The 69,162-nt window shown below is 36.3% G+C and overlaps 3 protein-coding genes across 6 annotated transcripts; all 3 read right to left on the bottom strand.

Annotated features, from left to right (window-relative positions):
• Nucleotides 1–8,452: 8,452 nt before the first annotated feature.
• UBE2G2 (ubiquitin conjugating enzyme E2 G2) lies at nucleotides 8,453–24,975 on the bottom strand. 2 transcript variants are annotated; one of them, XM_026701382.2, is made up of 6 exons: nucleotides 24,778–24,975; nucleotides 22,192–22,227; nucleotides 22,068–22,113; nucleotides 15,442–15,560; nucleotides 13,450–13,590; nucleotides 8,453–10,592 (listed from the first exon to the last, which is right to left on the bottom strand). In XM_026701382.2, exons 1-6 carry the CDS (start codon nucleotides 24,818–24,820, stop codon nucleotides 10,480–10,482), a joined length of 498 nt encoding a protein of 165 aa, XP_026557167.1. In that variant the 5' UTR covers nucleotides 24,821–24,975; the 3' UTR covers nucleotides 8,453–10,479. The 2 variants fall into 2 exon arrangements, with proteins under 2 accessions (XP_026557167.1, XP_087789211.1); XM_087933085.1 differs by lacking the exon at nucleotides 22,068–22,113 and having other exon boundaries at nucleotides 24,778–24,959.
• A 1,653-nt stretch (nucleotides 24,976–26,628) lies between these two features.
• On the bottom strand, nucleotides 26,629–34,268 carry LOC113436778 (small ubiquitin-related modifier 3). Of its 3 annotated transcripts, XR_015743548.1 has the most exons (5): nucleotides 34,134–34,268; nucleotides 31,890–32,018; nucleotides 31,066–31,137; nucleotides 27,321–28,136; nucleotides 26,629–27,279 (listed from the first exon to the last, which is right to left on the bottom strand). XR_015743548.1 is itself a non-coding variant. In XM_026701384.2 (4 exons), the coding sequence occupies exons 1-4, from the start codon at nucleotides 34,152–34,154 to the stop codon at nucleotides 28,074–28,076; spliced, it is 285 nt and encodes a 94-aa protein (XP_026557169.1). In that variant the 5' UTR covers nucleotides 34,155–34,268; the 3' UTR covers nucleotides 26,629–28,073. The 3 variants fall into 3 exon arrangements, 2 of the variants coding, with proteins under 2 accessions (XP_026557169.1, XP_087789210.1); XM_026701384.2 differs by having other exon boundaries at nucleotides 26,629–28,136; XM_087933084.1 differs by lacking the exons at nucleotides 26,629–27,279; nucleotides 27,321–28,136 and adding an exon at nucleotides 28,346–28,466.
• Nucleotides 34,269–36,955: 2,687 nt separating this feature from the next.
• PTTG1IP (PTTG1 interacting protein) lies at nucleotides 36,956–54,642 on the bottom strand. The gene is made up of 7 exons (XM_026701381.2): nucleotides 54,487–54,642; nucleotides 52,891–52,946; nucleotides 44,502–44,610; nucleotides 43,387–43,492; nucleotides 40,880–40,945; nucleotides 38,854–38,900; nucleotides 36,956–38,493 (listed from the first exon to the last, which is right to left on the bottom strand). The coding sequence occupies exons 1-7, from the start codon at nucleotides 54,575–54,577 to the stop codon at nucleotides 38,447–38,449; spliced, it is 522 nt and encodes a 173-aa protein (XP_026557166.1). The 5' UTR covers nucleotides 54,578–54,642; the 3' UTR covers nucleotides 36,956–38,446.
• Nucleotides 54,643–69,162: the final 14,520 nt, after the last annotated feature.

Raw genomic sequence — 69,162 nt, 5'->3', positions numbered from 1 at the left:
TTAGAAATGTCCTTAAAAGGTGATCTTCCAAATTGTTAAACTATAATTCCAACAGCCATACCTTTGTATACAATATTGTAGAATGTCAGGAGTGATAATTCACTTACTGATAAGCAAGATTTCATTTATCCGCTTTAAAAAAGTGCACTTTTATCTGTTTTAAGAAAAGTTTGTGCAGGTCTAGCTAGAAATCAATCGAATTAGTAAATAAATTGAAGAAGGATAACTTTTCCCTTAAATCATGGACTTCATATGATCATTTTTGTTGGTGAGATGTGAGGTTTGGGAATGCCATTCATTTCTTTCTCTAAAGCACTTGTATATTTGCTTTTGTGCATTATCTGATCTTTTACCATATCATTCCAACACTTCTGAAAATATGGGCAGTTCCAGAAAGCAAATTCAGTCACATGATTCACTTTCTTATATCTTGAGAACAGAAAAATTAAAATGCATAAGCAAAACTTCTACCTTATTATTTCATAATGCGTATATGAAATCAGCTCCCTGCTGCCAAGGAATGTTTAGTCCTTGATGTCTGCTAAGGCAGTCAGTCACTCACAGGGTTTCAAAAGCAATTGAGACATATGATGCCAGCGGAAGAATATACAGTATAATAATATACCAAAACATATAATTAGCACTAATTACATATCAGCAAGTCCATAATTTTAATGGCCCTTGAAAGAGCTAGATCCACAAATTTTATGTGATACACAGATTTTACTAGGCCTCCCAAATCACTTTCTTTCAATGGACTAAAAGGGAATGAGTCTCAATTTCTTGCATGGTTGCTAACAAGAGAGCAATCTTGAGAGTGCTTTGCAGGGGAAGTTATCCCAAGCCCCCCCCCCCGCCCCCCAAGCCTAAAGGGAAGCACATGGTTTTTATAAGAAAAAAAAAGCTGCCTTGTAAATAAAACATTCTCAGTTTTACAGAATTGGCTTGCCCACAAGATAGAAAGGTAGTTACTTTGGGCCTGACATAAGCAACTAGGGCCTCAAAATTACCTCAGAAAATATATTAACCTAAAGGACAGACAGCAATCCAGAGACTGTAAACCTATCTTGCTTCTCCCACAGCACATCCTGAGTGGCTGGGCCTCAATTTGGTGGGGAAATTGGGTTTTGAGTGTCTTCTTGGAGGTAAAATGCCTTAAGCCGCATAAAAACACATTTTCAAAACATTTAGAAATCTTTATAAATTGTAGTGGGTTTTGCCATATAGGGCAAAAGGGAAAAATAATTCCATTTTATCTTTTATGGCCTTTCAGAGTGAAAAGAAACAAAAAATTATTTTGGTCCTCCATATGTCAATTACATCATATCTGTACTAGCCACTTCTCTTATAGTTCTCAAAAACAATTTTAAAAAGCTGTATCCCCCAGGCTAGATTATGATGACCACCAAATTTATTAAATTTCTTTAAAACTGTTTAATAAATCAAAGACTGAGAGAACCTTCCTGAATGTGAAGCTTATTATTGGATTTGACAGTATATAATCCACATCTAAATCATGAATATCATATTGGGCCTTAGAAAAAAATAACTGTAAGCATGCCAAAATTTCTTGTTCCTCAAGGGGGCCAAAATGGCTCCCAGCCCATCAGCACCCAATCATAGAAGTTTGCTATTAAAGAAATAATTATTCTTCATAATCATAACTGAAAGCAAAATATAAGTGCAAGATCTTGACTTTACTGCTTCTCCAGAACAAATGATTTACAATGATTTGTCATTTTGACATGGTAATGTGTCCAACTATCTTTGCAAGTTATCTAAATTTGCAGCTATCACTGCAACTTTGCAGAAAGAATCCTGCTACTTAATGACTTTGTGTTTGACATACAACACTCAAAAGAAAGTCAACAATTCTACTAAAAAGGTTAATATGAAAAGTTAAATTCAGTTAGCCATAGATTACAGGTGCAGGCTAGGCTATTTATCACAGGGTTGAAAGGCTGGCATATCTTTAACAAAAAAGTATATTTTGTTGTATATGTTAATGCTGAAGCTTTCTTCCATGACCTAATCTACATATATTGCTAGTTTGAAAGGAGTCTATTTATTGAAGGCAAGTGCCCTTTATTTAATGATAATTTGCCTTGCCCATTTGGTTTGGAATCTTTCCTCTCACAATCAGGCAGCTGTGGTTTTGATCCAGGGAAGAGGCAGATATTTCTTTCTGAGTATACTGAAAATATATCTGCTGAATGAAACTCTGTATTGGCGACAGGAAGGGCATCTGGCCATTAACACACTCTGCTAACTCCATTCAGTTGCCCACCCCGCAAGGGATCATGAAAAGATGATTTGGTTTGGAATCATCCTTATACACTTAGTGATTGGCTTCATACTAACTACTAGTCACTGTTTATTTGGCTATATTTATGAGATTGTATGAAGCCACACATTATGTCTTATAAACCATGGCTTATACTTAAAGTATGTTGGTTGAAAGCTCCATCCCCATCCCACCACAAGGCCTGGTATGCTAACTTAGCATGGCAGGGGACAAAGTGTGTTTTTAGTAGGGATGAGCAAAGAACACCAAGAGTGTTTGACACTCAAGAATTCCCCTCCAGTTTGTAAGTCATCCCAGTTGCCCCACTAAAGCAATTCAGCTCTGGTAATTAGAACTATTTTATTTATTAGCCTCTTACAAATATTGTCCTGCAACAAAGAGCTATAACATTATTTGTCATTTTTGCTGCTACAGCATTTTTGCTGTTAACCAACAGTGTGGTTAACTGTACAGGTTTCATTTTTCAGGGCCTGATTCACAGTACAATAAATCTACAGTGCAGTTGTTTGACTTTGGCTTAGCAAGAAGTCTGAACCTAGTGGCTTGTAACTCACAATTTAACCAATGTAGCCTTTTCCACAAGTCATAGTTAAAGAAGATCTCATGGCAGTCTGTGAATTCAGCATATATCAATTTTTCCCAACCTGGCTTCCCCCAAACATTGGGACACCTCAAATCCCAAAATGTTCAGGAATAACACTCAAGGACCCCTTTTTTTGGCAAGGCATATGGAGAGAGAGAAAATTACAGTAGAGAACCCCTAGCAAAATTGTTTACCAAGAAATCATATTTTTTCTTACAACTATTCCAAAATTTATATTTGAGGAAGTGAAAAAAATCCTCTCCCTTATTTCTTTGTTGCAAATTGCCCTCCTCCTTTTCATGTTCAAAAAGCTGTTTTGCCTAACCGAAAGAAGCCCATTATATTACTTTTTTAAAATATATGGTTTAGCTCACTTAATGAGCTGATGATGTGAGGTGGTAGAGGCAATCACCATCCCAAAGCTCTCTTGGATTTATGGAATTAGCTTTACTATTATTTAGAATCTATCCATTTAATCAGCATTTACATGTTACACAGCACACATAATCAGTTGAAGCAAGCACTGACAAGTAACTACTTCCAGGTATAAAACAGAATAAAGAATATGTAAACAAATCCCAACTTTGCTTTTTCTGCTACTACTTATCTTTCCTGTAGAAACTAATTCACTGTATCAATGTTATTACATTTTTAATAGATGTCTGTAACATCTATATACTTTTCTAACTGTTGGAGAAATAAGGATCTGAATTTCCTAACTAATTCCTAACTAATAGAAATAATAGTGAAGAGCTGATTAAAGAGATTGAGTAAATTGAGGTTAAAGGAAAGACCTAGTTAAAGGAATTGAGTAAACATGCAATCTTGGGCCTCAAGATACTATAGAAAGAGAAACTGAAACATAGTCATACATCCTCAGAAGAAAATTAGGTTCACAAGGGAAACCAAAAACAGCAAAAGAACTTCTTTATTATGTCAAGTGGGAATGAAAGAAAATGGTTACAATGCTGAATGCTCTTTGCATGCCATGGAGATGCTTATGCTCAGCTGATCACTAGGCATCTCTCGTCAACCATATCAGTAATGATATACTTCAGCAGTAGATGGCTGTTGCAACAATAACAAAATGCAAGAAGCAAATTATGTTACAGGTCTCACCTAACAGGGAAGTACATCTAGTGCAGGGTTGTCAAACTTACAGTCCACGGGCCTGATGCATCACACGCTGCCCATGCCCGATTTAGGGGGAAAGGGGAAAAAACTCATGTGATGATGCCATGATGATGTGAATTTGACACCCCCAGTCTAGTGGGACCCAAAAGAAGAGTCTTCTCTGTGGTAGCACTCTCACTCTGGAATATCATTCCCCCAGAGATAAGATTGGCTCCCATCTGGATATTTTTGTGGAAATCCCTGAAGACAAGGTTCTCTCATTGGGTCAGGGATCAAAGGTTCACATGTGAGCCATTCAAGTGGCTGGTGTGATTGTGCTTGCTGCTCCAATGGAGATGGTATTGAACGGGGTCGGGTGTATATTGTGAAATATTAATGGAATAGGCCATACAGAGTCACCTTGTATGAGCTGAGGGATCATATAGATGTGTTTAATAAATACTACTTACAATTGTATTGTCATTTCCGACAAGCAGCACCCTATTCCCACACCAGTACTGTCTAACTCTAACACTAATGGCAAGTGCTCACACAGAAGACCAAGACAAAGGTAAAGATAAAGGTAAAGGTTTCCCCAATCCAGTCGTTGACTCTAAGAAATCATCTCCATTTCTTAGTTGAGGAAGCCAGAATAGTCTGAAGATATTTCCATGGTCATGTGGCCAGCATGACTATATGTCAAAGCACCTGGCATGCTGTTACTTTACCAGTAACAGTAATAGAATAGAATAGAATAGAATAGAATAGAATAGAATAGAATAGAATAGAATAGAATAGAATAGAATAGAATAGAATAGAATTACTATTACTATTACTATTACAATTACTTGCATTTGCATGCTTTTGAACTGCTAGATGGGCAGGAGCTGGGGCAAGTAATGGGAGCTCACTCTGTCATTGGGTGTCACTTGGGTCTTGAACCCAGGCTGTCACCTTTCCAACTGACAAACTCAGTGTTTTTAACAGCTGAACCATTGCACCCCCTTAAAGCAAAGGTAGTAGGACACAACTGATACAGACATGATACAGTTGGGCCGGGTTGCTGTATTTGATTAGATGAAATGCTGTTTGTGTTTAAAAAGCAAAGCCTGCACCTGTGGGAAAATGCTAGAAGATGGTAGTAGGATTTGCATTTTTTTCTACAAAAGTATTCAAACAACTTAACCAAATCTTTTGACAAAAGCAGAAGATGGCAATTCAAGACAAGTAAAGAAATTATTAGGCAGCACATGGCTACCATTTATAAATTGGACCAGTCAAATCATTTCCAAGACTTTTGAAGAAGTTTCAGATCTAATTTGGAGTCCATAACCAAGAGGCAGTTGTGAGCATGCCAAAATATGCCCACATAACATTACTCTTTTGTGAATTGCATTGGTTGCAAATAACCTTCTTAGTGCAATTCAAGGTTCTCCTTACCATTTTAAAATTATTTCCTGGCTTGAAAGACATTGTGAATTGGGCAACCATATAAACTTAATAAATAAAATAACTGAACCCAGTGTACAAACCCAGGAGAGTTGGCATGTTTGGAACAGTGATAGGATTCAAAAAATTCTACTGTGGGCGTGGCTTGGTGGGCGTGGCAGGGGAAGGATACTGTAAAATCTCCATTCCCTCCCCATTCTCAGGGGAAGGTTACTGTAAAATCTCCATTCCCTCCATACCCCACTAACCTGCTTTCTAGTTCCGTTCTCCTGAGCAGGTCAACAAAAGACGACCCAGCCAATCAGCTGGGACTCGGGAAGCAGAGAATAGATGAGGGTGAGGCCAGTCAGACATGGTATTTGCCAGTTCTCTGAACTAGTCAAAATTTCCATTACCGGTTCTCCAGAACTGGTCAGAATCTGCTGAATACCACCCCCCCTTTGGAGTCCCATTATTTGTCTTCTCCAGGCCTTTTGCAATAACATGCCCTCCAGAGAAGTTTACAGTTTACAGTTTTCAGTGAAGTTATATAAATTAATCCCTGAAAACTAGCTCTTTCTCAAGGCTTGGGGTTCCAGTAGATGGTGAACCCCTGTGGATTGTTTGATTTGGAAATTGTGTTGCTATATTTCCTGGACATTTCTTTTTGTATTGTTTGGACTGTACTGTTTTAAATTCAGTGTTACAATGGAGATAGGTGGCCTATACAAGTAATTAAACAGGAGAAAAAAAGAGAATTGCTAAAACATGCTTGTGTCAATTAGATGTAAGTTATAAAATCATTTAACTACAAATCCAGAACTTTTAACCTCTTTTTTTTCACGCTGCCTCTGCCACAAAGAAATCTGCTATAGATTTTTCATAGATTAATTAATCTGTAAAGAGTTCCAATTCATTAGTCACCATTTCATGCAGTTGCATATATTGTAAATGATTTGGGATGATGAATCAAGGTCAACCAGGAGCCAAAAAATAATCCCACAAGAACTGGGCCCAGCTCAGCTCCTAGAGTATGGCATCTTCCAAGTTAACTGGAGCAGCTGGTTATTTTCCTCTCTTCCCCACTTTAAGGAACAATGTTTCATTTATTCAAGCTGTAAGCACCACCATGTGTCTGAAGTAGCTAAAACATCAATTTGTGAAATTTCACTTAGAGACTGTAGGCTAAGCACACCCATTACCTTCCTTATGCAGCATAAAATACCAGCAAAAAACACCCTTAAGAATTGAAATAAATCATTATCATAGATTATTCCCAGTTCCAATAAAATACTAATCATATTCTATGGTATCTAAATGTGCAAACTATTTGATATTACTATTTTTTTTCACTAGGCAGAGGATATTGATGTAATATCAAATAGTGTTCTTTCATATATATGAAAAAAGATATATTGGTTAATGGTTAAATAAATCTACTAGTCAGGATGGCTGGGGAATGTAGAAGATACCAGGCTAGATTTCTTGCTATAATACCTTAATATTTATATGCTTCTATGAACAACTAAATACAATCTTTCCTACTCAGATAATTGCCACATCTCTTATAGGGCCATTTCAGAGATATCTACAAATAGATTTAGAGACTTGAAAAAGAAAAGTCAACCAGTACAAGGACTGGCTATTTTAAATGAGATCTATAGTATCTGCTTGTAAAATCTCTTTTAGTTATCACTTCTAATACCCAGCACTATTCTTCAGAGCTAACCAAGTAAACATTGAGACAAGCTTGCATGAGCACAATGCCCTGGAATCCAACACCAGGAAAAGGTAAGATGAAGAAGATTTCCTTGAAGCTTTAAGTCGGATTCACTCTCTCATTAAGCTAGGAATGTTAAGTAGTAATTAGAGAAAGATTATTTTAAAACATGGTCTTTGTTCAGGAAAATCTGTGCAAGAGTCCATTATATGTTCTTTGATTATTTTGTGGGCTTTTAATTCTACTAACCAGTGAATTAAAAAGTTTGCCTTTCCGTGATAAAGATCATTTTAAAAAGACTGTTCTTATCGGGGAAAAACCCTTTTATTAAATTACATAAAATGTTTATGTTGCAATTTAAAACAAGCAATTTTTTTCCGATACCAGGAATTCTTTGTAACTTAAGGAGGGATTTTTAAACTTTAAGACATTTTTTGTCAGGCTATTTATTTAATAAACAAGCCTCTGTAACCCATACTCTACAATTCATTTGCCCCAAGTCACTGAAGTTTACTTGTAGTTGCTGTTCTTCAGGTGTTGACACGAATTGGAATGTTTTCATCTAGTAAAAAAAATGTACAATTAAGGCCAGTAGATAAACCTATTAGCTACCACTAGTTCTTTTCAATTCAGTGTATACTATTAACTAAAGAGCACAAGCCATTACTTTTATAAAACTTATAACTCTTGGGCTTATATTTTTCCATTTTTGTATACATGAAGGGAACATCTCAACAAAAGAACAGATAGGTGTCAATTTCAGTGCATGTAGTAACTTCAAAGCTAACATACCAACACATGTTTCTCATCATGCAGATAATTGTGACTTTTGAAAGCCAGGCCAAATATAACAAGACAGGGAGTAGCCCTGCCCTGAAGCCTCAACTGTTTTATGTAGTTCCAACACCTTTAATACAGCAGTTATTCCTTTCAAAGTAGAGAAACCGATATGATGAATGTAGGTCTAATTATTTTGCCTGTTCTTGTGTCCTAACACTGCTTCCTTTGCTGGGCAGAAGAATTCTTTATATCCTTTTCAATTATTAAACTATAAACCCTAGGCAAACATTCTGAACAGAGAGGTGGTAAATGTAGATTAAAAATTATTCATGTGCCTATTATAGTAATAGTACATCCATTTTTCTCAAGAAACAAGTTTTAATGATATATTTTTTTAAAAAATCAGGGAACAAGTACAATGGGGGTTTTGGGGTTGTTGGCGTTTTTTTTGCAATGCAGAATGTACCATCACACATTTTTGACCAAAGCCTTAAGGGTAAGGAAAGAACAGCAAGACACATCATGATGTCATTCTTTAAATTTATTTCAAAATTGATTAGATAATTACTAACTTTAGTACTCAGAGGCAGGGAAATTATACCAGATAATGAGTTTTCCTCCTTTTAAATAATCTATCAAATCATGCCTTTCCGATAGCAGGGATATTGCATCATCATAACCACATTTAACCAAGTATAACCTAAAGCAGGGATGCCAAATTCGCAGCACGCAGGCCAGATGAGACACACACTGGCCATACCCACCCCACCTTTAGCAAAACGGAAAAAAGTCACAATATGACGACATGAGTTAGGCACCCCTGACCTAAACTGAATGTGGGGTCCTTGGTGCTCTCTGAACTTGCTTGTGAATGTACCAATTAGTTTGCCTTCATTATGAAAGAATTTATTAAAGTGTCCTCATTCCAAGATGACAGAGTTTCATAGTACAGCAGTAGATATAACGGGAACTTGTATGGCTATCCATCTTCTCCTACGTGTTTATTAAGTAAATTCATACTGAAGAGCAAGCAACATCCTGTAGGAAGCCCTGAATGAACATTTTTATGTTGTTTTAGTTTTTGATTGGGAGCTGCCAGAATTTGTCATAAGATGGGTGTTTAAATGAATGTTTTAAATTAAATAATATTAATTATTAAATCATTAATAAATTGTATCAATGGAATGGTTGCCAGTCTGAAAAAGGGACATAAATCATTTTTTTCAGCACTGTTGTAACTTTGAATGATCACTAAACAAATTGTTGTAAGTCAAGGACTACCTTATAAAAATTACATGAAATAAATTCCAAAAAGATATTTTATTGAATCAATCCTTCACAGATTGCAAATCTATAAAACATTGATTTAAATGATGATTTGATTGAACTGAAACATTTAAATATAGTTTAAGGCTAATTTAGTTGTTAAAGATATTCCTTACCTAATATATGTGAACTACATAATAAAATAAGAGATACAGGGCAATTGGCATCTTCTTAATGTGATGGATTTCTGCAATGCATATGAAATATCCTTTAAAAACTTGTTCCTTAGTGCTGCCCAACTAAATTAATGAATAGAGGAATTGTGAATGTGTGTGTATTCCCTTTAATTTTACCCTCGGGAAATTACAAGAATGATATTAGAAGTCAAATATTCCTTCAGCAAAGTTCATACTAAATCATGGTCATCCTAATTCCATTAGAACTGCTGAGTAGACAATATTAGGTTTAAAAATTAAGTATTTATATTAGAGATTAGCTTGGAAGAAGAATGCTCTTCTGCCATACATTACTTTATTATTTCTTATAAATATCATGGGTGGGGTTTCCAATCAGAGAAATCAAATATTATTTTATGAATGACTGTCCAACTAACCCTGAGCTTATAGGAGTTATATCAAGTTCAATTTCTGTTTCAGAAGGAACTATATTCCTTTTGAATATCTTCATGTCCAATCACATAAAATGTTTTTAATTTAGACAAGCAGAGTGCTATAATAGAAACTAAGATTATACTGACCACTTCTTCCTCAGGACAAAGATAGTCCAGCTTATTGTGTAACATTTTGATGGTCAACATTCCTTTTTTAAAATTAAATGAGATTATATAAATAAGAATCCTTAAAAGGATAATTCTCATTGGCGACAAATAGCTTCCACTAACAATATTTCAATACTTTTCTAAATAATAAGATATTCACAGATCATCTCAAGCCTATTAGCCACACAGATGAATAGTACTGTGATGAAAGGCAATATGATATTACAGATACAACTGCAGAGACTTAAGAAGTTTTTACTAATAGAAACTGATTACAGCTCCACTGTACTTGCATCCCATCTATTGGTATGTCTTAAATTGAGATTTTTCTTTCAAACTGTAAAAAGATTGATGCATGCTTATATACAGGGAGGAGCAAAAATTCATGAACAGCTTTGCAAGATTTGTTTTTTGGTACCAATTCAGAGTTCTACTATCAGCCTCTGTCTATAAAATGTTCAACAAGAAGATTGTCAAGAGTTTCAGATGTTTTGTTTGGTTTTTTTTTAAAGACCAAGTGATTTCTGGACAATTTGTTTGGCTATTTTGTTGAACTGTTCTCTGTCTTCTCGCCACATTTTAGAAGCATCCACATTGGCTCCACTTTCATCATTTGGTTCTAGAGTGAGGGAAAATAAAAGCTGATCAACAGGAGAAGATACAGTAATAACATCTGCTTACAGTGTTTCTCATTAAAAGAACCACACACACTGAAGTAAAATATACACAAGATCAAGAATTCCAAAATTTATTTCATTTCATGCATTGTTCCAAAAGAATGGAGTACAATAACTCCAATCGTTTACAACAAATACAAGCTATCAGAATGTTCTTTCTTAGTAACTACATGACGTTCTTTTAAGTTTTGATTCAGACCCCATGCCATACTATGACTTGGAATTACCAGTAAAAGTGGTCTTGATATTTGATGTAATCTGTTTACACCTGTCTTCCTACATCCACATGTAAGAAGAAAAAGGAAACTTCAGACAGTACAGGTGAAACTCGAAAAATTAGAATGTCGTGCAAAAGTTCATTTATTTCAGTAATGCAAAGTAAAAGGTGAAACTAATATATGAGAAAGACTTATTACATGCAAAGCAAGATAGTTCAAGCTGTGATTTGTCATTAAGGTGATTATGGCTTACAGCTCATAAAAACCCCAAATCCACAATCTCAGAAAATTAGAATATTACATGCAATCAATAAAACAAGGATTGTACATAGAATAATATCGGACCTCTGAAAAGTATAAGCATGCATATGTACTCAATACTTGGTTTGGGTCCCTTTTGCAGCAATTACTGCCTCAATGCGGCGTGGCATGGAAGCTATCAGCCTGTGGCACTGCTGAGGTGTTATGGAAGACCAGGATGCTTCAATAGCGGCCTTCAGCTCTTCTGCAGTTTCAGCAGTTTCTGCAGTCTTCAGTTTCATGTCTCTCATCTTTCTCTTGGCAATGCCCCATAGATTCTCTATGGTGTTCAGGTCAGGCAAGTTTGCTGGCCAATCAAGCACAGTAATCCCACAGTCATTGAACCAGGTTTTGGTGCTTTTGGCAGCGTGGGCAGGTGCCAAGTCCTGTTGGAAAATGAAGTCAGCATCCCCATAAAGCTCGTCTTACGGAAGGAAGCATGAAGTGCTCCAAAAACTCCTGGTAGACGGCTGCGTTGACCCTGGACTTAATGAAGCACAATGGACCAACACCAGCAGATGACATGGCTCCCCAAATCAACACAGACTATGGAAACTTCACACTGGACTTCAAGCATCTTGCAGTGTGTGCCTCTCCATTCTTCCTCCAGAATCTGGGTCCTTGGTTTCCAAATGAGATGCAAACATTGCTCTCATGAGAAAAGAGGACTTTGGACCACTGAGCAACAGACCAGGTCTTTTTTTTCTTTAGCCCAGGCAAGACGCTTCTGACGTTTGTTGTTCAGGAGTGGCATGACAAGAGGAATATGACATTGGAAGCTCATGTGGTGGCTCTTGATGCACTGACTCCAGCCTCAGTCCACTCCTTATGAAAGTCCTCAACACTTTTGAATGGCCTTTATCTGACAATCCTCTCCAGGCTGTAGTCATCCGTGCTGCTTGTGCACCTTTTTCTTCTACACTTTTCCCTTCCACATAACTTTCTACTAATGTGCTTTGATACAGCACTTTGGGAACATCCAACTTCATTTGCAATTACCTTTTGAGGCTTTCCCTCCTTATGGTGGGTGTCAATGATGGTTTTCTGCACAACTGTCAGATCAGCAGTCTTTCTCATGATTGAGATTCCTACTGAACCAGACTGAAAGACCATTTAAAGGCTCAGGAACCCTTTGCAGGTGTTATGGCTTAATTAGCTGATTAGAGTGGGACACTTTGAACCTAGAATATTGAACCTTTTCACAATATTCTAATTTTCTGACATTGTGGATTTGGGGTTTTCATAAACCATAATCATCTCAATTATGACAAATCATGGCTTGAACTATCTTGCTTTGCATGTAATGAGTCTATCTCATATATTAGGTTCACCTTTTAAGTTGCATTACTGAAATAAATGAACTTTTTTGAGTTTCACCTGTAGTTTGCTGAAAATGCCTTGCTATTTATTTCAAACCACTTAAAGAGGCACTTTATGTACTTAAATAACTTCCTGTAGATGCTGATTGTATGAGAATGGAAATATCTTGAATTTTAAATATTTGTCCTGTTCCATGGAGAAATGTATGTGTAATGGGGGAAAAAAATCCATACTACCAGGAAAAGATTTGGGCGGAAAAGAACACAGGATCTTCCTGAGGTAGAGTGTGGATAAAGACAAAGAAGTGGGAATTGCATCCAGTTGAAAACAAGAGTCTGTTCTATTGTAGTCACTGCAGAATTCCAACTGTTCTGAAAGGGTCTGCACAGAATCAGCTGTATTGCTGGAAGGAAGACCTAGTAGCCAGGGGTACTCATTACTTTGCCTAATATGATAACTATAAACTGTCCTAGACAGTATCTTTGCCACAGTAACATAACATGCAATGGTAACTTTGATATTAAACTATACAACAGGCTACTTCACAGGTGTCAAACTTGATTGTGTCATGTGATATATTGCAACGTATTGCAATGTTTACTGTAATCAATTGTATTTTTAATATTTAAATCTATATATTATTAATGAAAAGCATTATGAAAATAATAAAATAAAATGTTTCTATTAATTTTGTGACACTTTGCAAAATAAGCCAGGACCAAATAATTAAAATAAAAAGGTTCTTAATTCTTTCCTTAACTTTTCAAGAATGGCCCTTTAAGCCTGGCCTTCTAGCAGCTTAGCAAAAAGCCTAGCATTACTGAGACCAACTGTGTAACCATTCATCTAGAAATTTCTAGATTAAACAACTTGGGAGATAAAACATTCTGGAAAAGTCTAGTGATTTGTGTTTTCAAATTTTCTTCACTGTTGTCTCTTAGAATGCTATCCTTTCTCATACCTGCTAACATGCTAACCACTGACAAGAGGATCTTCTCCACACTTTGCACAGGACTCCATCGTTCGGCACTGCTCTCATAGCCCATTGGATCATCTCCAGGGGCATGAAGAATGGAAATGCAAACTCTCCCATCCGGATAAACTGAAAAGATCAGCCAATTAAATTGGAAGATGTTTTCAAGTTAGTGCAATAATGATTGAATAAAAATTATTAACAGAATTATATTTTGAGACTATATTAACAACAACAAAAGAAGAGTTTTACCATCAAGGATGGAAACTATCTCATCTAGCACATTGTTGAGAAGTCTCACAGCAATTATATACTCTTTCAATTCTAATCTAGTTGTCTATAAGCTGGAGTTAAACATCACTGTAGCTTTCCTGTATATTTTCATTTTTGTCAGAGAATGGTATTATAGTCATTTATAGCTGTTTATAGGATTAATAAAGTTGACAGATAAAAGAAGTAAAGAAGAATGCAAGACATGTACTGGGGCAAATACCAGTTTCATCAAAAAATAGCAAGATATCAACAAAAAAGAGGGAAGCTCTGTCTTTATAAGTTAATAAGTGTAGAACTGGCTTTGCAAAATTATGGCTGCATTTAAAATAAGTTAGCTTCAGTAAATAGTAACAATTTGCTGATCTAGTCTGGGCTTGAAAATTAACAGGGTCAGGCCTGGTGCATATGGTATCTGAATCAGAGAATACCGAGGAATACCATGGCTGTAGGCTAGAATGAAGTGTTAAAAACATGCTGGAAGAAGGTGATGATATTTCTATTCTGCTCCTAAAAAACTGACTAAAATCATTACAACTGAATTCACTCTGCAAATGATTTTCCTTAAAATAAATTACATCTGGGAATTTATAAATCAGATAGAACAATCCTTAATGTTTAATGTTCTTCTAATGTTTATATTGTTTATTGTCTTTGTTTTTAATAACATTCACAAAATAGTATTCTCTAAATCAAAATATATTTTGAAACACACTGTTTGCTAAAATTAAGAATTAAGAGTTCACATTATAAAACTAAATCTCAATGTGTAAAACTCCAATTCAAAGTGTTTGGTGCCTATAGTAACTAGAAGTGAATGCAACATGCAAGATGTTTATTTTTCTTATTTATATTTTGAATATTAACAATAAAGTCCTACTTCAGTCATGTTTAACTACTAGTGACCATATAGACACATAGTTCAACCGAACTTTCCAATAACTCTAATCATCAATCCTGTATTTTTCTTTGGTACTGTTTGTTTGATTGTGATATTGAGGGTAGACCAAACAGTAAATAAATATTACTAATGAAATTCCTGAATTCTGGGAAAAAATACATTTTCCAGATTTCAAATTTAATATTATTTAACTTTTATACTATTGTGTAATTGCAGACTGTTAATTGCCATACTTAAGTCTCTCTCTCAGCTGGTTTTCATTCCTAAGGCAGGACGGGAAGTCATAGTTTCCTGGTTTCTAGCCTAGTGCCCTAAAACTAGGCCAAACTCACTATATGATAAATATGTAATATATTTATTATTTTAAAACTTTTTTCTTCAGCCTAGTTCACTTGTGGAATTACATCTGTTTGAAAAAAGTATCCTGAAGTACAGCCAGATGTTACATAACCTTTGTTTCATATCTCTGTATGTTGCTCATCAATGAGAAAAATATTATCAACTGTGGGATAGATGCAATCACTAAAATTAAAAATCTAGTTCATAACAAAAAACGAATCTACAAGTGAAGAATTATGTATCAATTAAATGTGTGCAAAAGTGTTAAGCAAAATCCTTAAAAATAGTTAATAATTTAAAATCTACACCCTAACTGGTACTGAAAAATTCCATCTCTCATTTAAAAAAGGATTCAGATTGCCATAATTTGGGGCGGGAGAAGCTAAATGAATAATACTAGACTTCATAGACTTAACAGGTTTTTTTTTACTGATATGAAAACACAGTGCATCTCTACTGACAAAACTTACTGTTAGGGTGGAACATTTCACATGTGAACCTCATCTTTGGAGGACTTAAAGGATAATCAAGAGGAAAACTCAGAATAGCAGGAAAAACTCCATATTCAAAGCACGTGTCTTCTGGACCCCTAGAAGCAAAAAAGAAAGAAAGAAAGAAAGAAAGAAAGAAAGAAAGAAAGAAAGAAAGAAAGAAAGAAAGAAAGAAAGAAAGAAAGAAAGAAAGAAAGAAAGAAAGAAAGAAAGAAAAAGAAAGAAAGAAAGAAAGAAAGAATTAATTTTAAAGTCTGGAGCTATTTAATACTTTTAAATAAACAAACATTAAATCAGTGACACACAAATGAATTATATACAATCTGTAGCATTTCAAAGCTTTTCTACTGATATGTATTAAATTTAAAGTCTGTTTTCATGTAACCATAACAGAGGGCCATGAGTTTGACATCCCTGTCCTAGAGGTGTACAAATTGTTTCAATGTCAAAATATTCTACCTGTAAAACATCCCATTCAAACTTTACCAGAAGTATGACAATGCCCTTCCAACTTACTAATATTTCATCCTTGAAAGGAATCATTCTGACTGTGAAACAGAGTGCTTGGGGATAATAACATTAGATCCTAAATATGTAACACATATCTGTGTTACAGTTAGATGCAAATGAGAAAAGTCCCCTAAATTGGTATGGTTGTATAACTACCATAAATTTTAAACTTGTATTTAAAAAAAAATAAAACTGGCTATCTAATTATTAGAAAAGTGTTTTTCCTAACTAATGACAGTCTGAGTTATCTAAAGAGAATATGTATGGTATGATTTAAATCAACGCAGCTTCTCTTAAAGTATAAGTCTCTTCTTATTCAAATATGGCTAGGACTAGTGATACAAAACTTCATAATTTCTTAGCTGGAACCACCTCTATATTATTAATTATTTTAATAAACTTTACATAATGTTCTAGTGAAATTCTGAAACATTAAGAGAACTTTGCAAGAGCATAGATTTCAGCTTTTACTGAATTCTCTTTTGATTTAGCTTTTGCCAAAAGCAGATATTTAAATAAAATACAGATAACAGAACTGATAAAAAAAGATAGCAAGCCTCTGCTCTCCACCAATCATCCTGCATTACATTATCAGTTAATAGTTACAGCACAACAGTTCTGCACTAAACAGTCCCTCCAGTAAATCTATACCAATTTCATCAGATTACTTTATTTCAGGAAAGAAGCTGAAAGGAATTTAGGCTAAACATTCACATATCATTACCACTACTCTAAAACAAAAAGCTGAAGGGCTGAGAAATCAAAGCTTGTACATTTAACTTATAAGGAAGGTCACAATACTACATAATTGCTAGGGTGTGTTTATTTAATTATATTCAATCTGTCTCCAAGGCATGTTCCAGATTTTAGTACCTGCACGTCAAGAAATATTGCTAGCAAGCGCTGAAAATGGTGCTTTGAGCACAGCTTATTCAACATGGACAAAGGTGTCAAAAGCTGCAATTTAAAAGTTTTTAAATAACCAAGGCTTATGAAATAACTTTAGTCATGGCCTCATGACAAGATGTATGCAATAAAATGTAACCCATCAAGTCAAAGCAACTTCAATATTCATATTTAAGAAATGCACGCTATCCTAGCATAAGGAACGCATCCAAAATGTTTTTAAATGATTGTGTTAAGATAATACACACTAGAAACATATAAGTACATACTAGCAACTAAAATCATTAATGGGAAAGCATCCACACAGGTTTCTTTAAGAGTTTTATCTGTAGAAAACTAGATTACTATGTGAAAAAATATCACCATCATATAGCTCTTATCGTATAGTTCATCATTTTTTCCTCTCTTTTCTTCTAATTTCTCTTATAGATCTACCATGTTCTTCAAGTTTTATTTCAACAAAGCCTTCATTTATTTCACCTGACTTACATTTATTGCTATCCTGTGTCCAATATAGTATGTACATCCAACATAATTATTAAGCCCTATTCTCAAGTTCACTTTTTTTTTTGAGAACCTAGTAGTACAACCTTTTTCCGCCTAGTGGTACAATACTGATTCTCTTTTCCTACCCTTTTACTCTCACCATATTCCTTCTGTGCATGTCTCCAACAGCATATCTAGGTACAACTAATCTGCCCCAATAATTTATATTTAAATTAGCAAGGAAAAGGCCAATTTAAATATTTCCTACTACTGCATCTTCATATTCCTTAAGACAATGTAAAATATATTGTATCTATTAACATACAATATATAATTTGAATGTTATTTACATAAACAGCTTTGAATCTTTGTAATTCTAATTTTCTAATTTCTAATTCTAATTTTAATTCTTTCCAAGTATACTCCTGCCCAAGGACCCCAACTTTTATCTTCTCAGGTGTATCAGCGACTAGGCCTTACAATGATATGAAAGAATATATATTTGTTCAAAACAAAGCTTCATTATATTTGGGTGTATTCAATTACAAAGAGTTATTACATTAAAGCCAGGCATCGAATATAGGCTTCTGCACACTAAGCAATTTGTGATTTTCTATTGTTATTTAATGTTATTGTATTCAAGTCTGGCTCACCATACAAAAGGAAAGTAGAAAGAAAAAAAACTGACCTCAACTAAATGAAACTGATACCATTTGATAGAATCTTGCTATAGTATTCATTCAAATAGATAATCTTGTTTGAAACTAAATTTATGTGGTACAAATATTGATAATTTCACATAAATATTATCTTATATTATTTTTATATTTAACATGCATTTTGTAAATGTTTCTAAAAAAACCTAAAATGGTAGTTTTTGAATCAACTGTCTACAGTTTGTTTCTATCATTTTATGAGGGGTGTTCATCACATCTTGGAAGTCAAAAACTGAAGTTTTACAATAAATTATTTTTAATGTAAAAAAAAAAGAACTGCAAGAGTTTTCATTATAAATCAATGATTTCATCTGAAATAACAAGAGACACAATGGAACACCTCAGAATATTAGTTTTATGCAGTCATCAGATAATACATGTATCTTGGAATATACACAAAACATTTGACTACAACTTGCATTATACAAAATTAAAATATTGCTAAAGAAAATAAAAAGGTGGAGAGTGTTTGTGCAATGATATACTTAAATAGGCAAACATTTACATGAAGTCAGTTAATGAGATAATCAGGGTTTTATGTTCATAAGGAAGCTTATTTCTTCTGTTTTTATTTTATCCTTCCACTTCCTAATGCACAAAGGGGAATTCCAAGTTGAAACAAATTCACATATCATATAAACTAAAACATACAATTATATATCTAGATAACCTTTGGAGATATTGTATTAAAGTTGTACTTATTATTTTAAAAATTAGCTGTAGGGTAAACCAAGTTCCAACAATGCCCAGTGCCTACATTGTTATCATAATGAACAGTAAGATTTAAACAAATCATCAATTCCAAATCTAAGATATTCTGATAAGAAATAGAAAAAACGTATTAGCCTGCATAAAGTTCAATGCATTCATTTGCATACAACAGTATTCACAATCATAATCTAATAGTCAAATTAATTCATTTGTTGGAAGAAAGATATTTATATGCTTTAGACATGCTTTAGACATGCATGAGATTCTAAATGAGTTAAACAAGCATAGTTTATTAGATATGGAAGAAACAAATGATCAATAGAAACTGCATGATTTTTTCTCATATTTTGGAAATAATTTTAAGTAAGGTTATTACAGATAGTCAACTTGCATTTGTTTAGTGACCATTTAAAGTTATAACAGCACATGATCAAAATTCAGGCACTTGGCAACTGACATATGTTTATGTCCGCTGTAATACTATCCAGGAGTGTGTGATCACTATTGGTAACCCTTCTAGCCAGTTTCCGACAAGCAAAGTTAATGGGGAGACCCATATTTGCTTAATGACTACATAGTTAAAACTATGGCAAAAAGGGTCATAAAATGGAATGTAACTCACTTAACAACTGCCTTGCATAGCAATGGAAATTTAGGGTCCAATTGTGGTCATAAATCAAGGACTACTTATACAATAGTTTTGGTTTTATAGTTTTCTGCAACAGTTATATAGTTATATTCCTATTTAGTGCCATAAATATAATACTGTAACAATAATACATGAACTGTGTGAAGAACTTTTTATATTTTCTGTTGTGTATTTTTAGTTTTTTTATCATTATGAATATTTGTGGAGTCTGATGTATTGGCTGTACCAGTATTTCTCAACCTTGGCAACTTTAAGATGGGTGGACTTCAACTCCTAGAATTTCCCAGTCAGAGTTGAAGTCCATCCATCTTAAAATTGCTAAGGTTGCTAAACTCCATGCTGCCTAGGGAATTCTGGGAATTGAAGTCTACCCACCTTAAAATTGCTAAGGTTGCTAACTGCTATGCTGCCTAGGGAATTTTGAATGTTGAAGACCAGCCATCCTAAAGTCGCCAAGGTTGAAAAACACCGGTCTATGCCTTTAAATTGACTGTACCCCATCCTCTTTATGTTGGCCTTTGACCATAATAGAGATTTGATTTGATTTGAATGTGCAGGTCAGTTACTTAATTAGGATCTTTAATTTATTTTAGTATTTCTATATTATATTGCATTTATGCATTTCAAAAGCCTTACAAATATAAAAAATCAAGAAGTCAAATGCCAAAGGAAAAAGTACATTTCTAAAGAAAAAAAACCTATGACTACAAATCTTTCTGATCTTTGCAATTTGTTTAACACTATTATTACTGCACAGCAAATGTCCAATAGGTCTCTCCCCTCTCTATCAACCTCCTTCAGAAAATTGAAGATGGGAAGATACTCACTTTGCCCACATACACTATGCAAGAAAAACAGTGTTTTCTCAGACAGCACTGCTTCCTCACAGAATGAGACTTGTAACTATGTATTCCTAGCAAATGGAGAAAGCCAGGATGACCTTCTGAAGCATCCATGTGAGTCTTGCAAAAAAAATATGCCTTGAATGTTTCAAAGAAAACTACTTCGTTCACACTCCCATTCTTTCCAAAACATCTCTTCTTAATTCCAAAAGTGTTTTTTCAAGAGGCAACTGGACTTTTGTTTCCCTTGAAGATGTTTTGCTTCTCATTCAATTCTAAAGAACATCTGGATGACTGAGAATCTCCATAAACATCTCTTCTAAATGCTTCCAAAAGCCTTACTTTATATAAATTATTTTTGACTAGGAACTCCATCTACTAGTCTGCTGTTTGTGAGTGCATGTTGCTGCATTTGGATGGCTCAGAAAGGTAGGAATACTGCTAATGAACCATCCTACAACCAGTCATGATGATGTTGGCATGGCACTGCAACTGTTTTCAACTTGGTGAATGCCCTAGTAAAAAACTAAACAGGGTATGTCTGTGAAATACAGATGTGTTATTCTTTCTAGATCACTTGGGAGTTAAAATCTGTAATTTATTATATTTTTTCTGAAACATTTAGTAGGGCTAGACTTTACTGACCTACTCTGTGCTACAAGATTCAATATTATCTATTATCGTTAACATCTACATCAGGGGTGTCAAACTCGTGGCCCATGGGCTAGAGGCATCACATGCTGGCCCCACCCCTACCCAGTTTAGTGAAGGGGAAAAAAGTTCTGATACATCACATGACACCACCATGAGGACGTGAGTTTGACACCCCGGTCTACATGAAACCACAGGAGAAGATTCTCTGGAGCCTTGAAGTACAGTTCAATTGGCGTGCTAATGATACCCATTTTGCTGCTCCTCACCAACCCATTCTAAGAAAGCAGTTGGTACCCTTCAAGTTCAATAATAGCAGAGATACAAAAGAAAAAGCTGAAATTTAATCCAGACAAAATATAAGTGCAGTTGATCAAAAGAAACATGGACACAGTCTGTTTTGGATGGGATTGTACCATCTCCCTGAAAAAGCAGATCCATATTGAAAGAGTGCTCCCTGTCTCTTAGCTCATTACTGATGGCAGTTGTAGTGAGGATCACTACAAGTCATTCATGGCATTATTTTAATAACAACAAACTGAGTAACTGATGGGATACAAAATATAAGAGACTAAAAACTACTGCATTAAGTAATTTCATCTTTTTGTATTCAAATTGCATTTTGCAATGAATAATACATCAATGAAATTCTTCTTCCACATTATAAATTTATCCAGGAAGATAAACTGGCATCTTCATATCTGGAATACATCTTGGGTTTCTCTGTGGTATATAAACTATTACTGGTATAATGCTTCTATAGTACTATAAACATTGAAGGTTCTTTCAGACATTGTAGAGGAGATCAATGCAAACATTTATGAACAAATAAAATGAAACCTATTTGATCAGCAAATTCTATCTTTTATTATTTATTTACTTATAGTTGTTAGGGCCACCAACTTTCCGTGGCTTACAAAATCTTGTCTTAAGACAAATTAGTGCATTATAAAACTCATAAACTTGCAAGCATAATAGTGACTTATGTGGATAAACAGATGTCTGAACTGTTCCAGAATTCTAAAATTTGACATTTTGATTATCAGAAAATTCACAAAGTCATTTTTTTTATTTATGATGTTCAGTGGTGGAAGTCTATCCATAATTTAAATGTACACTATTCAAATAACTTACATTATCAAAGCTTCCCACTCAAAGAAATTTTCTTCATTCATAGGCCCTATTTAAAAAAAATATTATGTTAATATAGGCTTTCTAATTTCAAGATACAGGTATATTTTTAAATAGAATATCATACCTGCTACAATGCCTTCAGGAGGATTCAAAGTCAACTCTAAAATGAATAATAAATAATTTCAGTATTAATTTATTTATAATTCATACTTTTCAGAACATAAAAACAAAATTGGCGAAGCAGTTGGCCAAGAAATTTACATTATCTTGATAATTCTGCCTAGTAACTAAGAAAAAGGAAAATCTTTACAATAAAAGTAAACAATACACATGGCTACATTTTAAGAAGATATTTCCAAATACATTTGCAAGAGAGTGGAATGCATAAACTGAATCTTCCTCCATTATGCACATTATTGCACAATTACAGTAGCAGTATTCTGGAAAATTCTGGAAAAGCCTTTTCTCTTTTAAATTATCTGTGTTAAAAAAACCTATCTTTTTAACATACAATACATTTCTATTAATTTTGATCTGTCATACATATTGTTAATTGATAATTATTAGATTTGTGAAATCTTTAACAACAAATGTCTCATCTTCATCCAAAAATTTAGCTCCTCAGTAGTTTTCTAGGAAAAAAATAAAATAGAAAGGTAGGAAAATAGAAGAATGAAAAACACCAACCAAAGTGAAAAGAGGAGCTATTGCTCTCTCTAGTGGAAAAGATGCAACATCAAATCAAAAGACCATTTAATTATCCCTTTTTATACTGAATAATCATGGCCCTCTATACATATGGACTAATGGGTAATTGGTAGATATATGACTGTCATTCATGAAGTCCTGATATTTATAGTTCAAGGCAAGACTGAACAAGGTTACAATATACAGAGTTCATTGCATTTGTCAATTTCATTCTACCATTCACCTCAGAGATAGCTAATATATAGTTTTCCAGGTATTATTTTTGGACTAAACTTCCTATTATTCTTCACAAGTGTTTATGTTGTGAAAACTTAGTTGAACATCTGGAGGCTATCTTTAGTTTATTTAGCTAGCTCTGGTTTATTTAACAACAAACTTAAACAATAAAATAATGTTTCCTATTGTAGTTATTGCTTTTGCACATATACACTTTGTGTTTGTGCATACATACTTAAGAACTTGTCATGCACAGTTAGAATGCATGGTGAATGACACAAAGTCTCCAAAGATTCAGACTAGTGAAAAGATGGAAAGGATTGATCTTAGGCTAGGCTGTTCTGTAATCAAAACATATGCTTCACCACTGTGCTTCAATTCTGAATCAGGAAACATTGATGGTTCTGTCACCAGAACACTCTGAGAATCAGTTAATATGAGAATAATCTCTCTGTTGATTTACGTGAAATCCACTTTCTTTTTTTACATTTACCATTTCAAGCTGTCTTACACAAAGGCAATTCAACAACCACAAACCAGTTTATATGTTGCAAAGTGGTTAATGAACTTTATTAATCCAGACAATTCCATATTTGTTTCCTTATGAAAAAGAAAGCAGCCATCTATATACAGTACTGTTAAAACTCTTTTGTATATCCTTTGTAACCTTCAGTTGGTTGAAACAGTGTATCGTAGAACAAATTTTTTTTTGAATCAATGTACTTCAAATGGGTAAACTTATAGAATGTGTCCAAAAACAGGGATCCATGATTCCCATGGAATTGAAATTTTAGGGATTTTCAGATGATTTGTATTGACCCCTACTGTACCACTGCGCTACCATGCAGCACCACCATGGTCTGTTGTGTTCATATGATTTCCAACACTCCCTGCCAGCTTCCCACACAAAGTCATTGGGGAAGCTAACAGGTAGTTGGAAGTAGCTCCTCCTCTAAATCAAAATATCTCAAATCCACTAACTTAAAGAATGCATAACACATGCAGGACCTATGACTGCTGTGAAACTGAAATTTCCAGGTGATCTCATAGATTGTCTAGTTTTCAGATAAATTTGTATGCAAAAAGAATTACATTTAAAGAAGGTAACGCACACTAAACTCCTGACATGCTACCTTTCCTCATGTAAGAATTCCTGACACCTGAAAGCATCACACAGTATCTTGCAGGTTCAAATGTTGCAATCAAGTTTGTTAAAATAGTTCCAGTGACTCTGACCTAATTCCATTTATTCTATCACTCAGACCAGAGGCAAAACGAATATTGTCCTCTAGTGTTAAATCGCCTCAGTACTGAGCAGATCAGGAAAGAGAATTTAAGGGCTGGCCACCACAGGATTTTTACAGCTTAATTCTCCATCTACCTTCTATTTTGTTTCCCAGTTCAATATTTTTCACACTTGGCAACAGGCTGGCTGGGGAATTGTGAGAGCTGAAGTCTACACATTTTAAAATTGTCAAGTTTGAAAAACATTAGTTTAAAATTTGACCTGCTCCCCCAAAATTGGGGGTGGGGGGGGTGTTGAGGAATATGTGAAAGAGGAGCGACAGCCCAAACCAGTCAAGCCCGCCTCCTGCTCTCCCACAGCAGCCTCCTCGTCAATACTAAGACCCCGACCCCGTTTCTGCGCCGTGCCAGGTAAAGCCGTCGTAAGGACATTTCCACGGGCCCAGGAGGAGTCAACGCACGGCCGGGCTAGACAAACAGCCGAGAGACAATCAGTCCATCCCGATCTCTCCGTTTCCGCACCCAAAACCTAACTACTCACGCTTGTACTCCGCCATTAAGCGCTTGAGCGCCGTGCCCGCCATGGCTCAGGTAGCCTCGAGAAAGCCCAGGTGCCCTTCCAACTTGGCCGTTTAGGTTTTCTTCTCCGAAATGCTACTTCCGGGCGGCTTTTACCATAAAAGAGAGAGACAGACCAACCGCAACCGAAATCTACTCCCTCTCGCTTCGCAAGCAGCATGCAGAGCTACAAAACGTGTAGAGTGAACCATAGTAACTGAACTTCGTAGACTTTGTTTGCTACGGGCAAAGGCCGGAATTGGGACTGAGAAATATAAATGTTCTACGTTTCACTGCAAAAGTGAAGTAAACATTTTCATCTCTTCTGTATTGATATTAGATATAACGTGAATCCTAAACATACACATCTACACAATGGACTTATCTCTATAAGGAAGCATATGACAAGATACTTGTTTCTCCAATAGGCGTGTCTCCACAGGACAGGAGTTTTTTAAAGTCTTCCCCGCCCACGCAATTTACTATGATAGTTCAAATATTTAATGTATTAAGTAATCCTGTTGCTCTCGAATCTAATATTTGCCAAAAATGACTCCACACTCATTCGCTGTGTTGGGTACCCTCTAATTGGGTAATGAATTATAGGAGCCAATTACATTTTAACTCAGATTTTGTCAATTATAGGAAAAAAGCCTTCAATTTGCATGCATACCAAAACAATTCCATCTATTACCACAAACTATGACGTTTCTAGTGCTTTTGAGGATTTTAATTTAGGTGGAATTAAGTATTTCAATGCTTTCTCATGTTTCATGACTGAGCATCATGGGAAGATATTCATAGCTCTTTAAAGAGTTAACATTTTTCTGAGTCACTAGACTGAAAAGAATACTTTCATAAGTAGTATCAACCAAGGAACACAATAGGTTCCAGTTACTTTTGCAAAGTTCTTTAATTGCTAGTATCTACTTCAACTAATACAAAGTTTTATTACCGGGTGGTTAGTGAGGAAACCCAAATTTGAAACTCTCAACCATGAAAAAAAAATAACTTTCTCTACAGTACTAGGTTATTGGATTAAATGAATTAGCTTCGGTGAAGTCAACCTGTGCTCTAGAGAAAAGTGGGGTGTAAATTAAATTTCATTTTATTTGAACAGTGCTTAGATGGAATCAAATAGATTATCCAATACAAAATAGAAAATTGAGGGATGTAGTTTAGTTACCCAAAGACACTTCCAAATGCAAATTTTGGAATAGCCCATAACTTAATGGCATCAAATATGAAATTCAAAAAATGTATATAGACATATAAAATTTAAGAACATAAGGAACAAATTAGGTATACTTAGTGGGCAACTATTTTTGGAAAAATGAATGGAAAACATGGTCTTGCTCTTTAATTCACTATCAAGATTTCTCTTCTTTTTATAGCAATCATTTCTATTACCCAATTAGATCAAGCTAAATAGTAAACCTTTTTATACCTACCACCCACTTTTGCATCTCTGTTAGTAGTAAAGTTTTCTCTAACCACCCACATTAATGGTGATTTGTAAAATAGGGGACAAAACCCCTACCGCCCATCATGAAAGCTGGAACGCCCACTAGTGGGCGGTGGGGACCAGGTTGACTACCACTGAGCTAGAACAAGGAACACATGAGCATCTGCTACAAAATAACAAATATAAACCTTCAAGATGGACCAGTTATTGAAATTGTATTTCTTTGCTAGATGCATTAATACCCTAAATATTAAATCCACTCTCAATAAAAGAATTTTAATAAAGATGTTCATATGAATTGTCAGCATTTCAGTGATACAGCTTTGAATATAGTCATATGAAATTAAGCAGCATTAAACATAAGCCGAGAGAGTACCAAATTAGTTTACTGTGTACAGTAATAAAGGACAAGTATTGTACAATTGAATAAACAACAATTTTAAATGAATATCCCTTCCTGGACCATTTACAATTATAGGGAATAGTTTGAGACAGGCAATCTTCTCAAAAGGATTTCTTGCAAACCAGTACTGTTAAATATAGATATAAAAGGCAGAAATGTACTTTCCCAAGCAGCAATGAAAAAGCTTACAAAAAGTAAACAAAATAGTTTTAATTCAATTTAGATGCATCCAAATCACATGTAACTACTCAGTCATTTAAATGTAAAATATTTGAGGAACAGATTCCTACACATTCAATATTTTCCCTATGGTATACTTGCACATTTAGTAGCACTAATATTGAAATTCCTTGTTTTGTAAAGTTAAGATTTAATTTACTCATCAGAAGATTAATTCAACTCTTGTATTGCATTCGGCTCCACTGGGTTTCCCAGGTAGTGGTTGGAACAAAGGAAGCATAAGATCCTAATGGATAGGCAGAATACAATACCCAGCTGTTTGAATCCCAGATCAGGCTATAAAGCAATGAGCCTATAAAGTCAACTTTTAACAAAAAATGGTATGTATCTTTTATTGTCCAATAAATCATTGAAGAAATGCTTTGGGTGAAAACTATCTACTGAAAATTTTTCCTGTGCAAGGAAACAAGAGTTGCACAATTAACAAGAATTCCACAGGAGAGCTTCTTAAAACATCCCGATCAATCAATGTAAAAATTATCAAATACTCTGGTACTCCACCCTGGATATGTGAAATTTATAGTAAATGTGGAATATTATTTATGCAAATAGTGTAATTGCTGACAAACTCAATAACTTTCCATTACTTTAAAAATTGATTCTATACTATTTTATGAAAAAGCACATGTACATTTGCATTACCTTTAACTGCCACTATAATCAGCATTCTGCAGGTATTGTTCTTTTCGTATATCCCCCATTAACAGTTTGAGTAATAATTGTTTATGATAAAATTCTTTTCTGACCCAAACATCTTTTGAGAAAAAAACCCTATCACAAAGAAAAAGTATTTCAATATTTACAGTGTCATAATTAAGTGATAAAACAGTAACAACTAAAGGCAGCACTAAGTATGTTCATTGTACAGTAGGTTGGTATTTAGGTCACCATTTAGAAGAACAAGATGACAGTAAACAACCAGTAATTACTTATTTGAAAATTTAATTTTTTACTGGGCCCATTTTTATGAAGTTATTTTCCATAGATACAGCTTCAACTTGCACACGCAGAATATCAGGGACAGGAAAAGGATTTGGATAAGTGTCCTCAGAACATGAGAAGATTCCTGTATGATAGGCATGTTCATTTGTTTACTATTTAATAGCAAATCCAAGGACAGATGATGAAGTGGGTGACATGTTGTATTCCTCTTCCGAAATGAAAAGGACACTTAGCATATGCCACCAGTTTGCTGTTGAAACACATCAATAGTATCTTCATCTTCCATTTCCAACTGTTAAAACACAAATGACAAATGTTAAAAAAATGTTATAATTTGATTTTTGTAACTTGTTAGATTTTTTTTTGCAACATTTCTATAAGGGAGATGGCCAGTTAAATGCTGTAGAAATTTCCCAGATATTATGGTTTCATACTAATATACATTTTTACAAATTAGGAAATAAATCCATAGTCTTCATTTTCAGGTCATACTTACTTAAAACTGTCATATATAACTCTGATTCCTGCATAATCTTTGCTAACGTGTCCACTGGGTGTAAAGTAAAAACAGATCTTCAAAATTAAAACAAAAATCTTGCTGTTTTTTCATAAAAATCAAGCACTACATGGGGGCAGGGGGGAGGGAGGGGAGAGAGATTGTTGCCCAAGTTTATTTATTCATTTAAGTGGTTATCTCTTATCATTTGTCCCTTATTTCAACATCCCATTTCTTCTGATTTAAGAAAACCTCATAATTCGAAGCGGAAAATCTTTGGAGAAAAAAAAGTGTACTGTATAACTTGTACAGGAACTATAACAAATATATATTAATGTGCTACTTGTTCATTTTAAATATTATGTAAAATAAAAAATATTAGGAAATATTTCATAAAATATATCTCCTATATTTTTCCAGTTTTGGTTTGTCAGTGTACACTAATCTGTGTTTTGGAAAGTACATTAAAATCTTAATACAGATGCTCCATATCTTTTATAGGAACTTTAGAAACAAATTGAAATATTAACCATATTTTTAAAAAACATTGTATTTTCAATTATATTCCTTTATAGTCAAAAGCAATGCACTGATACTTGTTCAGCAAAATGCAATAGATGTTCATACAATCTCCTTTCCCAGATACTTTTATGCCAATGGTTCTCAACCTATGATCTGTAAATTGCTGGGGGACCGCAATGTCATCACAGGGGATTCACCAAGTCTTGAAGATTATGTAAATATTGAGTTATATCTTGGGGGTCCGTGGCCACAAAAGCTATTTAAAGGGGGTCCTTGGTGAAGAAAAGGTTGAGAACCACTGTTTTATGCCGTTGGTACTTGGCAAAATTTTGGTTAAATATGACTACAAGCAACTACTGGCTAATGATTTAAATAAAAATTAAATCTACAACACTAAACACAGAGAATATTCATATTCAAATTATTTTGATACAGGGCCGAATGAACATATTTCATCCATTCCAAGACTAGCTCTTAAATTTAACTTCAGTTTGGTTTTTTTAATCCTGCAAAATAATGATAAAGACTTTCACTTTTTAAATCTGCAATTAAAAACAACTTACAATAGTTTAAATCTTTTAGATATGTTTACAAATGAAGGCATGTATGTTGATACGTTTAATTCATGCTCTCCCCAACCACATATGTAGTGTTGGAAATTATATTTTAATATAATGTATTATCAAATATCAGCAATATATAAAGTTGTAACCTTACTAAGTAGCATGTTCATGTGGCATTTTCTCAACTCTCCAAAAAGTATATTCAAAGTAAAATACAATAATTAATACTAATTTTATAGGTGAGGAGGCTCTCACCATGAAAAATTATTTCTTACAAACAGGAACATATATGTACAAATAAAACAAGTAATGGATTGCACTGGTATTAACTGTAAAATGTTTATTATTTCTAATTATTATTAACTGTATGATATGGAATACCCAGTTAATACAATTCATATTTACACCAATTAGCTTTATTGTAATCAATGAAGGATTATGCCCTACAGTTATTTCATTACTAGTATTATATGCCTGTTCCTCCTGTTCTTCTTTCCTGTCCCCATTTCATCAGCTGGATAGGAAAGTCTTCATTGTTTTTAATAATGATTCAGTCAGGAACTTTATGATTTAGAAATGGAGGGTCTGGAAGGGGAACAATCTTTAAGAAAGCTCTGGCAAAATGCAGTGGCTTCAGATTTTGAGCCTCTCTGGATCTGAGACCTTACTATCTCTGATACTGGATGGTGTCACACCTCCTCAAACAGACCATGGGAGCAATCTGGGGGTCCTCTTAGACCAGGAGTGGGCAATTCATTTTTCCAAAAGGCCCCATGCAAAACTGGACTGTTGTGGAGGATCAAACCAATACGGATGCTGTCATGGCATCCGCTGCCCCCACCATGGACCTGATAGCCAAAGGCCAGATATGGGCAGTGGGCTGTAAAATGCCTAGATCTGTCCTAGATTCATAACTCCTGATTGAAGAGCAAGTAGCAGTTGTGACTTAGAGAACCTTTGCACAAGTCCATACTGTATGCCATTTGCATTTGTTCCTATACCATGGGACCTACTCATGATCATCTGGTAAACTCTAGGTTACATTAATGCAATGCAATCTACATGGGGCCACCCTTGAAAAGTATCCAGAAATTTCAGTTGGCACAAAATGCAGCAGGCAAAGTAATTATTTGGTTTTAATAGATATATATCACACCTCTGCTTTGCAAGTTGTATTGGTTACCGATTTGTTTGGTAACAAATCCAGTTCAAGGTACTAGTATTGACCTTTAAAGGCTTTCATGGCACTGGGCTGGGTTATTTGAAGGACCACCTCTTCCCAATTTCATCTGCCCATGCTATCAGATCTAGTAGAGAGCGCATATTATGTGTTCTGTTGTCTAGGGAATTTACATTTGGCAAGCTCTAAACAGTAGGCCTTTTCTACTGTGCCACCTGCACTGTAGAATCTTCAAGGTGAGGTTGGCCACATCATTGTTGAGCTTTCAGAGGTCCCTCAAGACCTGGCTATGCCAGCAGGCCTTGGGAACCCAGAGAATTGGGGAAGTGGCTCCACTATTTTTTAACATCCCTTCGTCTGTTATTCTTTTAGTCTTTAATTTTATTTGTTAACTTTGTTAACTTCCAGTATTGTTGTACATTACCCAGAATAACTTGATCATATGAAATGAGATTCTTACCTGTGCAGGTGTATCTGTTTCATTAATTGGTTGCCCATCAAATCTGAATCTAATCTGTCTCATTGACAAACCCTAGGAAAAAATATCTATATTATACACACACACACACACAAAATGCTTGCATAGATAAATCTGCATAAAACAAATCTTAGGTTATGTTAAAGTGGATATAGCATAAGTATAGCAACCAGAGTCCCTTTGTGAGGGTGATGGATGATTCCCAAATGTGCTAAATAAAATAAACCTCCCATTTTGTTAAGACTAACAATTGATTGATCACGCATATGCATTTGATAAGTAAGTCAGGAACAAAGTTCATTCATGTATGTTCAATACATGTCTATTTTATCAATCAAAACCACCCTATTACAAATATAAAATAATTTGCTCAGTACAAAGGCAGCTATCCTAAACACACATAAACCAGACAGGTAATAAATATTGGACAAGGTAAGTTAGGTCCATCTAAATCCAGTTATTCCTTTTTAGCAATAATGTAATATAAATTGAAAAATAATTATCATAAAAATGATGAAAACAAATCCTATAATATAGATATTCTTGGTTCTTCCCTAATGAGAAAGGTAAAATACATTAACTAAATGAATACAGCATACAGTATAAATAGGTGCAATTTAAAAACAGAAAACCTGTTGCTGGAAATACAAGTATATCTAATTTTATGTAATGTATGTTTTATACCAGCACTGCATTAAGCACTTGAGAAATATTTCAGCATCAGATTTCCTGGGAAGACAAGAACTTGGGCAGACAAAAATATATTCAGCATACATGTTAAGTCTTAATAATGTTAATTTAATTACCTGTCTCTCACAATAAGCTTTCATTAATTTACTTAATGGCGTGTGACGTTTTATTTTAAACTGGACCACAGATCCATCTTGACCAGCAACTTTTAAATTGATATGGTCGTTTTCTGTTTTTACTCCTTCCTGCAAACAGAATATAAATGTATCAGTGTTTATGAAGTTAAATATTACAGAGAATCCTGCAAAAATATGTAACACTTTTCATTTGATATTTACCAATATGTGCTCCCTTATAGTGCAACTTCATGATGTGCTCTCAAAGGTCCTTTTTCAAAAGGCAACCAGACTGCTTTTTCCTTGAGGAAGAAGAAAATGTTTGGCTTCTCATCCAAGAAGCTTCATCAGTTCTAATGATGGGGGAATAGATAGATAAGTACTTCTTGGAAGCAAAATAGGAAAAACAACAGTCCACTTGCTTTTGAAAAAGCATCTTTGAGAAAACTATGTGGCTAATTGGAATATTTACGTTCGTATTGCTTTATTCTTCCAGCCTCATGTCTTCAGTACATATGGACACATACACTTCCCCCCACTACTAAAGTGGGGTGTATGTGTCCATATATACACACAAATTTCCTATCTTCCTCCTGTTAGATCTCTCTGTGCTGGGCTTTGTCTTCTAACCCTCGCAGTGCAAATGTTAAGATGTTTTCAGGTTCCATGTTTTCTGGCATTTTTCTCATAACTTTAAATACTCTTGCATTTCAGAAAATACTTATGGCCAGACCATTTTTCAAACAAAATCTTTCAATAGCTCAGTAAGAGCATATGTTATGGGGTGGGTGGGTGGGGAGGCATGAAAATTTTCATGCACTCTAATACAAATATAAGATACCAACAAGTTAAGGAAGAATAGATGGGGAACTTTATTTACATTGGGGTGAAAAATTGTACCAACCCTATTTAATGTGGTTTGTCTTTGACTCTAATTTTTATTTGACATTACTTTGCTGTGACTTTTTATACTCTTGGAGCCTTTAGGTAAACTATTGTATATGATATATAAGCAAATTCTTGAAAAAAAAAACTGAATTCCAGAAACTGTACCTTAGTAAGAATTTAAAGAATTTGCTACATTTCTACCCAGATTATTTTATTGTAAGGTTATGAAATGATTTTACAAGAAGAGTTAAATGACCAGGTCCTAGGAACAGATGGAGAAGTTCTAGCTAAGTGGTTGCTAAGAGTCAACATTGGCTTGATGACACATAATTCATCGATGCATACTGAAGTAAATAAATCCCACTGAAGTAAATAGAAAGTATCTTCAATTAAATTAGTAGCTCTTGTAAGTTTCAGGAGTTTTACTTCCCAACCAGCACTCAGAAGACCGCAAGCAAGATCTCCCTCTCTCTCCCTGTCTCTCTCTCTCTAATAATTACACTCATCCGGTTCTCCAGGTAACGATACGAGGTCCTCCCATATATATCTAGGATTATATGGTTTATAATCCAAAACATGGAACGATTTTGGAAAACGAGTTCCTAACGAAATGTAGCAACCGGTGAGGAAAATGTCTTTTGGGAACCTCGAGAAGGACTCTGATCCACCTCCACTAATTGCACGCAAAAGACAAAAGGAGGAGGAGGAAAGGAAGTCGGGGTCGGCCTTTCACTTAAGCCGAGACTCCCAAACACGTGGTGAGATCCCGCGCTATCTAAGTCGGTAGCGAGAGAACCTCGCGCTGCTGTCGCCAAACCAAACCAACTCCTAACGCCGCCCCATCGCAGAGGTTCTCCGGGGGCAGCTCAACGCAAGAGGAACGCCGTTGAAGGCGTATTATAACGCAGCCCAGAACACTGTGAAGGAGCCCATCTACCTACTGGGGTCTTCCGATACCGAAAGTATCAGAGGTGTTAAAAGAGAAGCAGGCGGCTGCGGCCTAAATACCCTTTCAATTCCTGCGGGAGCTCCTGGGAGAAAGAGCGTAGGCGAGCCGCCCCACGCAGTGCCCTCCTTCCGGGTGAGGCGGGTCCGGTTTGTCGCTCACAACCGGGGCGGGGAACACTCATCCCTGGGCCCAAGACGGGGGAGTGAGCTGGGTTTTCCTTTCAGCAGGAGCCCTGCTCTACGCTCTCCAAGGCGGCGATCGCGGCCGCGGCAACACGGAAACCCAAGCGCCCCCCTGGAGGCGATAACCCACCCGCAGACTCCCGAGAGGCCTGGGCCTCCGGTGGGAGGGGGGCAAGACATCTAACGAAGAGCGAGATAGTGCGGAGCGAGGACGACCCAACTTACCTTAGGTTTCTCCTCGGACATGGCGACGCGTCAGGCAGAGACCTCTCGGGGAGCGAGTCTGCACGCGCTCTACTCTGAGCCCCGCTTCCCTCCTCTCTCGCCTCTCCCGCCTGCAGCAACTGCTCGCGTGAACGCGCTTCGCGCCCAGTGCTTTCCTGCTTCCTGTTGGCCCTGAGCGGGTCACGTGGGGCATGCACGTTCTCGGCGCGCGCTCCCGAACGATGCTTGGCTCGTCGGGAGCGCGCTCCATGGGGTGGGGGAGGTGATGGCGCCGAAGGTGCGTCACGATCGTCTGAAGTGGGAGCTCTGTGGTTCCTAGAGAACGTTACGAGGTGGGGGCGTGGCCACTTAGAGCGCGGGAGGAGGAAGAGGCGGGGCCGGTTACCCTATTTTTTAAAAAAAAAATGCTGGGGAACTGGGTGGGGACGTAATATTGGTTTATTAACCTAAAGGGGGTTTGAACTAGGCTGTACGGTTGTAGGAAAAGAAAAAAAGAATCTAGTCTGAAAACAATTCAGCACGTGTATCTTTTGTAACACTCAGTCGCAAGAGAAAGATTACATGTGGAAGTCTCCCTTTGAACTGTAGTTTAGAATTTTAATTGGAAGAGGCTATTTAAATTTCAATCCTTCCCATGAAATGGGAAGTCACTAATTAGAAAATGAACGAGAACAATGCCAATATATCCATCATTATTTGTATTTAGTGTTTACAGGGACTGGATTAGCAACTTGTTTAAAAATATTGGTCTGAGAAAAATATTGATGGTCTAATGTATTGTTCTTATGCATATCCTATGCATATGCCTACATATAGACACATTATTAGACAAGTATTTCCATTGTGAAATGCAACTGCTCTACAATTTTAGCCTATGATGAAATCCTGCATCACTCTAAGCCAGGGGTGGGGAACCTTGGCCCTTTTATGACTTATGGACTTCAACTCCCAGAATTCCCGAGAATGGCTGGCTCAGGAATTCTGGGAGTTGACATCCACAAGTCATAAGAGCCAAGGTTCCCAGCTCACTAATTATGAACCTAAGACTCACTATGCAGGATTTTGTGTTTTGAGTATCACATGAAGGATGGCAGTATAGTTTTTTTAAAAAACCCATTGTTTATGGCTTACCATGAATCCAGCCACCCGTGGCACTACATGCATGAACTCTTCAGTATGAGTTACTAAAGTCTTGTTCTTTGAAAGTGAAAGCTTTTCCTGCATACCTTTAAAAAGTAGGAAATAAGTGAGCAATACAGCAATCCTATTTGAAGCAATAAAATTATTTCCCTATGAAAAGTTCACTATGAACTTGCAGATTTATCCCCACAGATTGCAAATGGGAATAAGGTACAATTTAATACAGTTCTCTGGATAAATTGGCAAAAGGCATGACCTAGAGGAATTAGTCATCTATTAAATTACCCCTCAAAAAATGCAAAAATTTCCTTTGCTGAAAATGTTGAGAAATAATCTGTATACACGTGCATTCACAGAAAATAAACCAGAGAAGTGAAGACTAGCCATTTTCTTAATTTAAGTGGAATATTTAAAAAAAAAATACGCATTTAAGCTTTACAATTACCCCTTCTACTTTCTATTGTTCATTGCAGTGGTCGGATTCTATTTTTTTTACTACCATTCTGTGGACATAGCAGGGGAAGGATACTGTAAAATCTCCAGTCAGAGGTGGGATTTCCCGGTTTTCCAAACTACTCAAAATTTCCACTACTGGTTCTCCAGAACTGGTCAGAATCTGCTGAATACCACCTCTGATTCATTGCCAGTATACCATGCCCCCCCCCCGGCGGGGGGGTTGGGGGGGGGGGGGGGGGGGGGGGGGGGGGGGGGGTGGGGGGGGGGGGTGGGCGGTTGGGCGTGGGTGGGTGGGAAGTATTCTTATTCTTTGCAAACATGGAACTCAGCTTGATTTTAAGAAAATTATTTCCTAATTTAAGCACAATGGTAAGCATATTCACAGGTGAAAAGTGTGTAAAGGCGTGTTTCGTGTTATTTTAGAAGGCATCCAAGTTTCATTAAGTCGAAGTCACTGAAATCTTTATTTTATAGTGGCAATGAAACAGCAAGAAATTAATTGGAAGTCAGTTTTAATATTTTTTAGTGGGTGATCATTATTTTCAAGCACCTGCATATGTATATCATAATTTTTATACCTTATTTCATCAAACCAGCATTCTGGTACAGAAATATCTTTATAAATGTTAAGTGTTTCTAGTGTTATTCATATCTCAAATATTTAATGCATATTTTGCTACAGCTAGGTAATCTGGAATACCATTAAAATAAATACAATTGCTTAAAAGAAAATTTTACAATATGTACATAAGCTGTAGAGTTCCAACAGTAGCCACCCCATCCAGATGTCTTCTATAGAAAATACTTAGACATTTCTGGTCCAAATGAAAGCACAATCAAGGTACAATTCAGGGAAGAATAGTTTTGTAGGAGGATATGTAGGATACACAGCAGTAACCTACAATAACACAAGAGGGCACTGATTACCTTTGTTAGCAATGCCAAGATTGATTTTTATGTTCTTCAAAGAGAACTAAGGCTAACATTTATGATCACCAAAACCCAGATAATGTTCTCAAAGATCCTTTGAAATCCTTAATTTTATTGAAGAAATGAGTAATAATCTCAGTACATTAAAATGAATTTTGCATCAAGATTAATTTATATATTAAGAGGAATTCTACTGTTAACTTCTATTAGATAAGTTCATGAAAATGTTTTTAGGCAGTGTCTAACTTGCAAGTTCTCATTTTAAGATCAAGAGAGTTGTGAAGATTAATAGGAAGAGATTTTAAAATGTTATTTTTTTATTTAGTTAGTCAAGTATTTTACATTTTTCACTATTGTTAATCTTACTATGATAAATGAATTGCACCGAAGTTTTTGTAATAGTGTTTTATCTTTTGGAAATGTATATATTCAAGCAAGGAAAGCTCTACAGAAACTTCACTGTGACCTTTATAAAACAGTCAACTGAAGAGTAAATATATGAAAGCATTTCAAAAGAATTGTAGTTACTGTACAACTGACAACACAATATTCATAGGACTACAGAAGAATACTATATATTTCAGGGCATGAGCATTTTATTTAACTCTTTTCAGATAAAAAAAATTAAGGCTAATATTCCATATTCTTCACCAAATTTTCTGCTATACTCAGGAAAAAATATGTAAACTATAAGTATCCTTCTTTAAAAAGTTACTAAATGTTTTTTCAAAGTAATTGTTTTCCAATTAACATCAATTATTACAAAAGCAATTTTTCTTAGTCTTGATATGACCTGACAGAAAAAAATAAAAATGTTTACCCTCCAGTGCATAAGACTCAAAATGTAGAATTGTCTGAAATCAGACTATTGCATCAAGCCGAAAGACTTTATCAATAAGACTTAAAGTATACATACATAAACTTACATGGTGGTTATAAAGGACATTCTGACATTGTACAATAAGTTGCCATTTGGATACATAAGGACACAATGTGATATGCATTTATACATTAAAGAGTTTGGCAAATTTGTTATTACAATATTAAAGTAATTTAAGAAGACTGAATATAGCTAAACATTTAGTATTTAAACGCATATGGCTAAATGAAGTTCAAAGCAATATCAAGCTCTTATTAACATTCAGTTTTAATTACTTCTATGGTAGTTTTTAAAGGCACAAAACAGAAGGATTCAACATATATTGCAAAGAAATGTAGAATCAATTTATAAAAGTGCAGATCTTTAGAATTCCATGATAACAAAAAATATTTTGAGAGCTATTTCTTTCTGGAATAATGTAGTCACTTGCCAGGGAATCTATTAAAGTATGATATTTTTGTATAGGAAATTCCAAAGTATATACAAGGATCTTAAAAACCTTGTCTTATTTCTACTATTAATATTAGAATGTCTCAAACTGTTGGTCACAAAAGAAAAGGATACAGTATGTGCACCATCCTGTCCCAATTCATTAATAAATTTGGCTTAAGATTTTGCTGGCAATTGAAGAATTCCCAAAAAGCAAAATATTATAGTAGCACAAGCAACTGCTTAATAGTTAGGAAAAAAATAACATGAATATATTGCAGCCTCCAGAGTTTTAGAGGTATGTTGCTTTGTTCATTAATTGCAGTCTTTATCAGACACTGTAATTATAGCCAGCTCCATCTTGCATTAAGACCATTTTTCTATTTGCAATTAAAGCATCTAACGTACATTTTTTCACACAGCTGTACATTATATAGACAGCACTGCCAGATGATATTTGGGTATTTCAAAAGAAATCTTAGTTATTTTCAAATTTGGCATATGGATTTTCTTCTTTAAACAAACCTGAAAGAAAAAAAAATACTTATTTAGAACATTAAAAATATCAGTGGCACGTAGCAGTGGAACAGAGGGTATTCACCATTCTTGCTATGTCAAACATCAGTGCAACTGTCTTCCTTCACCCCCTTTCAAATTAAACTTTAGAGGCAAGAGGCAAGAAGTAGCAGTCACTAAAGGAAGAATATAGTCCTGAAAACTATTTTAGGCTTTATAATCAGAACCCACCAAAACATTAAGCATTATTCTTCCTAACAAAAATATCATGATATAAGATAGTTTACCTCACCTCTATATTTTATTACAAACAATGGCTTTGTAACAAAGGCTTTACTTTAAAAAGACGTAAAATCTAGTACACATTACCATATTTTTTCCGGATTTCATCATGTCTAGATTTCATCTCTGCTCTCCTGTAGGAAAAGATCAAGCATGTTATTTTATGGAAGAGGTGGATGTCCAAACAAACTACCCTTTATAGGGTAAATAACACAAATAAATAAAAATATAATGGGTTAGAATTATAAGACAGTCTGGACTTCCAGTTTGAGTTTCTTTGCTGACAGACCGAAACCACGATCGTGCATGGTTTCGATCCATGCTCGCTGCCGGAGCGCCCCGAGCCAGCTGACTTTGGGGCTAAGCCATCCTGTAGAGGTGGTGAAGAGGGGGGACACTGCCAGCAGGGTTGAGGAGAGCCGCATCTCCTCCTCAGCTGGCCATTACCCAAAGGTGGTTGCAGCAGTGGTCAGAAATGGCCACCTCAAAGAAGAACTCGACCGGAAAAGAATGTGCAGGAGGAAGATAAGAAGTGAAAGTCTTGGTTGACCGGGTTAATGTGCAAAAGCAACAACGCAAGGTACCCTGGTATTTAAACTATATAAAAAAAATAACACTGTTCCCAAAGAAGATTTTGAAGCAGCGAAGGAGAGAGAAAAGGGAAAGGACTGGGTTTGTTTTTTCTCTTCCCTTCTATATACTGACAGCTAAGAGACTTAAGCAAGAAATTGAAAAAATAAAGTTGAGAAAATTAAGAGGGGAAAAACTATGTAGAAAATGTAAAACAGTAATAAGATATGGAATAGAACACAAGAATGAGCATGAAATTGAATTTGTGTCTGTATGAAGAAGTGTAACCCGGGATCATGCTATTTTTAAAAAAAAGATTTTATTTGTATTATGTTTTTTTTGTGAAAACCCAAATAAAATTTTCAAAAAAACCCCAAAAAACAGAATTATAAGACAGTCTGAATAATTACCAGAAAACCTCTCCACAGAGGGAATAAATGTTCCAGTCAAACATCAAAATAATGTAATGAAACTATCGGATGAACATACAGTATATAATGCAGAGATTTTACAAAAGTTTCATTTAATCTGATTAGTATAAAACTACTTCCATAATTTCAGTCCAAATATAGACTATCCCATACTGCCTATTCTATGTGTTTTATATTCAGTACATTCTTAATACTGAATAATAAAAAACCCATTTGCGTCTAAATCATTTTAAAAAATGGAACTGAGACATATTTATATTAAAGTAATTTCCTCTAAAAGATGTTAAGAAAATGAGGTGCTTTTTACCCAGCTTACAGGTCTCATTTTAAAGTTCAGGAATACTTTGAATAATGTATAATCCTTTATGCAAGAATTTTGCTTTTTTTTTTTAAAAAAATCACATTTTCAAACTTTTCCTTCATTACTATCTAGGTGTAAAAAGATCTAGGAATGGCACTGATAATTCTGGCAGATTTACAGATATATTACCATGCACATATGCAGTTAATCTAATGTGGAATTTTCAGATAATTCAACATATATGGGCATCTTGGACTCCTGCAATGAGATCTTAAAACATTTGTGCTTGGTGTTCTACACAGACATCTTCCAGAACAATAAACAATGGGATAAAGGCAGGGACATCAGCAATGCCTGGGAAGGTAGAAAGAGTAAATGATCAAAGAAAGGATGAGTAGATGAATCATGCTTGGATTCAAATGACCCTGCAACTATGGGGCAGTAAGATGCTGGGAAAATTGGCAGGCAGGCTGGGACACAGGAATAGAAGAATAATGGAAAATTAGAGGAGGGGAGCAGCCTTGCCTTTCTCAACCCATAAGACCACTCTGGATTTTGTTTTATCAAAAATTCTTACATGTTTTGCTTTGGTCAAATGGAAAACAGTTTGGACAAACATTCAATCACAGTAAGTTTGCTTCATTCACAAGAAGAAACAAATTTCTTTTTTTGTGCTCACTCCTATTATATCTGTGCAAAATTTCAAGAAAACATTCAATTGTGAAGCAAACTTTATTTCTTGATTTGCATGAAATGACCCAGATTAGAAAAAGCAAGCCTGACTGGCATCCATAAACTAGAAGGAACACACCTTTCTTCTTGCCGAACTCTCCTTTGCTCTTGTTCCCTGGCAGCCTTTTCATCCTCTTTATCAACCCTGTTTAAAATAAGATTGCAAACAGGTTGCAATATGTCATTATTCCATATTATGAACTCATCAAACCATTAAAAAATTAATCAAATATAGACTGTCATTAGGGTATCAAGTGAGATTTTATGGCTGTATGGAGATATAGAATCAACGTGCAATTTGCAAAATTAAGAAATGTACCAAGGGATACTATTATGCACTTTGTTAGGAGGACAGCCGCTTTTTACTTCCAGGTTGAAGATAAATAATGCAGATATGATGTACTTAAACAAATCTCAACCAGAATCATAATACTGCACAATAAAGAGAGTATTTAATTTTTACTGACAAGTTGAAACAGAAAATATACCACTTCACTTCAAGAGTGATCTTCCCTTTTGAACACAGAGATTTAAATGAATTCATTCCAAAAATTAAGAGAATTCCTAGAATAAAAATTCAAGGGGAATTGGAAGAAGCGTAAGTGGAAGTGACAGAGGGGCCCAGAAAACAGCTACAAGAAAATAGGGAATTCACCATGTTAGCTGCTATAGGTATTGACATTTCTAAATGTCTGGCCTACGTGCATTTAAAAGTCCTATTTTTTCCTTCCTAATGTTTTTCCTGGGTGTGTAGGATCTTCTTTTTCCAGATCAACAGAATATAGACCATTAATTATGACAGAGATTGACTGACCGGCTAATTAAGGAGAGAAGCAACCTAGAAATAAGGATAAATTTCTTGACATTTAGAACAATTAATTAGTGGGACGGTTTGACTTCAGAAGTTATGGCTACTGCCTCACTGGAGGTTTTTAAGAACAGATTGGACAATCATTTCTCTGAAATGGTAGACTCTCCTACTTAAGCAGGGCTTGGTCTAAAGAAACTCCAAGGTCCCTTCCAATTTTGTTATTCTGTAATTTGTTAAAAGAAATGCAAAAATGTGAGTAAACAATTTATTTCAGCAGGAGCCAAAAAGAGAAATGGTTTATATATAAATCCCTAATTGCAACCAGAACTGATACTGACAGATAATTGTCCGGTTGAAGTTATTTGCATGGGATCAACATTCTGAGAAAGGGAATTTATGCTCCAAATAAGGCTAAAGTAACATTTTACAAGGGACATGAATAAATCCGTAAAATAACAGATGAAAGCTGGCTTTTAATGGGAGATTGGAATGGAGTAATGTGTCCACACGAAGACTGCATTTTTGAGAAAGATATTAAAATGACAAGGTAAATTACCAAGATGTTTTCTTAAAAAAATATGGTTAATTTATAATTGTGGATGCACGGAGTGGTGCAAAAGAACATACTTATTTTTGTTCAAATACATACAGTACAGGTAGCCCACAACTTACAACAGTTCATTTAGTGACTGTTCGAAGTTACAATGATGCTGAAAAAAGTGACATGAATATTTTTGATACGTACAAAAGTTGTAGCATCTCTATGGTCACATGATCAAAATTTAGATGCTTGGCAACTGGTTCATATTTATGACCGTTGCAATATCCTTGGGTCATGTGATCAGCTTTTGCAACCTTCTGACAAGCAGAGTCAATGGGGAATCCAGAGTCATTGAATAATAGTGTGACTAACTCAACTGCAGTGATTCACGTAACAACTTGGCAAGAAAGGTCGTAAAATGGGACAAAATTCACTCAACAAAAGTTTCACTTAGCAACATAAATTTTCAGCTCAATTGTGGTCATAACTCGAGGACTATCTGTAGATCTTTTTCAAGAATTGAAGAATTTGGCTATTATTGTTCAAAGAGTAGATACTGCCAAAAACTTTTTCATGCACAGCCTTTAGCACTTAAAAGGAAAATCGGTTCTTTCAGAAGGAGGTTAAATGAAACATTGTTTCAGAAAGCAATTGTAATGGATGATTGAAAAAAAAAGTTAAAGGAATTTTTAATAATCTTAATAAAGGTACAGACATAAAAATAGTTTGGGGCACAAGTATAGGTTTTATGAGGGGACATTTTATACAACAAAAGAGGAAGCTCTCCTCCAAAAAAGACAAGGAAAAACAGCAATTTTCATAATAATCTTAGAGAAAGAGAGTACATTATAAATTATATCTGCTTCTTTATAATTTAAGAAGGAGCCATAGTGATTAGAATACAGTATTGGAGGCTGACTCTATCTACTGCCAGGAGTTTGACCAGTTCAAGGTTGACTCAGCCTTCCATCCTTCCGAGGTCGGTAAAACTAGGACCCAGATTGTTGGAGGCAATATGCTGACTCTGTAAACCGCTTAGAGAGGGCTGTAAAGCACTAAGAAGCATCATATAAGTCTAAGTGCTATGGCTATTTTTCATTTGTCTCTTTTTTTACTTATTACTCCTCTTTCAAAATTTGTATTTTTATTCTCTTAAAAATATCTTTAATAAAAACTATAGTAAAACATATTGCTATTCTAATATAAATTTATCCCAAAATCATTTGATACTTGCTTTCTGTTCTTTTTTTTCCTGCAGCAGACACAGCAACAGATGAAAAGTGTGAGAAGAATTATTCCTCCCACTACAGACATGGTAATGATCAGTGCTTCAAAATTCACTGAAATATTTAAACACAAAAAAGTTAGTGTGGAAACTAACTGCCAAGGAAATATTCATTTAGTCAATTTTGAGTGCTATTTGTTTATTTAAAAAGAAAATATTTCAAGCAAAGATTGAAAGCTTGTATCTTGAGGAACCTACATACATTAGAGAAGTTTCATACAAATGAGTTACGAGGAGCCAAATTAAAGCCCCCCTGCAGTAAAAAGAATTGAATATATTTAGTCTCAGTGGCAGCTGATTTTCCCACACACAAATTTTAACTCTTATAGTCATGAATCTGACATTTGAAATGGGAGTGGAGGACAAATTAGCTGCTACTGAGACCCCCCCCCAATTTTTTAACTTTCATACACATTAATATGAACTTTCAAAATCAGAATCTACATATTTTCTAGTTACCAAATACTGCAGTCAAGCAGAGAATGATACAGTGCAGTCATATTTTGTTTTAATTAATTAGATTTTTATCCAGTCTTTATAATTTTACAAATAACTCAAGGTGGTGAATATACCTAATAATCCTTCCTCCTCCTATTTTCTCCACAATAGCAACTCCGTGAGATGGGCTAGGCTAAGTGTGTGAGAGTGGTCCAAAGTTATCTAGCTGGCTTTCATGCCTTAGGCATGATTAGAACTCACTGTTTCCTGGTTTCTAGGCCAATACTTTAACCACTACACCATACTGACTCTGTTTGCAATTCCTTATACAATCACCAGAGGCTTAATATTTGAATTGATTAGCAACTAATACATTTTATTCCATTAAAATTTGTATGATACAACTGGAAGATACTGATGGCTGATACTAAAAGAGGTTTTTTTCCTATCATCTTGAAAGTTATGGTAATTTGAACTGCACATGTTGCAAAGAAACTGTAAGTTTCTGTTAAGAAGTTAATCCTACAAAACTTTACAGTAATATGAAATATTTGCAGGAGGAAGGCTATTGTCTGAAACATAACATGCTAGTGACAACTAAAGGAAAATTTCTTGAGTGAACTTACCCCAACATACACCCCAGCGTGCAGAGCTCAGCTCACAAAGAGAACTTGGAGGGAGGATATTCCGAACAGGATACTCCACACATTTTTTGCTGCTGCTGCACCATAAACACTAGAAGAAGAAAAAATGTGATTAAATAACACAAGGTAAGAGAGATTGCAAAAGTTAATTAAAAATGAATCAGTACTTTATTATTCATTACAAAAAAAATTTTTTGGGGGGGGGGAGGTTGTTTCTGTCACATGCCTTGAAGTAGCATGCGAGTCAAATAAAAATAAAAATACAATATTTATATCAGTACAATAACAAATCACAATTGTCATCACCATAATATGGCATTTAGCTCAGGTACACTTTTTTTAAAAAAAAAGTTTTACTAGCTTCCTGTATCTCAAGAATGGGGCTAAAGTCCCCTTTCTGGTAGCAAGACATTCTATAATAAGGGAGCTTCAGCAGAAAATAGTTGCTTCTGTGATGTATGATTGGGAACCCTGGTAGATGTTCAGGCTTCAACTATGTAGAATTCTATAGGCTATCATCAGCATCTTCAATTATGCTCAGAAACCAACTGGTAATCATGAAACCAACTTTATATGGCAATAACAAGTTATCCATGCACGTAGGTGGACTGCTACTTTTGCTATAGCTGGATTTTTAGATGGCTTTCAAGGGCAGGCGCCTGTAACTTAAGAAACAATAAATCATCCAAACTGTGACAAAGGATGTGTGATCTTTATTAGATAAGAACAGTCATTAGTGATACACTAGCTGGGCAAAGGGCTCAATGTAGATATTAAATGAAATAAAAGAGTCAAATCTTGTGGCATTCATACTGAATGCCCAATGGCTCAATCTTTCATCTTCCCTGTCATTCCTAACAGAGAACGTCTATTCAGGAAAGAGCAGAGCCACCATTGAACATATCCCCAATTTCTATCCCTTTCAATCCAGGCATGCAGAAGGATGATATTTTCGATGCTATTAAAAGACTGCCAAGAAATCCAACAGGCTAGGCTCATGGTCCTCATCCAGGTCCTGCCAAAGGTCATCAGCAGAAATGACCAATGCAGTTTCTGTCCTGTACTTTTAGAAACATTGGTTTACCCATGAAGAAAACAGGAGGCTAATCGTTAAACTGATTCAGCAATGCTTCTTATCAAAATGTTGAATTCAGCACATTTTATGCCAAGAAAATTAAGGGAAAAAAAATCCAATTCATAATTTTAAAGAAAAAAGGAGCACACAAGTGATCATTTTGAAAAACATTACACCTTTACTATTATGAAAAAGTACAAAATTTACAAACAAGAACATTTACAAAATAAAAAACAGAGAAAAAAATAGGTAAAAACTTGCAAACAGCATTTAAACAGATTGATTATAAACCCTCTGGATAAGCAGGATTTTTGTTAATCGTACGAGTATTTTGTGCCAATGGGGTACAGCAAGTCCAATTAAGTTCCAGAACTGAATAATACTTTTGTCCTAATCTGGCATCAAAGGCTTTAGAAATGCTTGATTTAAGAACTTTAACTTGCAAACATGCAGGCAGGCTTAACTGACAGATTAGTTAATTAAAAAGTGAGCTCTATCAATGGTTGTTAGCTAAAATTTAAAGGAGAGCATTTCTCAACTTCCAGCAAGATTTTTCTTCAATCTTTGCCACATGCCTTGCAAAAGTTAAGCCACACTAGATGCTGCACATCCTGTTTTTCAATATCCATCAAGATAGCTTTTTCCACCTTTGATTTTCAGGTAGTTGCAATAACTTCCACCAGTTTAAAGAATAACCTGTTCTGAAGATAAGCTGTCACTATTCAAAATACACTGATTCAAAGTTATATATTTTCCTGTATCATGCAGATTGCATCACTTTCCTAATGGAACCTGAAGCTTTTCCTATTGTTCTAGCAAGTGTACATCAGTACATTATTTGACAATTATAATTTTCATATTCTCATATAAGATTAAAGATTCTTCAGCTTTACATGTTTCTTTGTCGTAAACAATACATGTGTGGCACAAAGGCAACACAGTCAAATAAGCAATAAGAGTCCCTTTATTATTTCCAACTTTGCCCCCAATGTCCAGGTTACCTTCAGTTGGAGAAAAAACTCTCCCAGGAACAGCCTTTAACTATAGAAAATTCAGTCCAAAACAAGGTACATACAATCTGTAACTAAAAATCCAAACAAACCAAGATGAAGTAATTAGCTTGACAGGGCAGGAGAAGGAATTTCAGACTTGAAAGCACAGCAAAACTCATACAGTTAGGAAGACATCAGGAACACAGATAAGCCACAATGATACAAGATAAATTCACGTTTACTCCCAACAGCTTGCTGTGAGCAGCTTCCTTTTTTATACACTGTGTTCCCAGCTGCAGCTAATGAAGGGAATCAGGTCCCTTTCCTCCCCCGTAAGATACGCAACTCATGTTGCTTCCTTCTCCGTTCCTCCCTGCGTGCCCTAGGATGAAGAGGAGGTGGGCTTGGGTCTTCCTTTGAATTCCCTCTCCCTTGTTCTACCTTTTCCCTGCTCTGCCCAGCTGGACTTTGCCCTTCCCCAGTTTCTTCCACAGCCAATGGAGCCACACCACCCACTCCCTGTCAGCTGTTTGGCTTTCCCCATCCAAGCCAGATTCTGACAGGGGCATGACAACATATTATGCTCACTCTATAAAGCAATGTAGACTATGAAATTATCTTCTTTGCAGTGATTTGTAATCATTTTATCCACTTTGTCTCCATTATGCATTTCTGATTTTTTAAATCAAATATTTATGTTTCAAATAAGCATTAAAATGTATCAATACAATTTATTATTGTACACAATGCTTAGTAAGCAAATCAGCTGATACATAAACCACAGAAGATAACAGTAAGCTCTCACTTTAATGGATTAATGAGGGGAATGCTGTCTGCTATACACAAATATCCTTCAGATTTTGTTTGCATGCATAACATCTTTGTACACATGTATAAAATAGCCAATTGGATTAAGTGCATATAACATGGCAAAGTGTCTTCCCAATGCATCTGCTAAACTGAGCTGCAGTGCAGGCTTTACTATGACAACTGTAGGGAAAAAAATCATTGCTGAAGAAACTTCTTTAGAACTCCTGTTCTTCATAATGCCTTATAAAATGTTAATTTTATATAGGAGGCTTCTCTGCTCCTGTCAAACAACAAAACTATAATATTGATTCTTGGCTAGTGTGGAACTTAATTTGGAATTTAAAGTATTGTTAACTTTATACATTTCAAAAAGCTTGAAAAGGCAGTTTAGCTCATTGTTTTTCCAAACAATTAAAACAATAAAACTTTTTAACAATTGTAAACATTTTCTTCTTTCCCCTAATATTTGTTTCATATAATTTAGCAAGTTGATAATCATTTTTCATGTTTTTGCTTTAAACCTTTCTATAAACTACTCAAATACATAATCATCTATTCTGCTATTTTCCTCTTTAACTAGCTCCTCTTCGAATAAAGAAATTTCTGTTCTTTTACAGGCCAGTGTCTCCCTTTCACATTACTAAGGTGCCACATGTCAAGCATCTGACTCTTTCCCATGCTGATGTCTTACATTTTATTCTTTTTTTTTGCCACCCTTCCAGCCCTATCTAAGACAAAATGTTGTTTAAAATTATACATTCTTTCAGTTCCCCATTTTTAATTTTTTAACTGTCTTTCCCACTAAAGGGTAGAAATTGATTTCTAGAGTATCATCTAAAAACAATTATGAGATTTAATACAAGCAAACTTCTTTAGAAGAATGAAATTTTCCCAAAACATTAATTCTAGACAAATCATGCAAAATACTAATAGATTTAGTTTCAGACTACAAATTCTGTAAATTCCAACCAGATGGGAACCAAAATTCAGACCTTATGTATCCTGTGCCATGCCAAACATTTCTACTTCCTGGCATGGATACAAGATTGTGAAGAATGGATGCTATAATTCATTCTCCCTTCAGATGATTATCACAAAACAGCAGCAAGAACAAGCTATGCTTCTTAGATGCATGCTCATTCTTACTCTGCATCTGAAAAGAAGGTAACTTCACAAGCGCAGCTGCATATTATTATATAATATATGCATATTATGCAGAATATGCAGAAACTGCATATTCTGCAGAGCAGAGCAGGAGACTCTTGGGGCCCACTAGTAATTAATAGCTCAAGTATTGAAACATTCAGAGCTCAACTCTCAGAATAAAGCCCAAGGGGGCTCATTTCCAAGTTAGAATTCAGACCTGCAATGTAAATGTAGTTAGGCTAATATTACTCAGTAAGGTCACTTTTGCACCAGTTTGGTTTGCACTTTTAGAAACCCTTTTTAAGTAGAAAGGTAGCATAAACATAAATCAGAAATAAAACAGATGTAATTAGCTTTCTTTTGCATGACAAACTTTTTACAATAGCCAATCCATTGAGCAAAGGGATAGAGGAGACATTTTATGGCTGAGCAGCACTTCATCATATTATGACTCACACTATTAAATTATTTGTAACCTCAAGGCATTCTCGGAAATTATGATAATGGAAGCTAGAGCTGTTTATCCTGTTTTATAGTAAGTATTAGCAATTGTAAAAATTCAGGTGGAATGGGGAACTCATCTAGCACCAAGGAAGATATCTGCAAGTACACCGATATCCCTAGGAATCATACTGAGTAATCTGAAGTACAAAACTGAATTGTATTCATTAGTAATATACCATTTCGATATAATTAACATACAACTTTCGAGAACAAATAAAACTGTTTCTTCCTTCCTCAATCTTTAGCATTAGCTTAGGTTCTATAATTATATGATTCAAACTGTTTCTAAACAGAATTTATCAACAATTTGAAATAGGGCGTGAATAGGTTTTTCAGAGTGATGGTATTCTACTGGTTTGGCCCAGTTCTGCCGAGCCAGTAGCAGCAATGAGCAGCAGAGACCGAACCGGTTCTCTCCACCACTCTGCTGTTGGGCCCATCCGCCCGCCCTGGCTCCCCTACTCACCTTTATCCTCTGAATTTGAAGCATAGCTGCTTTGCGCGGCACAGCAGAATGCTGTGGCAATTGCTGAACAGGGGTGGCTTTCAAGGGCAGGCGCCTGTCAAATTTTTTTAACAACCGGTTCTGTGGGCATGGTTTAGTTGGTGGGCATGGCTTGGTGGTCATGTGACTGTGTGGACATGGCCTGGTGGTCATGTTACTGGCTGGGCATGGCGGCCAACTCAACATCACTCACATCGAGGCACGCATTTCCTTGCCTGGCCTCTCTTGACTGTGGGGATGCTGCAAAAGTCGTAAGTGTGAAAAATGGTCATAAGTCACTTTTTTCAATGGTCACTCCATACAAGCAAAGTACCAGCAAAGGAAGGGAAAAAAAAACTCCAGAGACGTTCCAGAGACAGGAAGTCTAGTCCTGCCAAGAATGTAATAAGGGTTAACGGAGGTACTTCCTTACAGGATTAGGCCAGTAATTTCTTCTAACAACCGGTTCTCTGAACTGCTTAGAATGTTAACAACCAATTCTAGCGTATAGGTGCAAACTGGTAGAATCCCACCCCTGCTGCTGAAGCGACCAGGAGTGCAGGCTTGCAGGAGGTGTTAGAATGCCTCTGCGAGTGCACAAAGTATGCGTTTGGCACGCGTGCGCACACGCAAAGTGTGTGCACACGCGCAAAGTGCGCCCACCAAGCCACGCCCACCGAACCGGTGGTAAAAATATTTGAATCCCATCACTGGTTTTTCAGAGCATTATAACAGTATAAGAAAGAAAATAGCAGTATTTCTTTTCTTTTTTTTGTAAATTTTGAGTTTTCACAAAAAAATACAAATAAAACATCTTTTTTGAAAGTAGCGTAATCCAGGGTTACATTTCTTCGTACAAACATAAATTCAATTTCGTGCTCATTTATTATGTTCTATTCCATTTCTTATTACTGTTTTACATTTTCTACATAGCTTCTCCCCTCTTTTAATTTTCTCAATTTTATTTTAATTATCTCGTCTCAATTCAAATCATTATATTTATACTTTTTGTCTGTCCTGTTTCAATTTCATATTATCTTTTCTCATTAAACAAAGTTTCTCCTGTAGTTACTGATTGGAGTATGACACCTTTATATCTTTTAAGTTTATCCATTTAACTCTTATTTAGGCTTCAATATATACCTTAAAGTTATAACATTAAATATAATAAATTCCATTCGGATTCTGCTTGGTACATTCTTAAAATACACACTATATTCTTTTTAAAAAAGATTATAAATATATGTAATTAAAACAACACATTCCATTCTAATTCAATTCTATCATTAATGTTAATATTCATTAAAATCTTAACTTTTTTGACATTACTTTTCAATTAAATATCATACTTTTATGGGAACAGTTATAAGCTTTCCATAATTAATTTTCCACCCCTCTCCACTTATATTTTATAAAACATTAACTAATTAAAATGTTCCCGTCCCTTCCTAATTCAATTTTTTCATTTATTTTATTTCATTTATTTTATTCACAAACATTTCACTGGATTACAGTAACTATTTTATACCTCATTTTAATCATACATTGTTTCCAATTTTCTAAAATTATTTCTATTACTAATATAACAATACAATCTTATGTACCTTTACAGAATCCCTTTTTCAGTTAAATTTTCACCCATTATCTCTCAATAGGCCCTGTTTCTCTATATCTTGTTTCTGTCCTTTGTAACTTCTTTTCCTTTCCTTCTTCCCTCTCTTCTTCTCTCTCCCCTTTTTACCCCCCTGTCTCTCTACCTCTATTTCTCTCTTCTGTATTCTTCTCTTCTGTTGCTTTCCAATATTATACTTATTTTTTCGAACTATTTTTCTTTTCTTTGGTTGTTTGTTTAAGTCTTAAGTTCTCCATTCTCTTTTCCCCCTTTCCTTTTTCTTCCCCACATAAAATTGCTTGTTCATTAAAGATGGCTTCTTCTTTGTCCCAGTCTTCTTGTTTCGCAGTCGTTTCTTGTTGTTTCTCATAGTTCCAAATCTCCATTTCTAAGAATTGGAAAACAAAGCCAAAAGAACCCCTCCCTTCTTGTGCATCTTCTTTGTACTTTTTAAGTTCCATTTTCAATTCATCCAGAAGTAGTGCCATTGTATAAATTTTTAAACAACCACCCGATTAATTTTAGTCATTCAAATGCAACAACCAAGAATCCAAAGATCACCAAGTAATCCAAATACACGCAAGCTGTTTCTTTTTGCTTTTTTTTTCACTTTCTCATCCTGGGGTTCTACTGTTTAGTTGCCAAGTTTCAGTTAAAATGTATCTTTTAGAAGTCTTGTTGAAGTTTTACTGTAGATCCCTTTTAATTCCAGGCAGTCTCCTCCCTTTTTTCCAGATCCTGCCCTTTTATTCTTTTTCTCTCCTTTCCTGCTTATAAAATTTTTTTAGTATCCAGAAATCTTTATTATCCCTTTGACATTTTGTTTTATTTTCAACTTAATTGCCTGTTGATGTCAAAGCGGATTTTTTTCCCCGATTTCTTATTTAAGTCTTAGTTGTCAGTATAGGGAAAGGGAGAGAAGGAAAAAAAACCCCAAACCTTTCCCTTGTCACTTTCCTTTGCTGCTTCAGACTCTTCTTTGGGAACGATGTTATTTTTTAAATTCCAGGGTACCTTAGTTGTTGCTTTTGCAATTTAACCCGGTCAGCCAAAACTTTCACTTCTTATCTTCCTCCTGCACATTCTTTTCCGGTCGAGTACTTCTTTGAGGTAGCCATTTCTGACCACCGCTGCAACCGCCTTCGGGAAAGGGAGTAAAGACCAGCTGAGGAGGAGAGATGCGGCTCTCCTCAACCCTGCTGGCAGTCTCCCCCCTCTTCACCACCTCTACGGGGTGGCTTAGCCCTGAAACCAGCCGGCTTGGGGCGCTCCAGCAGCGAGCCCAGATTGAAACCGCGCACAATCACGGATTTCTGTCTGTCACCGAAGAAGCTTGAAGAAACTCAAACCAGAAGCCCCAAAATAGCAGTATTTCTTGAAATTCAACTTATCACATTTTTAAACAAACAAGATAAAATACATAAACAATTCTGCTTAAAAATTTAGATTTTTCTACTACATTACCATTCCTTGTCTTAAATATATATAATCACCTGGTTCTATTTCAACAGCCCACTATCTACACAGTCATGTGATATCCTAATCAGGAAGCTGGGTAAATATGTACATATACTTAATAACACATGCAGAAATATTTTTATGACACTAGCATGGTACTTTGTAATGCAAGAACTTGTTATATACATCAGAATATCTGAACAGCTCTAGATTAGGCTGCCCTTCAAATCACTGCAAGTGTAGATCAGGATTTTATTCAGAGCAAAGATGTTTCTAATTGTGTTACTTACTGTGACATTTTTCAGACATTCTTCACACGATTTATTTGTGTACTTCTGACACCCCACTGTGAAAATAAATAAATTAAATTAATATCTTCATTTTCCCAGCTTCTTCTCTGACTTTGTTTTGTTTTGCAATCAGACATAAGGCTGGATCCTTTGTGATTGAATGTCCAGAATCAAAATTATTTGTCTGTAATAATACTTACTTCTCGTTTGGAGAGATAACATTAAGTCAACATCCAACTGTTTTTATACTTAAAGGCAGCTGTTAAACTTCTCTTCTACAAAACCAGCAGTCTTTTTCCCATTTATGTGAGATTCTCAGACACTTTCTGGAGAAGTCCCTCTCGTTTGGCAAAGATCAAAGTGGTTTTTTTCCCCCGTTCCTCCTTCTTAGTGCTCGGAGAAAATGACTAGTCCAAGATCATGGAGTTTGCTTTGTGCCTAAGGCAGGACTAGAACTCATGGTCTCCTGATTTCTAGCCAAACTGACTCTCAAACAACCTTACACAATTCTTAACAGGTTATATGTACTTTGTTCAGGTAAAAGAAAATTGTTTCAGAATCAAGGCTTTCACATAATGCTTTAGCATACTGGTAATTGCATATACTATCAGGTCAGACATTTTATTTAGATATAATACTGATAGGAATATATAATCACAATCCTGCTTTATACAAAGTAAATGTGTTAAACTCAAATGCCAGAGTTTGTGTCCAAGTAATGCAGACCAACAGGATTAGATGTAAATTATTATACCAGTGCTATATCCCATTCTGAAAGCCAGTTTTGTGTGGGCACCAGGCTAGAATCCAGAAACTGTTCTAATCCCACCTGAGGCATGAAGTCAGCTGGGTGACTTTGGGCCACTCACTCAGCCCTAGGAAACTAGCAATGGCAGTTCCAAGGAAAGTAGACTTGTACAGGTAGTCACCAGGAAGCAACACTAACTCAAAGGCATAGAAAGACACGTTCCCAGTTTTAATTAGAATTGAAATATTAATTGGTATGAAACTTTTGAAGCATCTCCTTTACAATGGGAAATTGGGTACTATATTTTTTACTGTAGAATGCTTTTTGTCAAACAACTTTCATAGTTACTTGAATGTTAAACATTGGAAAAGGGAAAGACAATGTTGAATACAGTGAAAGTAAACTTTTAAATTAATGTAATAGTTACATAAGAGATTAAACACCAGTGCTCTGGTGTACAAATATGCAGCTTTGCAGATACTGACAAACCGCACCTCCCATTAATTCCAAATTATAAGGCACGCCGAGAGCTTTAGCTCAACTTCTGCAGAGCCATAGGTTGTTGTCCACTCTTGAGTTACTGATTATTTTTTTTGCGCCTCCTTTCTCACTTAGACACAGCAAACACAGGGATCCGGGGACCAAACCACAAGGCTGGCGGCTCTATTTTCCTCTCCCCATTCTCCAAAATACACCCGCTGCTCTCTTTGCTTTTTGAACTCTGACTCAAAGCTGAAGAGAAGGTAAAAGCCGAAGCGGCGGCACAAAGTATACAAGGAGCCTCGCAACTGCTCCGACGACATTCCCTCTCTACCGCCCACGTCCCACGAGCAGAGGTCTCTTCTTACTTTCTTGCCCATGGGCCGTCAAGGCCATGGTATTCAGAGTCCAGAGGAGCAGCGGGAGGCCCAGCAGACACAAGCGGCGCAAGAAACCCATGGCGACTGAAACGAGTAAAGAGGCCACTCGTCCTCTCTCCGAAGCCCTTCGGCTCCGCTCGCCCCGCCTTTTCAAGACCGGAAAACAGCCCTGGAAGAAAGGCGCCCGGGCCCGCCCATCGCCGTGCACGCGCACTGGTTTTTTTTTTTTTTTTTTTTTTTTTACGGAAGCACGCCATGGGCGGCCCTAGAGAGTGCGCGCCCCCGAAGTAAGGTGGGAGGGTCCGCATTTATGTTAACGCTTGGCCAAACGTAATACTTCGGTTTCTTTAGTGATAGCGGCTAAATTCTTATTTTCTTTTATATTATTTAAAAATACTGAAAAACAAAGTGCACCACCTAATAAGTTCTTAGGGATAGTGTTATTGTGAGTTGAAAGCTCCAACTTTCTGAGAGGGGTTGGCGGAAAGAAGCGCCCTGGCTAAACTTTCCATATTGTAACTAAGGTCAAAAAGGGGGAAAAAAAGGTTTGCCGGGAAATTGGGTCTGGTTTCTTTCGGATTCCATCTGGGCTCAAATGTCGCTCGTACGAGGGTGAGTTTGCAGAAAATGCTAACTCGTGCGTGTAGTAAATTAAACCAAGTAGGACTTCACAACTCTACTGAACTATTAAAACACTCATTTTACATTTAGCATAATTTATAAATTCAGCCGTTATGATTTGTGAGCCATAGTTTATAGCAGAGGCCTCCTAACTTGGCAACTTTAAGACTTGTGGACTTCCAACTCCCAGAATTCTCCAGCCAGCATAGTTGGCTAGAGAATTCTGGGAGTTGAAGTCCACAAGTCTTAAAGTTGCCATATTTGGAGATCCCTGGTTTATAGCAAAGTATATGTTAACCAGGTTACTATGGCTAGTTCAACAAACCTGAGTAAAGTAAATTACACCATTGTGAATGATTCGGGGTAAATTTCTCACGCTGTTCATAATGTACAACTTGGCTGGAGTGTGCTAAAAACACACAAATCTTCATCCTTTGTCCAACATGTAGGAACTCTGGCTTTCCAACTGATCTGCTGTTTGCCCTCAGCAGAGCAATTCCATTGTGGGCTATTGAATATTGTATTCACAAACCAGATTGCCTTTTTGGAAAAACATGAAAAGGTGGGATGGGTAATTCAGGTTTAACCCAATCTCATTTGGAAAGTTTGTTATGTGTTTGGAATTTGATTCCAGCCTAATCTATCTCGCAGGATTGTTATAAGAAAAAAACAGAGTTCTACAATATGCCATGTTGCCTTAATTTTTTTAAGATAAGGTGGAATATAATAAGTGACAAAATGAATGGGTCAAAAATGATGCTTTATTTTTCAATGGGACTTCTTAAGCAAACTCTGGCTCCTGAATTATATTCTTCACTTCCAGCTATCAAAATGTATCAGTGTATTAAAATTGTTGGAAAGTAACCAACAATGTTGAAATTACTATTTAGTTTAGTTTAGTTTCTTCTGAATCATTTTTTCATTATATTTGTTCATAAATCATATTTGTAGGCAATGACTCTGGATTGTATACCATTAAAATATACCTAATACAATATAAAAAAGAAAGCAATAAATCTAGATCTTATTTTAAACACTTGGTTGATGCAGGACAGGGAGATGAAACATAATTTAACACAATTTTGGCATTTGTTGTAATTGGGGGAGTGTTATATTTTATCTGTGTGTGTAAATTTTACTTGATATGTTAACTAGTGTACTGTTTTCTCGATGTGAATGTTTTATTTACTCTTGAGTAATGTAACATATTTAACCTGCAAAATGAATCTAAGCCCGTTTTCCAAAATTGAAATCTGCTTTACATATTGAGATGACTCTCCCTAATTATAATGAAACTCACCTTTGGAACAATTCACTTCCATCATTATACTTGTTCCCTGATTAAGGTAAATTTAAATAATATAAGTAATGTAAGTAATAAATGACCACATGATGGTGCCATAATATTGAGTTGTTTACTGAAACATGAAAATAACACTAGTTACTGAAGTGTCCCAAATGTTTTTTTAAGTTGTAAGATTCAAGTCATTATTGTATTAATTTTTAGAAATTTATTTGTGCTAAATTGTAAACAAGAGGCAAAATATGCAAATAAGAAGCAGAAGTATGCAATTCTGTCCGGACCAAGAGACAAACACATTTTCTAAATAGCAATAATACTTAGAATTATATACTGCTTCACAGTGCTTTACAGCCCTCTCTAAGCAGTTTACAGAGACAGCATATTGCCCCCAACAATCTGGGTCCTCATGTTACCAACCTTGGAAGGATTGAAGACTGAGTCAAACTTGAGCCCATGAGACTGGAACTGCTGAACTGCTGGCAGTCAGCAGAATTACCCTGCAATACTGCATTCTAACCACTGCACCACCACGGCTCTTCCATGGCATATTGTGGATTGAGTGCAGCAATTTTGGATTGATATTTATATTTGTAGTTCATTGAAATTATATACAATTGATATAATTATTCCAGCCATGTATTAATACATCTTCTCTCTTGATTAAATAATACAGTACTTAAAATCTCCCTCAAGCCTTTATGGATCTTTAAGCAGTTCAAAGCATCTTGTGGTGCAAAATGGTAGAAAGCACAATCACAGCCAACAGAGGAACTGGACCTTCCTTGTCAGTTTGACTTCAATAAATCGATATTATGTGAGTGGTTTTATCCCACAAGTCAGCCCTTTTGTAAGGGTGCCCAGATCATGCTTTAAATATCCCAGTGTTGGAATTGGCTCTAAAGAAGAGGCCCTTTGAGAGGTTGTCTTGGAATTGAATTATGGAAGACCTCTTAAATCTGGTTCTAGCTGGCCCTTAGCATCGGCTCCCATAAACACAAAAAGGAGCAGCCTTCTGTGTTAGTTAGGGGTGACTTATGTAGTATAGTGGTTCCCCATTTAAAAATAAACAACTTCAGAACGTGAACATGTGTGCATCTTGCTCAATAAAGCACATTTAAAAAATAAAGCTTATATACATACATGAATGCATCCACATACAATAACATATAACTTATTTGTTTTTAACTTTTACAGGAAGAACGAAAAACAATTTCACAACTTGGGGAGAGAGATTATGTAGATATAATCAGATATATTTGTGAAATTTAACAATTTACCAGGTGAAGTTCTGCATATTTATAAATGTAAGAAACTTCCTTTTGAAACATAAGGTATGGTTTAGCCAGAAAACAAAATATGTGAATAACTGATGTTGGAAGAAGTAGGAAGAAAAGTCACATGATAAGTGGTAGCCATTCTTCCTAAACTTAGGTAAGCACCTAAACTACCTGATATTTTAAATTGGCTTTATTGATTTAAAAAAAAACAGTGATTGTGTATTTTCAGAAACTACTGTGGATTTTCATGTAACATTTGTTTAATCCAGTAAGATATTACTGCCTGCTAGAAAAAAATCATTTGAAATCAACCCTGACTGTTCTTTGGAAGGAGAAATGCTGAAGCTGATACTGAAATACTTTGGCCATCTAAGGAGAAGAGGGGATTCATTGGAAAAGACCTAATATTGGGAAAGATAGAAGACAAAAGGAAAAGGCTACGGCAGAGGATGAGATGGTTAGATAGTGTCATCCACGCAATGAACATGAATTTTGGCAAACTCGGTGTAGAGGACAGGGGAGCTGATGTGCTGTGGTCACATAGAGTCGGAAGCAGCCTAGTGACTGAACAACAAAACAAGGGAAGAAACTTCTAAAGCAGGGGTGTCCAACCTTTCACCTTCCCTGGGCCACATTAGAAGATGAAAATTTGGTTTGGGCCGCACATAAAATAAAATAACAGTAACGATACCTGATCATCCAAAAAAACCATAGAAAACATAGTTAACATATTAAATTTATTTGGAAATAAAGTTAGTGAGATGTTTTTATTTTTATTATTAATTATTAATTAAAAATTATTTATTTTTTATCACGGTTTTTTTATCACGGTTTTTTTATCACGGTTTATTTTCCAGCCAAATTTTGCAGGGGGGGGGAGAAAGCTCGCCCGCCTCGCGCCTACCTCTCCTGCAAATGGCCCGGCTGGATGAGGCAGGACTGGAAGGCAGAAGCAGCAGCAGCGGCAGGGGCAGAAACAGCGGCGGGGGCAGAAGCGGCGGCGGGGGCAGAAGCGGGCGGGGGTGGTGGCGGGGACAGAGGCGGCAGCAGGGGCAGCGGGGCAGCGCGGCAGGGGAAGCAGCAGCGGTGGTGGGGGAAGAAGCGGCGGGCGGCGGCGGGGGGCAGAAGCGACGCAGGGCAGAAGGGCAGGGGGGCAGCAGGGGCAGAAGCAGCAGAAGCGGCGGCAGTGGGGGGGAAGTGGCGGGGGGCAGGGGGGCGGAAGCGGTGGGGCGAAGGCGGGGCAGCGGGGCGGGGGGCAGAAGGGACAGTGACAGCGGGGCAGAAGGGGCGGCGGGGGCAGAAGCGACGGCAGCGGCGGGGGCAGAAGCGGCGGCAGTGGCAGGGGCAGAAGCGGCAGCGATGGGGGCAGAAGTGGAAGCAGGGGCAGAAGCGGCGGTGGGGGCAGCGGCGGCAACAGCAGGAGGTGGCTCTCTGATGGCGCCCGCCTTTTCTGTTGCTGCTTGGCCTGGCGCTCGCCTCACCCCGGCCTCTCCTCCTCCTCCTCGCTGGCTCTGGCACGAAGGTTGGGGTGGGCACTGGGCCGCATTATGAGGCGACCTGGGCCGCATGCGGCCCGTGGGCCGCGGGTTGGACAAGTCTGTTCTAAAGGATATGTAAAGTATTGATAATTTGAGAGGTCGTTGGTGTTCTCTGAGCTTCGTTGTTTTCTTGCAAAGCTTCATTACCCAAACTAGATAACATCATCAGTAATACTAATTTGTTATCTAAGTCCTCCAGCTTTCCTTATTGTCTTGACATGAAGTGAACTGCTATGTTATAGAATATTCACAAATATTCTCATTTTAGGGCAATGTCAATAATAGAATGTTGCAAAATTATTCCTTTGCTTCTGAAGAAATGTTAGATCAGTCTAGAGATACAATAATCCTATATATTCATATAAGTTCAAAATTATATTCAAAATTATTGAAAGTATTTGGGATTTGCATTGGAGCTTCTGTATGCATTGCATATATCCTAAATTCTATTTCTAGATAAACCTAGAGAAGTAAAGCTGTTTTTAAAGACTGCTTCTGCTGTGTAGTATTTTTCTGGCATATAATTACATAACTTCTATAGACCACTAACAAACACAGTTTATATCAGTATTCAACAAAACAGCAGTTCTCTGCAAGGGGAGTGTTTCCATTATTTTTTTCATTTTTATCTTTCTGAAAACACCTGCTCAGTAGTCCAAAGACAAGGCCTCTCAGACATGCTTCTCTTCACAGAACTTTGCATATGCTCCAGCAGATAAAATATATGAAACACATTTAGATTTAACCATGTCTGATTGTTGCCTGCCCTCATTTTCTCCTGCTCCCTCATTCCTTTGCTTAAATTCATTTTTCCCAAGTATTATAAATTTATTTCTGAAAATCATTATGAAACATTACATTATGGAATGGCATATAAATATCTATAAAATACGCTAAAGTGCTGATTACAGTATTTTCTTTGCATCTCTGTTGCTCAATATGCTTTACTTTACTGGTGGTGATTTTGCATTACACTTATTTTCCTGTCCAGGTTATCATCTTTTGAGTGTAACTTGTGGGGTCTATACCAGAAATGGACAACCTACACCACTTAGGAACTCCCAAAATTCTCTTCTGAAGAGCCCCCATCTCATACAAACATTGGTGAAACACTTTTCTACCATGCAGAAGTGCACATGGTGCACTGTAACATCTAGAAAGGATCAGTAGTGGTTCGGCCCAAACGGTGGTTAAAAAAAGCCTCCAACATCAGCTGAGAGGAGGAAAAAAAATCCTCCCACAGAAAGAAGAGAAAAGTTCAGGATTGGTCCTCCCACCCACCCCTGCGCTTTTCTTTATCCACTCAGATGATTGGCGCAGCAAGTCTCCGATGGTGTGGGGAAAGCTACGTGCCGGTGTTAGGCAAAGCATACCCACCGAACCGGTGGTAAAATAATTTGAATCCTACCACTGGAAATGATGTAGTAATTTTTTTTTAATGAAACTCTCTCATTAATGGTTGAACAACTCAACAACCTCAGTAAACATGGCTAACGAGTGGTAGGAGCTGTAACTGAGCAATATTTGGAGGGTTATAAGTTTCTTATTACCCTGTCTAGGGCCCCTATATAGGGCTCAACTTTAAAAACTAATGATGTCCTCCACATTGTGGAGGCAGAAGGGTCAGGATACTTGTCTTCCAAATATTTTGCATGTTCTGATACTCATAGTTTCTGCCTAATGGGAAGAAGACTGTTCTGCTGGGAATGAATGAGCAGTAATAAAGCTCTTTGCACATTTAACAGAGGATGTAAATAATAATTATTGAAACAACTGTAAGGAAAACACTGTTTGTTCCCATACATTGTCTAGCAGTTTAGTCAGGAAGAAGCTTTCCTCATTTGTCTTATTTATAAACATTATGCATTTGTTTTTCATTTCTTCTTTATTCATGGATGGTCAGCTATACTGTCCAATTCATCTTGGTGGGGGAAAGAAAGAGATCAAACAAGAGAGGCATTTAGGACAGATTGTTATGCTAAGGAAGAATGGAAGCTGGCATAGGAAAGAGATGATCTAAAAAGGCAAACAAGCAGATTCGGTCCTAACATAATAAACTGGATAGATTTTGGAGATCCTGAAACAATAACAGAGATCTCTGAATTTTGAGGATTTTTTAAATAAGTTCTTTATACAAATCCTGACAATATTTAAAACAAACAATAGAAACATGTTAAGGACAAAGAATGTTCTCATGTTCTTTAAATGCAAATCTTTGAGAATGCTTCTGAAACTACCTGGGTTAATAACCTTAAATAACCTTAAAGGGGCAGGGTTTGAAGACCTATTTTATTCCCATTGTCCAAAAAAATTCATTTCATAATCATGATGCATATTTGATGATTCCTGGGATAGTTATACATTGCCTACCCTAAGTTGCCACTTCATATCTTACAACAAATTTTATATTTATTATTTTTATTACCATAGAAATATTGATATGGCCTCCAATCTACCAATGGTATTCATTTCCTCTTAAGAAGTGCCTTGCTATTGTCAATCCTTGAGGAACAAAATTAAGGATCAACCCTCTAATTCAGGTCATGGGCTATATTATTTATTTATAAAATTTATTGGCTACCCATCTTACCATAAGGTTAATTACTATCATACACATACATACAACATGGACAGATACACATACACACACATTAAAACCAAACATTAAATCTAAAGACACATGGGTAATGCAGAAGCAGAATGGGTGGAAGGGGATCTGTTGTTAATCAACTCTACTGTGCTCTTCCTCCACTGGGGCCCCAGGCAGAAATGATAGAAGGATTGGGGCCAACTTCACATTGGAAGGAAAGATGTTCCAGAAGGCAAGAGCAATAGCAGAGAAGGCCTTCCTCCTGGACCCCACCAGCCAGAATAATCGGATTGACAGACCCGCAGCATACTTCCTCTTTAGCATGAACAGGATGGGCCAACCTCAGTGTGGTGAAACAGTCCCTCAAGTAACCTGAACCTATGTATGCCATGAAGGGATTTAAAGATGATTGCCAACAAATACATTCAAACATGTTATGTTTGAATTATACTGTAAATATGGGTTCTTCTTTATGTATTGGGCTTCACCTCCCGGAATTCATAATTTTTGCCAATACTGGCTAAAATTATAAAGTCCTAAAAACACGGTTTTAAGTGATAATTGTCAACATGATTAGTGCTTAGATGGGGAATCACTAGGGGATTCCAGGATTGAAAATCATCCTGAAAGAAGGCAACGGCAAGCTAGTTCTGAACCATGATTAAAGTAACCACATAGATGTTTCTTTGTGGTCAACAGGATTTGAAATGACGTTCTCTTTTGGGTAAAAATGATGAACCATTGACCTAAAAGCACTTAATGGTAAATCAAGGGAGGAACACAATTTCAGTTGTGATAGACATTTAATTAGGGTCACGAGCATGCTCTGTGAAAAATAGTCCTCAACCAGGGATTATTTGCATACAGATTGACTTCATAAGGGAGAAAAAGAAACAAGGTAAGTGTGATAAGATGGGAATGACAAATTCTAGCATTGCCTTGAAAAGTGTGCTACGCAGACAGTAAAATATTCAAGCAGCCTGCAATCTACATTCACCATCAGCTCAGTAAACTCAATCAAATTTGAGTTGACATATACCAGATTGTGCTACAAAATTGTATCTAGATTAGAACCAAGTATTATTGAATTCTTTTTTAAAAAGAGTATAAAAGATGACCTAGATGGAGATAAGCAATATTGGTTACCAGAGCAACAAGGGGTGAAGCACATTTTAAGTGTACAAGAGAACAAAATTATGCAGCAAAAGCTAGAACTGACACCTTTGTAATTCACAAGAGTATTAAAAGGGGAAGCAGGAACAGCAAAACCAGAATTTCCAGATTGCTATTACAGCCTTTTCAATAAAAAGGCTATTTCAATAAAAGTAGTTTTAGCTTTCTTGCAGTTGATTTCCTGCTCTTGTCTATCTGGTGGAGTTGACACCTCTGCAACTGCGTCCACAACACACTTAACCAGGTCAGCTAAAAATCTAGCAGGTGACCCAGAATGCAAAGTTGGGATATGCTTTTGTGGCTTAATATCTTGAGTAACACACCTGTACGTTTATGATCTAGCAAACTGTATATTTCCCCCCCCCCAAAAAAAAAATCTATTAATTCAGTTAAGTGATTTGTATGAACTCGACCAGTGTTTCAGCTTTCTACAGGCAGACGGCGGACAACTTCCAGACGGGAAAGTTTCACCCAAGTTCCTGTCCGGGGTGTGGACCCCCAGCATAGCCCCTCTCGGCTTCTGATGTGGTAAGGAATAAACCCATCCGGCGGGAGGGACGCCGGGCGACCGCTAGGGGGAGGATGCGCCGGGCGGCAGTGAGGGGCTCCCTTACGCGTCTTTCCACGGGCTGCCGTGGTCGCTGCCGCTCGCCTTATTTGTCTAGGAAGGGTATTCTCATCCCCTCCAAGATGGCCTCGGAGTGGTTGTCAAGGCAACAGTGTGAAAGTCATCAGTGCCATGGAAACCCTTTGCGTGGCCGAATAATAGAATTTTTTTTTTCTCGAAGAAGGAGCCTGGGGATGAGTGGGCGATGTGCTATTTTCTGACGCGGCAACGGCAGAGGGCGGGAGGGGGGCTCCCCGGCGGCGAGGGAAGGGGGGAGCGATAAAATTAGCTCAGCATGGGGGGGAGGAAGAGTTTCGGGAGTGGCGGGGCTTGCCCTTGGGACGGGAGCCCGAGGAGCCGCGGGGTCTTCCTTTTGCATCTCCGAGTCCCAAAGACCACTAACTGCGCACAGGTAAGAAGGCTTCGAGTGCTTGGGCTTTGTCGTGCTGCGGCTCCCGGCTCCCTCCATCCCCAGGCGGGGCAAGAGCCGGCACTCTACCCCAAACAGCAAGCGGCCCCGAGTGCAACTGTTCCTGCAGCCCGCTCTACCTGGGCCAGGTGGACGTGGCTTCCTCTCCCAGTCTTTGGTGCCGCAACGCAAAGCGTGTTGAAGGGGGAGGCAAGGCGCGGGTGAGTGTGAGTGTGTGATGGGATTTGAAGTTGAACAGTCTGGAAGGCACTGCTTGATGATTGCACGGGGGAATTTGTAGGGACAGAGGCTTTTCTTGCCTGTGTATCTAGAAGGGTAGTTTGGTTTTATAGACAGGTAACCCATATAGGAAATCAATGCCAGAAAGAAGCCATGGGCTGGGAGCTCTTTCTGGGATATGTGCCCATAGCAGGAATACAGAAAAAGCAACCTATTCGCTAGCTGGGCATCAGTTCTCATGCAAGAATGCTATCTGTTCCAAGAATTTTACAGCGGTATGAAGGATCCCACAATTTAACTGGGGTATTTGAAGATAATCATAGGTCATCTCTATTTTCTGATCAAATTTTAGTGAAGTGTTGTAATATTGTGGTCTATTTCACACACATTTCTTTTTATTTTTTTGAAAACCGAGTTTACAACAAATGCAGTGTTTTCCTTATGAAAATTTTCTAGTACTGTTGGTTTGTGAATATTACTTTTGGAAACAGTTCCCATCTGTATACAGGTACTCCTCAACTTACGACCATAATTGAGCCCAAAATTTATGTTGCTAAGTGGGAAATTTGTTAAGTGAATTTTGCCCCATTTTACAACTTTTCTCACATTTGCTAAGTGAATTGCTGCAGTTCTCAAAGTAGTAACACAGTTGTTAAGTGAATCTGGTTTCCCCATTGACTTGGCTTGTCAGAAGGTTGCAAAAAATAATCACATGACCCCAGGACACTGCAATCATCATAAATGTGAGTCAGTTGTCAAACATCCGAATGTAAATCACATGACCAGGAGGATGCTGCAGTGTTCATAAGTGTGAAAAATGGCCATAAATCACTTTCTTCAAAGCTGTTGTAACTTTGAACAGTCACTAAATGAACTGTTGTAAGTTGAGGACATACTGTACCCATACTGTAATGGGTACAATAATGACATAATAAATGAATATGATAAAGACTTGAAATTGATTTTTCACTCTGTCAACAGAACTTCAGATAGCTGTAAAATAATCTGTTGCATGTATTTAGGGTTTTTCCCCATTATTTGATGGTAACATATTAGACCAAGTCCATCATAGGCTGAATACTTACATGCATATCATGTTAAAGAATTTAAACCAGAGCAATATTTCTTTCAAGAGCAGAGAAATGATTATAATACCACAATAATATCAATCATTGTATCATTTGTGCATATCTGCTCAGATTAAGATAAATGTATATAGATAGGTTTTTGCTAAACAGCTTCAAATCCAGGCTTTGCAATAAGAAAAAAAAACATTTCTAACTCATCAATTTTTATAATTGTCAATTCTCAATTTTTCAGCACACTGAATAAAAATTTAAGCATGCAAATTATAGAAGCCACTAGGACAATAAATGCCTGTCTTCTTTTTGCTTCCTAATTCTGCCTGCTCATTAGTAGTGGCTCTCCTGAAGTTTGTCTAACCTGTTTCATGATCCTTTTTTGTTGATATCCACCTGCAAACTCCTTTCTTCCCATCCCATCACTCAATTTTTCTGAAGGTGAAACACACCAACATCTATAAACATTTTCAGAAGTCCAATACTGACATAGCATTGTTTGCCTAATATATATGCTTAGAGAGGAGTAGCCCACCTGAAGCTCTTAGCTTAACATCCAAAGGCTTAATTTTTTAAAAAAAACTTCTGCAAATATTTGGCTCCGACTTCTGCCAAGAGCAATATGTTCCTATCCTGGCAGATACCCAGGCAAGGACAAATGAAGATGGAAAGAGAGAAGAAAAAATGATAATTCATCCATTTTCATTTCCAGTACCTCCCATACCAGAATTGGTTTGCCAAAGATAAACCCTAGAAAAAGAGCTGCCAATTACTGTGCATTGTAAGAGTCCATCTAATTTCCCAACCTGACATTCTTTAGAGGTGTTGGGATTACAACACCCAGAATTTCCAACATTGACTGGGAATTTTGAGAACAGCAGTGAAGTGTCTCTGGCATCAGGTAAGGAGGCTGATTTTACCAAATATTAAATGGCAGGAAGATGGGATTGTGCTTTTTAGATGTTCTGTTTTGCAGTCAATAGCTGCAGCCAATGTGGCAGTGATACAAAAGCAGGATTGAAGGGTACAGAATTGGAATTACTGGCCCTGACTGCCTCCATCCCCACACATACCTTTACCACCCATATTTTTGAGATATCTATTGATATTTTTCCCTTTCCCAAAGTGGAAAATTGAACTGAAATTACTTGGTATTTTGTTACCAAATTTCTGAAGCACAAACTCAGTGGGATTTTATAGAAACAAAAACTACCTTTTGCTCAGCTCCCAGAAATCACACAAATGAACTTGTCTTGTCTTCTTACAACAGGACAGAAGGGGTTTGCCACTGTGTTTTTTTCAGGATGCTTTTTTGACTTCCTTATGTAGTCTGTGTTATAGGTTGGGTTTCCTGATGCTCTCATCTGAGTGCCACAAAAGTCCGGCCCCTTTTCAGATTTTTTCCCCTTTCATCCAAGGTCAGCTTCATTTTAGAGGGCAGCAGGAGGGAAGAATTGAGCTGGGAAGATGCAGAGCAAACGGTTGTGCATGATTTCTTATTGTGCAGCTCATCCATCGCAATACTTATCTATAAAATATGTAATGTTTTTCTTTAGCAGCTGAGCCACTCTTTTATAGTTTTATAAATTTCTTGTTTAGAGCTAATGACACAAAAGAATTCACTTCTAACAGTTAAACTACCCCCTACCCCACTTTGTAATTATATTGATTATCTTTGTAGAGTCGGGGAGACTGGACCATAAAAATTAAAATATTCAGTACTAGTATGGTCAACCACTGATATTAGTAATTAACAATATTAAGTTAATAAATATTAATATACTGTGTGTGTGTATATATATATATATATATATATATGTATGTATATATATATATATATATATATATATATATATATATCAATCACATTAATGTAATTTAATGGTTCAATTGGAATTTTGTTTCAGAAAACATGATTAACAAACAATGGTGGTTCCTTTTTAAATTATAAGGATTTGCGAGAATTAACCATAAGCCCTTCTGTACAACTAATTATGGTTCTTATCTGGAATTGACATCTGGGCTGAAATTATTAGTAATTCTACTTTAAAAATAAAAGCAGTTAAAATGTGTAAGACATTCTTGAATAAATTTATCTTGGATTGCAAATCTGTATATTTTTTATTATAATATATGCTAAGATATCTTATAGTTTAGCTGATTCTACCATATTTCAATATTTCTTCTGCATATGAATGTGCATGATTGACAGCTTTCACTGTTCAGTGGTACTTCTGTGTATGAAAAATACTCTTATTTTATTTAAATCTATGAGACAGACATAGTTACAGAATACCTCAACAATGTAATGTAAATTTATGTTACATGAACGTTGGTAAAATGGGAGGGGTAGTTTAGTATTTTGTAGAAGAATATCTATGGTATATAAGGAGTATTATTAATTTATCTTTTAAGTAAAGTTTTCAAATTTGAGAGAGTAATAGACAAAAGAAAATCAGTGCATGCATATCATCAACTCATCCATTTCTTTACAGGAAGGTGAAATATTCCCTGTCTTTTTATTTCTAGTATTATGAGGGATGTAGAGTAATTGAACTTCCACATGAATCTTTCTGGAATAGGGTTTCCTATTCTCATAGAACCATGGCAACATGATCACCCACAGCAATAAAGTCTGTCTAACATTTATTCTGGTTGGGGGAGAAATCTGATTCATTTTTTCATATTTAAGAGGTGGCTAAGATTCTTGGCTTTTCATTTATTTTAATGGCAAAAGCAATCCATATTGCTCAACTGCATGGGACATTCTACTGTGGCTGCTTTTGCCTTCCAAAACTTCCTGAATTGATCATATGGCCATTCATCATTATGGGAACCGGAAAACCCTTCAGGAGAGCAGCACATAGATGTGAGCACTTGGGGTATTTCTGCTGTGGAAAAAGAGAATGTTAACCACTTTGTACATTCACAGAAGTAAACTATCCCATATGCATCTCAATGGAGCTCAAACTTTTAAATTCTCATAACTTTCCGGTTATTTTTTTTTTTTAAATATGAAGCAGACATTTGCCTTCTAAGCAAAAGAAATGGACCAGATTCACACATTCCTACCTCTATCTTCATACAGTTTTATAAGATCACACTTGATCTTCCTTAACCTAATCTTGTCCAGTCAGTTTGACCAGATCTGACATTTTCTTTCACAACTTATTCACTTTGTATTCACTTTTAAACCAGCGTGTCTTTATCTAGTATTTTTACATTAACGTTGGGAAATGTATTATACTTTCTTTTTCCATATGTGACATTTTGTACTATTGAGCTCTGTAAGTGTTAGCACAAATACTACGTTCTTGACATTGATCAGAGAATAATTATTTTACTCTTCCTGTTATGCTGTACACCATGCATTAGTTTCTAAAGGAACTCCTTGGGCTTCATTATTTTCAGTTGGGTAGGAAGTACCCTGGCTGCTCATTCTCCTTTGTAGGAAAAAAAACAGAGTCCAGACAAAAATGTTAGCCAGAACTACAGTGATAATACCTGTACCGTTGACAAGTTTCACACACTGTATAGGCTTGAGTAGACAGAAGAGAGTCAGTAATATATACCATACAGTTGTTAATGAAATTAGGGAAATAGACAGTTTTTAAATTAGATAGACAGACAGACCCACAGACAGACATTGAGACAAGTCAGACAGACAAAGACAGATATTGAGATAGGTCATTTAAATGTACAAGCTGATTGTAAGTTCAAATGGAAGAGTTGAGGTAGGACAAATTAAAATGACAGGTAAAGTCCAAGTCAGATTTGCTGACCCTATTTCCAAGCTCTATGAATCAGGAGTAAGTTTGAAGTGGATT

The sequence above is a fragment of the Pseudonaja textilis genome, chromosome 4 (assembly GCF_049901715.1).
Source record: "Pseudonaja textilis isolate UNSWEBS1 chromosome 4, rPseTex1.2, whole genome shotgun sequence".
NCBI lineage: Eukaryota > Metazoa > Chordata > Lepidosauria > Squamata > Elapidae > Pseudonaja > Pseudonaja textilis.
This window is presented reverse-complemented; position numbering and strand designations above follow the sequence as displayed.

Excerpts from the sequence above, each read along its gene's own strand:
- UBE2G2 (XM_026701382.2), bottom strand. The coding sequence starts at position 24,820 with ATGGCGGGCACGGCGCTCAAGCGCTTAATGGCGGAGTACAAGC. Across the intron at positions 15,561-22,067 it reads GAGTGGGAAGCTTTGATAAT|GGGTCCAGAAGACACGTGCT; the intron begins GTAAGTTATTTG and ends TTTTGCTTCTAG. Across the intron at positions 13,591-15,441 it reads TGAAATGTTCCACCCTAACA|TTTATCCGGATGGGAGAGTT; the intron begins GTAAGTTTTGTC and ends TGATCTTTTCAG.
- LOC113436778 (XM_087933084.1), bottom strand. The coding sequence starts at position 34,154 with ATGTCCGAGGAGAAACCTAAG. Across the intron at positions 32,019-34,133 it reads TGTCCGAGGAGAAACCTAAG|GAAGGAGTAAAAACAGAAAA; the intron begins GTAAGTTGGGTC and ends TTCTGTTTGCAG. Across the intron at positions 31,138-31,889 it reads AAGCTTATTGTGAGAGACAG|GGTTTGTCAATGAGACAGAT; the intron begins GTAATTAAATTA and ends ATTTTTTCCTAG.
- PTTG1IP (XM_026701381.2), bottom strand. The coding sequence starts at position 54,577 with ATGGGTTTCTTGCGCCGCTTGTGTCTGCTGGGCCTCCCGCTGCTCCTC. Across the intron at positions 40,946-43,386 it reads AGGAAAAAAAAGAACAGAAA|GGTTGATAAAGAGGATGAAA; the intron begins GCAAGTATCAAA and ends TATTTTAAACAG. Across the intron at positions 38,901-40,879 it reads AGAGTTCGGCAAGAAGAAAG|GAGAGCAGAGATGAAATCTA; the intron begins GTGTGTTCCTTC and ends CTTTTCCTACAG.